Source organism: Melopsittacus undulatus, unplaced genomic scaffold (genome assembly GCF_012275295.1).
Source record: "Melopsittacus undulatus isolate bMelUnd1 unplaced genomic scaffold, bMelUnd1.mat.Z mat_scaffold_471_arrow_ctg1, whole genome shotgun sequence".
In the NCBI taxonomy this organism is placed as follows: Eukaryota; Metazoa; Chordata; class Aves; order Psittaciformes; family Psittaculidae; genus Melopsittacus; species Melopsittacus undulatus.
Window position 1 is genome coordinate 1 of NW_022994348.1, and position 61,652 is coordinate 61,652.

A 61,652-nucleotide genomic window follows, 5' to 3' on the forward strand; every position below is an offset into this window, starting at 1 on the left:
GGAGAACAGAAAGAAAGAAAGAGTGCAGCCTAACCCCTGACGTGGGGAAAAGTGGGTACCCTGGCCCTCATGATGGGGGGAGAAAGAAAGAAAGAAAGAGTGCAGCCTAACCCCTGACGTGGGGAAAAGTGGGTACCCTGGCCCTCATGGGGGGGGAGAAAGAAAGAAAGAAAGAGTGCAGCCTAACCCCTGACGTGGGGAAAAGTGGGTACCCTGGCCCTCATGAGGGGGGGAGAAAGAAAGAAAGAAAGAGTGCAGCCTAACCCCTGACGTGGGGAAAAAGTGGGTACCCTGGCCCTCATGGGGGGGGAGAAAGAAAGAAAGAAAGAGTGCAGCCTAACCCCTGACGTGGGGAAAAGTGGGTACCCTGGCCCTCATGGGGGGGGAGAAAGAAAGAAAGAAAGAGTGCAGCCTAACCCCTGACGTGGGGAAAAGTGGGTACCCTGGCCCGCATGGGGGGGGAGAAAGAAAGAAAGAAAGAGTGCAGCCTAACCCCTGACGTGGGGAAAAGTGGGTACCCTGGCCCTCATGGGGGGGGAGAAAGAAAGAAAGAAAGAGTGCAGCCTAACCCCTGACGTGGGGAAAAGTGGGTACCCTGGCCCTCATGATGGGGGGGAGAAAGAAGAAAGAAAGAAAGAGTGCAGCCTAACCCCTGACGTGGGGAAAAGTGGGTACCCTGGCCCTCATGGGGGGGGAGAAAGAAAGAAAGAAAGAAAGAGTGCAGCCTAACCCCTGACGTGGGGAAAAGTGGGTACCCTGGCCCTCATGGGGGGGGAGAAAGAAAGAAAGAAAGAGTGCAGCCTAACCCCTGACGTGGGGAAAAGTGGGTACCCTGGCCCTCATGGGGGGGGAGAAAGAAAGAAAGAAAGAGTGCAGCCTAACCCCTGACGTGGGGAAAAGTGGGTACCCTGGCCCTCATGGTGGGGGAGAAAGAAGACAGACAGAGTGCAGCCTAACCCCTGACGTGGGGAAAAGTGGGTACCCTGGCCCTCATGGGGGGGGAGAAAGAAAGAAAGAAAGAGTGCAGCCTAACCCCTGACGTGGGGAAAAGTGGGTACCCTGGCCCTCATGGGGGGGGAGAAAGAAAGAAAGAAAGAGTGCAGCCTAACCCCTGACGTGGGGAAAAGTGGGTACCCTGGCCCTCATGGGGGGGGAGAAAGAAAGAAAGAAAGAGTGCAGCCTAACCCCTGACGTGGGGAAAAGTGGGTACCCTGGCCCTCATGATGGGGGGAGAAAGAAAAGAAAGAAAGAGTGCAGCCTAACCCCTGACGTGGGGAAAAGTGGGTACCCTGGCCCTCATGAGGGGGGAGAAAGAAAGAAAGAAAAGAGTGCAGCCTAACCCCTGACGTGGGGAAAAGTGGGTACCCTGGCCCTCATGATGGGGGGAGAAAGAAAGAAAGAAAGAGTGCAGCCTAACCCCTGACGTGGGGAAAAGTGGGTACCCTGGCCCTCATGAGGGGGGGAGAAAGAAAGAAAGAAAGAGTGCAGCCTAACCCCTGACGTGGGGAAAAATGGGTACCCTGGCCCTCATGGGGGGGGGAGAAAGAAAGAAAGAAAGAAAGAGTGCAGCCTAACCCCTGACGTGGGGAAAAGTGGGTACCCTGGCCCTCATGGGGGGGGAGAAAGAAAGAAAGAAAGAGTGCAGCCTAATCCCTGATGTGGGGAAAAGTGGGTACCCTGGCCCTCATGATGGTGGGAGAAAGAAAGAAAGAAAGAGTGCAGCCTAACCCCTGACGTGGGGAAAAAGTGGGTACCCTGGCCCTCATGATGGGGGAGAAAGAAAGAAAGAAAGGAAAAAGTGCAGCCTAACCCCTGACGTGGGGAAAAGTGGGTACCCTGGCCCTCATGATGGGGGGAGAAAGAAGAAAGAAAGAAAGAGTGCAGCCTAACCCCTGACGTGGGGAAAAGTGGGTACCCTGGCCCTCATGGGGGGGGGAGAAAGAAAGAAAGAAAGAGTGCAGCCTAACCCCTGACGTGGGGAAAAGTGGGTACCCTGTCCCTCATGGGGGGGGAGAAAGAAAGAAAGAAAGAGTGCAGCCTAACCCCTGACGTGGGGAAATGCGGGTACCCTGGCCCTAATGGGGGGGGAGAAAGAAAGAAAGAAAGAGTGCAGCCTAACCCCTGACGTGGGGAAAAGTGGGTACCCTGGCCCTCATGATGGTGGGAGAAAGAAAGAAAGAAAGAAAGAGTGCAGCCTAACCCCTGACGTGGGGAAAAGTGGGTACCCTGGCCCTAATGGGGGGGGAGAAAGAAAGAAAGAAAGAGTGCAGCCTAACCCCTGACGTGGGGAAAAGTGGGTACCCTGGCCCTCATGATGGTGGGAGAAAGAAAGAAAGAAAGAAAGAGTGCAGCCTAACCCCTGACGTGGGGAAAAGTGGGTACCCTGGCCCTCATGGGGGGGGGAGAAAGAAAGAAAGAAAGAGTGCAGCCTAACCCCTGACGTGGGGAAAAGTGGGTACCTTGGCCCTCATGCGGGGGGAGAAAGAAAGAAAGAAAGAGTGCAGCCTAACCCCTGACGTGGGGAAAAGTGGGTACCCTGGCCCTCATGCGGGGGGCAGAAACAAAGAAAGAAAGAGTGCAGCCTAACCCCTGACGTGGGGAAAAGTGGGTACCCTGGCCCTCATGATGGGGGGAGAAAGAAAGAAAGAAAGAAAGAGTGCAGCCTAACCCCTGACGTGGGGAAAAGTGGGTACCCTGGCCCTAATGGGGGGGAGAAAGAAAGAAAGAAAGAGTGCAGCCTAACCCCTGATGTGGGGAAAAGTGGGTACCCTGGCCCTCATGATGGGGGGAGAAAGAAAGAAAGAAAGAGTGCAGCCTAACCCCTGACGTGGGGAAAAGTGGGTACCCTGGCCCTCATGGGGGGGGAGAAAGAAAGAAAGAAAGAAAGAGTGCAGCCTAACCCCTGACGTGGGGAAAAGTGGGTACCCTGGCCCTCATGGGGGGGGAGAAAGAAAGAAAGAAAGAAAGAGTGCAGCCTAACCCCTGACGTGGGGAAAAGTGGGTACCCTGGCCCTCATGGGGGGGGGAGAAAGAAAGAAAGAAAGAAATGTGCAGCCTAACCCCTGACGTGGGGAAAAGTGGGTACCCTGGCCCTCATGGGGGGGGAGAAAGAAAGAAAGAAAGAGTGCAGCCTAACCCCTGACATGGGGAAAAGTGGGTACCCTGGCCCTCATGATGGGGGGAGAAAGAAAGAAAGAAAGAGTGCAGCCTAACCCCTGACGTGGGGAAAAGTGGGTACCCTGGCCCTCATGATGGGGGGAGAAAGAAAGAAAGAAAGAAAGAGTGCAGCCTAACCCCTGACGTGGGGAAAAGTGAGTACCCTGGCCCTCATGGGGGGGGGGAGAAAGAAAGAAAGAAAGAGTGCAGCCTAACCCCTGACGTGGGGAAAAGTGGGTACCCTGGCCCTCATGGGGGGGGAGAGAGAAAGAAAGAAAGAAAGAGTGCAGCCTAACCCCTGACGTGGGGAAAAGTGGGTACCCTGGCCCTCATGGGGGGGGGGAGAAAGAAAGAAAGAAAGAGTGCAGCCTAACCCCTGACGTGGGGAAAAGTGGGTACCCTGGCCCTCATGGGGGGGGAGAGAGAAAGAAAGAAAGAAAGAGTGCAGCCTAACCCCTGACGTGGGGAAAAGTGGGTACCCTGGCCCTCATGGGGGGGGAGAAAGAAAGAAAGAAAGAAAGAGTGCAGCCTAACCCCTGACGTGGGGAAAAGTGGGTACCCTGGCCCTCATGGGGGGGGAGAAAGAAAGAAAGAAAGAAAGAGTGCAGCCTAACTCCTGACGTGGGGAAAAGTGGGTAACCTTGGCCCTCATGATGGTGGGAGAAAGAAAGAAAGAAGAAAGAGTGCAGCCTAACCCCTGACGTGGGGAAAAGTGGGTACCCTGGCCCTCATGCGGGGGGCAGAAAGAAAGAAAGAAAGAGTGCAGCCTAACCCCTGACGTGGGGAAAAGTGGGTACCCTGGCCCTCATGATGGGGGGAGAAAGAAAGAAAGAAAGAGTGCAGCCTAACCCCTGACGTGGGGAAAAGTGGGTACCCTGGCCCTCATGATGGGGGGAGAAAGAAAGAAAGAAAGAGTGCAGCCTAACCCCTGACGTGGGGAAAAGTGGGTACCCTGGCCCTCATGGGGGGGGAGAAAGAAAGAAAGAAAGAAAGAGTGCAGCCTAACCCCTGACGTGGGGAAAAGTGGGTACCCTGGCCCTCATGGGGGGGGAGAAAGAAAGAAAGAAAGAAAGAGTGCAGCCTAACCCCTGACGTGGGGAAAAGTGGGTACCCTGGCCCTCATGGGGGGGGAGAAAGAAAGAAAGAAAGAGTGCAGCCTAACCCCTGACGTGGGGACAAGTGGGTACCCTGGCCCTCATGGGGGGGGAGAAAGAAAGAAAGAAAGAAAGAGTGCAGCCTAACCCCTGACGTGGGGAAAAGTGGGTACCCTGGCCCTCATGGGGGGGGAGAAAGAAAGAAAGAAAGAGTGCAGCCTAACCCCTGACGTGGGGAAAAGTGGGTACCCTGGCCCTCATGATGGGGGGAGAAAGAAAGAAAGAAAGAGTGCAGCCTAACCCCTGACGTGGGGAAAAGTGGGTACCCTGGCCCTCATGGGGGGGGGAGAAAGAAAGAAAGAAAGAAAAGTGCAGCCTAACCCCTGACGTGGGGAAAAGTGGGTACCCTGGCCCTCATGATGGGGGGAGAAAGAAAGAAAGAAAGAGTGCAGCCTAACCCCTGACGTGGGGAAAAGTGGGTACCCTGGCCCTCATGGGGGGGGGGAGAAAGAAAGAAAGAAAGAGTGCAGCCTAACCCCTGACGTGGGGAAAAGTGGGTACCCTGGCCCTCATGGGGGGGGAGAAAGAAAGAAAGAAAGAAAGAGTGCAGCCTAACCCCTGACGTGGGGAAAAGCGGGTACCCTGGCCCTAATGGGGGGGGAGAAAGAAAGAAAGAAAGAGTGCAGCCTAACCCCTGACGTGGGGAAAAGTGGGTACCCTGGCCCTCATGATGGTGGGAGAAAGAAAGAAAGAAAGAAAGAGTGCAGCCTAACCCCTGACGTGGGGAAAAGTGGGTACCCTGGCCCTAATGGGGGGGGAGAAAGAAAGAAAGAAAGAGTGCAGCCTAACCCCTGACGTGGGGAAAAGTGGGTACCCTGGCCCTCATGATGGTGGGAGAAAGAAAGAAAGAAAGAAAGAGTGCAGCCTAACCCCTGACGTGGGGAAAAGTGGGTACCCTGGCCCTCATGGGGGGGGGGAGAAAGAAAGAAAGAAAGAGTGCAGCCTAACCCCTGACGTGGGGAAAAGTGGGTACCTTGGCCCTCATGCGGGGGGAGAAAGAAAGAAAGAAAGAGTGCAGCCTAACCCCTGACGTGGGGAAAAGTGGGTACCCTGGCCCTCATGCGGGGGGCAGAAAGAAAGAAAGAAAGAGTGCAGCCTAACCCCTGACGTGGGGAAAAGTGGGTACCCTGGCCCTCATGATGGGGGGAGAAAGAAAGAAAGAAAGAAAGAGTGCAGCCTAACCCCTGACGTGGGGAAAAGTGGGTACCCTGGCCCTAATGGGGGGGAGAAAGAAAGAAAGAAAGAGTGCAGCCTAACCCCTGATGTGGGGAAAAGTGGGTACCCTGGCCCTCATGATGGGGGGAGAAAGAAAGAAAGAAAGAGTGCAGCCTAACCCCTGACGTGGGGAAAAGTGGGTACCCTGGCCCTCATGGGGGGGGAGAAAGAAAGAAAGAAAGAAAGAGTGCAGCCTAACCCCTGACGTGGGGAAAAGTGGGTACCCTGGCCCTCATGGGGGGGGAGAAAGAAAGAAAGAAAGAAAGAGTGCAGCCTAACCCCTGACGTGGGGAAAAGTGGGTACCCTGGCCCTCATGGGGGGGGGAGAAAGAAAGAAAGAAAGAAAGAGTGCAGCCTAACCCCTGACGTGGGGAAAAGTGGGTACCCTGGCCCTCATGGGGGGGGAGAAAGAAAGAAAGAAAGAGTGCAGCCTAACCCCTGACATGGGGAAAAGTGCGTACCCTGGCCCTCATGATGGGGGGAGAAAGAAAGAAAGAAAGAGTGCAGCCTAACCCCTGACGTGGGGAAAAGTGGGTACCCTGGCCCTCATGATGGGGGGAGAAGAAAGAAAGAAAGAAAGAGTGCAGCCTAACCCCTGACGTGGGGAAAAGTGAGTACCCTGGCCCTCATGGGGGGGGGGAGAAAGAAAGAAAGAAAGAGTGCAGCCTAACCCCTGACGTGGGGAAAAGTGGGTACCCTGGCCCTCATGGGGGGGGAGAAAGAAAGAAAGAAAGAAAGAGTGCAGCCTAACCCCTGACGTGGGGAAAAGTGGGTACCCTGGCCCTCATGGGGGGGGGGAGAAAGAAAGAAAGAAAGAGTGCAGCCTAACCCCTGACGTGGGGAAAAGTGGGTACCCTGGCCCTCATGGGGGGGGAGAGAGAAAGAAAGAAAGAAAGAGTGCAGCCTAACCCCTGACGTGGGGAAAAGTGGGTACCCTGGCCCTCATGGGGGGGGAGAAAGAAAGAAAGAAAGAAAGAGTGCAGCCTAACCCCTGACGTGGGGAAAAGTGGGTACCCTGGCCCTCATGGGGGGGGAGAAAGAAAGAAAGAAAGAAAGAGTGCAGCCTAACTCCTGACGTGGGGAAAAGTGGGAACCTTGGCCCTCATGATGGTGGGAGAAAGAAAGAAAGAAAGAAAGAGTGCAGCCTAACCCCTGACGTGGGGAAAAGTGGGTACCCTGGCCCTCATGCGGGGGGCAGAAAGAAAGAAAGAAAGAGTGCAGCCTAACCCCTGACGTGGGGAAAAGTGGGTACCCTGGCCCTCATGATGGGGGGAGAAAGAAAGAAAGAAAGAGTGCAGCCTAACCCCTGACGTGGGGAAAAGTGGGTACCCTGGCCCTCATGATGGTGGGAGAAAGAAAGAAAGAAAGAGTGCAGCCTAACCCCTGACGTGGGGAAAAGTGGGTACCCTGGCCCTCATGGGGGGGGAGAAAGAAAGAAAGAAAGAAAGAGTGCAGCCTAACCCCTGACGTGGGGAAAAGTGGGTACCCTGGCCCTCATGGGGGGGGAGAAAGAAATAAAGAAAGAAAGAGTGCAGCCTAACCCCTGACGTGGGGAAAAGTGGGTACCCTGGCCCTCATGGGGGGGGAGAAAGAAAGAAAGAAAGAGTGCAGCCTAACCCCTGACGTGGGGAAAAGTGGGTACCCTGGCCCTCATGGGGGGGGGAGAAAGAAAGAAAGAAAGAAAGAGTGCAGCCTAACCCCTGACGTGGGGAAAAGTGGGTACCCTGGCCCTCATGGGGGGGGAGAAAGAAAGAAAGAAAGAGTGCAGCCTAACCCCTGACGTGGGGAAAAGTGGGTACCCTGGCCCTCATGATGGGGGGAGAAAGAAAGAAAGAAAGAGTGCAGCCTAACCCCTGACGTGGGGAAAAGTGGGTACCCTGGCCCTCATGGGGGGGGGAGAAAGAAAGAAAGAAAGAAAAAGTGCAGCCTAACCCCTGACGTGGGGAAAAGTGGGTACCCTGGCCCTCATGATGGGGGGAGAAAGAAAGAAAGAAAGAGTGCAGCCTAACCCCTGACGTGGGGAAAAGTGGGTACCCTGGCCCTCATGGGGGGGGGAGAAAGAAAGAAAGAAAGAGTGCAGCCTAACCCCTGACGTGGGGAAAAGTGGGTACCCTGGCCCTCATGGGGGGGGAGAAAGAAAGAAAGAAAGAAAGAGTGCAGCCTAACCCCTGACGTGGGGAAAAGCGGGTACCCTGGCCCTCATGGGGGGGGAGAAAGAAAGAAAGAAAGAGTGCAGCCTAACCCCTGACGTGGGGAAAAGTGGGTACCCTGGCCCTCATGGGGGGGGAGAAAGAAAGAAAGAAAGAAAGAGTGCAGCCTAACCCCTGACGTGGGGAAAAGTGGGTACCCTAGCCCTCATGGGGGGGGAGAAAGAAAGAAAGAAAGAAAGAGTGCAGCCTAACCCCTGATGTGGGGAAAAGTGGGTACCCTGGCCCTCATGGGGGGGGAGAAAGAAAGAAAGAAAGAGTGCAGCCTAACCCCTGACGTGGGGAAAAGTGGGTACCCTGGCCCTCATGGGGGGGGAGAAAGAAAGAAAGAAAGAGTGCAGCCTAACCCCTGACGTGGGGAAAAGTGGGTACCCTGGGCCTCATGGGGGGGGGAGAAAGAAAGAAAGAAAGAAAGAGTGCAGCCTAACCCCTGACGTGGGGAAAAGTGGGTACCCTGGCCCTCATGGGGGGGGAGAAAGAAAGAAAGAAAGAGTGCAGCCTAACCCCTGACGTGGGGAAAAGTGGGTACCCTGGCCCTCATGATGGTGGGAGAAAGAAAGAAAGAAAGAGTGCAGCCTAACCCCTGACGTGGGGAAAAGTGGGTACCCTGGCCCTCATGATGGTGGGAGAAAGAAAGAAAGAAAGAGTGCAGCCTAACCCCTGACGTGGGGAAAAGTGGGTACCCTGGCCCTCATGGGGGGGGAGAAAGAAAGAAAGAAAGAAAGAGTGCAGCCTAACCCCTGACGTGGGGAAAAGTGGGTACCCTGGCCCTCATGGGGGGGGAGAAAGAAGAAAGAAAGAAAGAGTGCAGCCTAACCCCTGACGTGGGGAAAAGTGGGTACCCTGGCCCTCATGGGGGGGGAGAAAGAAAGAAAGAAAGAGTGCAGCCTAACCCCTGACGTGGGGAAAAGTGGGTACCCTCGCCCTCATGATGGGGGGAGAAAGAAAGAAAGAAAGAGTGCAGCCTAACCCCTGACGTGGGGAAAAGTGGGTACCCTGGCCCTCATGATGGGGGGAGAAAGAAAGAAAGAAAGAGTGCAGCCTAATCCCTGATGTGGGGAAAAGTGGGTACCCTGGCCCTCATGATGGGGGGAGAAAGAAAGAAAGAAAGAGTGCAGCCTAACCCCTGACGTGGGGAAAAGTGGGTACCCTGGCCCTCATGGGGGGGGAGAAAGAAAGAAAGAAAGAGTGGAGCCTAACCCCTGACGGGGGGAAAAGTGGGTACCCTGGCCCTCATGATGGGGGGGAGAAAGAAAGAAAGAAAGAGTGCAGCCTAACCCCTGACGTGGGGAAAAGCGGGTACCCTGGCCCTAATGGGGGGGGAGAAAGAAAGAAAGAAAGAGTGCAGCCTAACCCCTGACGTGGGGAAAAGTGGGTACCCTGGCCCTCATGGGGGGGGAGAAAGAAAGAAAGAAAGAGTGGAGCCTAACCCCTGACGTGGGGAAAAGTGGGTACCCTGGCCCTCATGATGGGGGGGAGAAAGAAAGAAAGAAAGAGTGCAGCCTAACCCCTGACGTGGGGAAAAGCGGGTACCCTGGCCCTAATGGGGGGGGAGAAAGAAAGAAAGAAAGAGTGCAGCCTAACCCCTGACGTGGGGAAAAGTGGGTACCCTGGCCCTCATGGGGGGGGAGAAAGAAAGAAAGAAAGAAAGAGTGCAGCCTAACCCCTGACGTGGGGAAAAGTGGGTACCCTGGCCCTCATGGGGGGGGAGAAAGAAAGAAAGAAAGAAAGAGTGCAGCCTAACCCCTGACGTGGGGAAAAGTGGGTACCCTGGCCCTCATGGGGGGGGAGAAAGAAAGAAAGAAAGAAAGAGTGCAGCCTAACCCCTGACGTGGGGAAAAGTGGGTACCCTGGCCCTCATGGGGGGGGAGAAAGAAAGAAAGAAAGAGTGCAGCCTAACCCCTGACGTGGGGAAAAGTGGGTACCCTGGCCCTCATGGGGGGGGAGAAAGAAAGAAAGAAAGAGTGCAGCCTAACCCCTGACGTGGGGAAAAGTGGGTACACTGGCCCTCATGGGGGGGGAGAAAGAAAGAAAGAAAGAAAGAGTGCAGCCTAACCCCTGACGTGGGGAAAAGTGGGTACCTTGGCCCTCATGATGGGGGGAGAAAGAAAGAAAGAAAGAGTGCAGCCTAACCCCTGACGTGGGGAAAAGTGGGTACACTGGCCCTCATGGGGGGGGAGAAAGAAAGAAAGAAAGAGTGCAGCCTAACCCCTGACGTGGGGAAAAGTGGGTACCCTGGCCCTCATGATGGTGGGAGAAAGAAAGAAAGAAAGAGTGCAGCCTAACCCCTGACAAGGGGAAAAGTGGGTACCCTGGCCCTCATGATGGTGGGAGACAGAAAGAAAGAAAGAGTGCAGCCTAACCCCTGACGTGGGGAAAAGTGGGTACCCTGGCCCTCATGGGGGGGGAGAAAGAAAGAAAGAAAGAGTGCAGCCTAACCCCTGACGTGGGGAAAAGTGGGTACCCTGGCCCTCATGGGGGGGGGGGAGAAGGAAAGAAAGAAAGAGTGCAGCCTAACCCCTGACGTGGGGAAAAGTGGGTACCCTGGCCCTCATGATGGGGGGAGAAAGAAAGAAAGAAAGAAAGAGTGCAGCCTAACCCCTGACGTGGGGAAAAGTGGGTACCCTGGCCCTCATGATGGGGGGAGAAAGAAAGAAAGAAAGAGTGCAGCCTAACCCCTGACGTGGGGAAAAGTGGGTACCCTGGCCCTCATGATGGGGGGAGAAAGAAAGAAAGAAAGAGTGCAGCCTAACCCCTGACGTGGGGAAAAGTGGGTACCCTGGCCCTCATGGGGGGGAGAAAGAAAGAAAGAAAGAGTGCAGCCTAACCCCTGACGTGGGGAAAAGTGGGTACCCTGGCCCTCATGGGGGGGGAGAAAGAAAGAAAGAAAGAAAGAGTGCAGCCTAACCCCTGACGTGGGGAAAAGTGGGTACCCTGGCCCTCATGATGGGGGGAGAAAGAAAGAAAGAAAGAGTGCAGCCTAACCCCTGACGTGGGGAAAAGTGGGTACCCTGGCCCTCATGGGGGGGGAGAAAGAAAGAAAGAAAGAAAAAGTGCAGCCTAACCCCTGACGTGGGGAAAAGTGGGTACCCTGGCCCTCATGATGGGGGGAGAAAGAAAGAAAGAAAGAGTGCAGCCTAACCCCTGACGTGGGGAAAAGTGGGTACCCTGGCCCTCATGGGGGGGGGGAGAAAGAAAGAAAGAAAGAGTGCAGCCTAACCCCTGACGTGGGGAAAAGTGGGTACCCTGGCCCTCATGGGGGGGGAGAAAGAAAGAAAGAAAGAAAGAGTGCAGCCTAACCCCTGACGTGGGGAAAAGCGGGTACCCTGGCCCTCATGGGGGGGGAGAAAGAAAGAAAGAAAGAGTGCAGCCTAACCCCTGACGTGGGGAAAAGTGGGTACCCTGGCCCTCATGATGGTGGGAGAAAGAAAGAAAGAAAGAAAGAGTGCAGCCTAACCCCTGACGTGGGGAAAAGTGGGTACCCTGGCCCTCATGGGGGGGGAGAAAGAAAGAAAGAAAGAAAGAGTGCAGCCTAACCCCTGATGTGGGGAAAAGTGGGTACCCTGGCCCTCATGGGGGGGGAGAAAGAAAGAAAGAAAGAGTGCAGCCTAACCCCTGACGTGGGGAAAAGTGGGTACCCTGGCCCTCATGGGGGGGGAGAAAGAAAGAAAGAAAGAGTGCAGCCTAACCCCTGACGTGGGGAAAAGTGGGTACCCTGGGCCTCATGGGGGGGGGGAGAAAGAAAGAAAGAAAGAAAGAGTGCAGCCTAACCCCTGACGTGGGGAAAAGTGGGTACCCTGGCCCTCATGGGGGGGGAGAAAGAAAGAAAGAAAGAGTGCAGCCTAACCCCTGACGTGGGGAAAAGTGGGTACCCTGGCCCTCATGATGGTGGGAGAAAGAAAGAAAGAAAGAGTGCAGCCTAACCCCTGACGTGGGGAAAAGTGGGTACCCTGGCCCTCATGATGGTGGGAGAAAGAAAGAAAGAAAGAGTGCAGCCTAACCCCTGACGTGGGGAAAAGTGGGTACCCTGGCCCTCATGGGGGGGGAGAAAGAAAGAAAGAAAGAAAGAGTGCAGCCTAACCCCTGACGTGGGGAAAAGTGGGTACCCTGGCCCTCATGGGGGGGGAGAAAGAAAGAAAGAAAGAAAGAGTGCAGCCTAACCCCTGACGTGGGGAAAAGTGGGTACCCTGGCCCTCATGGGGGGGGAGAAAGAAAGAAAGAAAGAGTGCAGCCTAACCCCTGACGTGGGGAAAAGTGGGTACCCTGGCCCTCATGGGGGGGGAGAAAGAAAGAAAGAAAGAGTGCAGCCTAACCCCTGACGTGGGGAAAAGTGGGTACCCTGGCCCTCATGGGGGGGGGAGAAAGAAAGAAAGAAAGAAAGAGTGCAGCCTAACCCCTGACGTGGGGAAAAGTGGGTACCCTGGCCCTCATGGGGGGGGAGAAAGAAAGAAAGAAAGAGTGCAGCCTAACCCCTGACGTGGGGAAAAGTGGGTACCCTGGCCCTCATGGGGGGGGGAGAAAGAAAGAAAGAAAGAAAGAGTGCAGCCTAACCCCTGACGTGGGGAAAAGTGGGTACCCTGGCCCTCATGATGGGGGGAGAAAGAAAGAAAGAAAGAGTGCAGCCTAACCCCTGACGTGGGGAAAAGTGGGTACCCTGGCCCTCATGGGGGGGGAGAAAGAAAGAAAGAAAGAGTGCAGCCTAACCCCTGACGTGGGGAAAAGTGGGTACCCTCGCCCTCATGATGGGGGGAGAAAGAAAGAAAGAAAGAGTGCAGCCTAACCCCTGACGTGGGGAAAAGTGGGTACCCTGGCCCTCATGATGGGGGGAGAAAGAAAGAAAGAAAGAGTGCAGCCTAACCCCTGATGTGGGGAAAAGTGGGTACCCTGGCCCTCATGATGGGGGGAGAAAGAAAGAAAGAAAGAGTGCAGCCTAACACCTGACGTGGGGAAAAGTGGGTACCCTGGCCCTCATGGGGGGGGAGAGAGAAAGAAAGAAAGAAAGAGTCAGCCTAACCCCTGATGTGGGGAAAAGTGGGTACCCTGGCCCTCATGGGGGGGGAGAAAGAAAGAAGGAAAGAGTGCAGCCTAACCCCTGACGTGGGGAAAAGTGGGTACCCTAGCCCTCACGGGGGGAAAACAAGAGTGCAGGCTAACCCCTGACGTGGGGAAAAGTGGGTACCCTAGCCCTCATGGGGGGGGGAAAAAAGAGTGCAGCCTAACCCCTGACGTGGGGAAAAGTGGGTACCCTAGCCCTCATGGGGGGGGAAAAAAAGAGTGCAGCCTAACCCCTGACGTGGGGAAAAGTGGGTACCCTGGCCCTCATGGGGGGGGAAAAAAAGAGTGCAGCCTAACCCCTGACGTGGGGAAAAGTGGGTACCCTGGCCCTCATGGGGGGGGAAAAAAAGAGTGCAGCCTAACCCCTGACGTGAGGAAAAGTGGGTACCCTGGCCCTCATGGGGGGGGAAAAAAAGAGTGCAGCCTAACCCCTGACGTGAGGAAAAGTGGGTACCCTGGCCCTCATGGGGGGGGAAAAAAAGAGTGCAGCCTAACCCCTGACGTGGGGAAAAGTGGGTACCCTGGCCCTCTTGGGGGGGAAAAAAATAGTGCAGCCTAACCCTAATGTCAGGAAGAGTGCGGCCTAACCCGAATGTCAGGAAGAGTGCGGCCTAACCCGAATGTCAGGAAGAGTGCAGCATAATCCTAATGTCTGGAAGAGTGCGGCCTAACCCTAATGTCATGAAGAGTGCACCCTAACCCTAATGTCAGGAAGAGTGTACCCTAACCCTAGTGACGACCCTAGCCCTAGCGGCGACCCGGGACGGATCTACCTAGCGCCTAATTTGCCTTGCCTTGCCGTCATCTATCATCTCTCATCTGCCATCTATCATCTGCCATGTATCATGTATACATCTGTCATCATCTATCATCTACCATCGATCATGTACTCATCTAACATCATCTATCATCTAGCATTGACTTACCTGCAAAATTGACTTACCTGCAAAATTGACTTACCTGCCAAAACATCATAGGGGTACAGAAACAACCCATACAAGTACAAGATCAATAGCCCCTCCCATCCACCCCCACCCTCTGCTTTTTCAGTTAAGGCAACAATTACAACAAGTTACAGTCAGGGAGGAAAAAATCATAGGGGTACAGGAACAACCAATACAAGTACAAGATCAATACTCCATCCCATCCACCCTCACCCTCTCCTTTTTCAATTAACACAACAATTACAACAAGTTACAGTCAGGGAGGAAAACATCATAGGGGTACAGAAACAACCCATACAAGATCAATAGTCCATCCAATCCACCCCCACCCTCTCCTTTTTCAGTTAAGGCAACAATTATAACAAGTTACAGTCAGGGAGGAAAACATCATAGGGGTAGAGAAACAACCCATACAAGATCAATAGTCCATCCCATCCACCCTCACCCTCTCTTTTTTCAATTAACACAGCAATTACAACAAGTTACAGTCAGGGAGGAAAAAATCATAGGGGTACAGAAACAACCAATACAAGTACAAGATCAATAGTCCATCCCATCCACCCTCACCCTCTCCTTTTTCAATTAACACAACAATCATAACAAGTTACAGTCAGGGAGGAAAACATCATAGTGGTACAGAAACAATCCATACAAGATTAATAGCCCCTCCCATCCACCCCCACCCTCTGCTTTTTCAGTTAAGGCAACAATTACAACAAGTTACAGTCAGGGAGGAAAAAATCATAGGGGTACAGAAACAACCAATACAAGTACAAGATCAATAGCCCCTCCCATCCACCCCCACCCTCTGCTTTTTCAGTTAAGGCAACAATTACAACAAGTTACAGTCAGGGAGGAAAAAATCATAGGGGTACAGAAACAACCCATACAAGATCAATAGTCCATCCCATCCACCCTCACCCTCTCCTTTTTCAATTAACACAACAATCATAACAAGTTACAGTCAGGGAGGAAAACATCATAGTGGTACAGAAACAACCCATACAAGATTAATAGCCCCTCCCATCCACCCCCACCCTCTGCTTTTTCAGTTAAGGCAACAATTACAACAAGTTACAGTCAGGGAGGAAAAAATCATAGGGGTACAGAAACAACCAATACAAGTACAAGATCAATAGCCCCTCCCATCCACCCCCACCCTCTGCTTTTTCAGTTAAGGCAACAATTACAACAAGTTACAGTCAGGGAGGAAAAAATCATAGGGGTACAGAAACAACCCATACAAGATCAATAGTCCATCCCATCCACCCTCACCCTCTCCTTTTTCAATTAACACAACAATCATAACAAGTTACAGTCAGGGAGGGAAACATCTTATATGTACAGAAACAACCCATACAAGTACAAGATCAATAGTCCCTCCCATCCACCCCCACCCTCTGCTTTTTCAGTTAAGGCAACAATTACAACAAGTTACAGTCAGGGAGGAAAAAATCATAGGGGTACAGGAACAACCAATACAAGTACAAGATCAATAGTCCCTCCCATCCACCCTCACCCTCTCCTTTTTCAATTAACACAACAATTATAACAAGTTATATTCAGGGAGAAAAACATCATAGTGGTACAGAAACAATCCATACAAGATTAATAGTCCATCTCATCCACCCTCACCCTCTTTTTCAATTAACACAACAATCATAACAAGTTACAGTCAGGGAGGAAAACATCATAGGGGTACAGAAACAACCCATACAAGATCAATAGTCCATCCCATCCACACTCACCCTCTCCCTTTTTAAGGCAACAATTATAACAAGTTATAATCAGGCAGGAAAAAATCATAGGGGTACAGAAACAACCCATACAAGTACAACATCAATGGCCAGTCCCATCCACCCTCAGCCTCTCCCTTTTCAGTTCAGACAGTAAGTACAACAAGTTAAAGTCTGGGAGAAAAACATTATAGTGGTACAGAAACAACTCATACAAGATCAATAGTCCCTCCCATCCACCCCCGCCCTCTTCGTTTTCAGTTAAGGCAACAATTATAACAAGTTATAGTCAGGGAGGGAAACATCATAGGGGTACAGAATCAACCCATACAAGATCAATAGTCCATCCCATCCACCCTCACCCTCTCCTTTTTCAATTAACACAACAATTACAACAAGTTACAGTCAGGGAGGAAAAAATCATAGGGGTACAGAAGCAACCAATACAAGTACAAGATCAATAGTCCCTCCCATCCACCCTCACCCTCTGCTTTTTCAATTAACACAACAATTATAACAAGTTATATTCAGGGAGAAAAACATCATAGTGGTACAGAAACAATCCATACAAGATTAATAGTCCATCCCATCCACCCTCACCCTCTTTTTCAATTAACACAACAATCATAACAAGTTACAGTCAGGAAGGAAAACATCATAGGGGTACAGAAACAACCCATACAAGATGAATAGTCCATCCCATCCACACTCACCCTCTCCCTTTTTAAGGCAACAATTATAACAAGTTATAATCAGGCAGGAAAACATCATAGGGGTACAGAAACAACCCATAAAAGTACAACATCGATGGCCAGTCCCATCCACCCTTACCCTCTCCTTTTTCAGTTCAGACAACAAGTACAACAAGTTACAGTCTGGGAGAAAAACATCATAGTGGTACAGAAACAACCCATACTGTTGGGGGTCGAGCATGGGTGCTTGAACAGGCCTACAGCAAGCTGTGAGAAAGTGAACTTATGACCCCAGGTTAAAAGAAGAAGAAGTGTCAAGATCAGCAAAACAGGAATCCAATAACAGGATGCCGGTAATTGCAGAAGCATGATGTAATGCTAAGCTGATGCGAAGGTGTGAAACCAATCAGGAGAGGTAAAGGGGAGCGTGTATCCCTCATGGGCAAAGTGAAGCAGCCAATCAAGTAATGCGTGATCGCGTGTAAGACAGTATATTAAGAGCAGCTTTGTAATCAATAAACGGAGCATTTTGTGAACCTATATCGTATCGGTGTTTTCTCCCCTCCACCTGGCCGCGGCATTCTGGTGACCCTACGTGATACCAGGAGAGAGAGAGACCGTGGACGAGAGAAGGTGGAGATCCCGGCTGCCCGAGAGAGGCAGGCTGCCCGAGAGAGGCAGGAAAAGAGCTCAAATTACGTGGCCACGGCTGACCGGTGAGTCAGGCAGACTGCGGTCTGGTTCGGGATGGGTTTCGCTGTATCAGCGATAGAAAAGGCTACGACAGAAGGAGTGCTATGTGTAGCGAAGAAAACAGGGTACTCAATACCCCGACAGGAACTTGTGGACTTTTTATTTTGGTGCTGACGAAGGGGGTTGTTAGAAAATACGGGACAGTTATTCTCCAAAGATCAATGGCGTAAGACAGGGGAAGAATTGTGGGAGTCGGTGAAGCTTTTAATCTCGAGACTTGGGAGAAAATTACTAAGGAAGAAGCCCCTGATTTATGGATGTTTTCAGTCCTTCCTAAGGTGAAGGGAGCAACCCTTAAAGAGACAGACCTAAAGTTAATGTTGAAATGGTCGAAGACACGTTACCCAGAGATTTATGAGTCTACCGGATTTGAGATATCCTTGTGGAATGGGGCATGAGTTAAGCTGTGGAATGCAGCTACAAAAGGCAATGATGCTGTGAAAAGTTTGTCAGTCATTTGGAGAACTGTTTTAGAGATGTTAAAGTAAAAAAAAAAATGAGATCATGGAGATCAGCGTGGGGCCCCCCCCCCCCCCCCCCCGAACCTCCACTGGTTGCCGCTGCAGCAGCGAAGACTGAGGACGGGGATGAAGACGATCCTTTCGACCTGAGCCCTATTGACCCCGAGATGGAGCCTGTGCACGTTCATCAGTTTGCTGTTGCTGCTCCTGAGATTCTGATGCCTGATAATGCTGATGCTGACCTGGATGGTGCTTTTGACCTGGAGCCTATTCATCCGGAAAAGAAGCCTGATTTATATCCCCCATATCCTCATGATAAATGGGTAGCTGTAAAGGGAGAAGTGAGATGGGTGGGGGATGTGGATGTATTGCACAGTTTCCCATGGTGTGTGTGCTTCCCACCCGAGATGGGAAGGTCTCTTGTATGCTCTTATCAGGGGTATCGGGCAGAATGTGTAAGACCGTGGAGTTGGGACCCCGTATACTACTCCTTTGATACAGTCGCTCTGTGATACTCAAGTACTAGAAGTTGGTAAATATAAGTATGTCCATGTTTCTATCTACCCTTGGAAACCTTTATAGATATTGCTGGCAACTTCCTCCAACATAGGCTGGCCACCTGTGTCGGAACGAGTGTGCATTTTGGTCAGTATAAAAGCCCAAGCCTCATGCGATGTAAGGGAGGCAGAGCCTCTGCGGGGACGCCTGCTAAGGTTCAGCCTGCCACCTTGCACTGCGATGATGCTTCTCGGAGCTGGTTTCCTGATAGTCTTTACAGGGTCCTTGTGCCACGTCCTGTATGTGGGACTGTGTAGTGGGAACAATGATTGTCTGGATTTTGTGTTTCAAATATTGTAGTTGTGTGGAGTGTGCTTGTGGGATCCCATATGTGTGTGTGTGTGTCTGTGTGTGTGTGTGATGAGGGCAGACAGTGTTCTGTATATTTTTTGTTGTCAGGTTCATGTAAAAGTTTTAACAGGTAGCAGTTTAACCTTTCGGGCAAGAAAAGGTTAACGCAAAAGCGCAGTTGCCGATAGGCCGGTGGTTTTAGCTGTGCAAAGCAGGGTGAGCAACTTTGAAAAAAAAAAAACAACAACAACAAAAAACAACAACAACAAAAAAAATCACTTGAGGGCAACTGAAAATTAACAGCTTGAATATGCATGCTTGTAAAGTAGCTATTATTAGAGGTTGTGATTTTGTGTATAAAACCACCTGTATTTACTAGCCAGTTGCTAATAAGAAACTATACGTTGTATTGTATGGATTTGTCACTTGTAAAAGAGATGTTAAAGAAAGCAAATTTGCAGTAGCTGCTAGAAAATACTAAGGCAAAAGCTAGAAAGATTCTAAGATGATGGTACTGTTATAAAGCAAGTAATGGAACAAATTAAGAGGGTGGGAGAACTCCACTGGTAAGAAGTTTCTTTGGTTAGTCCCTCGCTGCCATTAGCATCTTCAACATGCTGATGCACTCTGTGATAGTTACTCTGCTAATGTAAATCTGTGTGTGCTTTGCTGTAGTAGTGACTTGTTACTGGGTTAAGCAGGTGAAACTCTGCATTGACAACAAGGTGCAAGGACAGAGATTGACCAAATGCCTGCTACCACAGTCAAGGGCAAGACTGGGTTGGCCTCTGTGTTTGCCACCAAGAAGAACCTTTAGCTTCGCTGCTGGCTGCAACCCAGCAGGCGTAGAGCAGTGGAGACACATGTCATGCCAGACCTTGATGTGAGGGATGGCCTCCGCTGTTATCAGAGAGCCATCCAGGAGAAAAAGGGTAGGCCCAGCTGTGTACAGCTATCAACAGGACCATACTGGCTGCCAGCAAAACATACCAAGCCGCAGAACTCAACCACATAAAGAAACAGCAATGGTAGAAATCTTTGTAAAATCTTTGTAATATCTGTGCTATTATGTGTGACCATGGGTAATGGAAAAGTATACTGAGCATATCTGTTAAATCCCAACTATTCCAACCTGTTACATGGTGTGTAGGATTCACTGATATGCCACATGTTATAAAGGTTCAAGTGACTTCAAATCAGACTAATCTTACTGAAATAATGCTACCTAGAGTAGTGGGTTGTTATATTACACAAGTCAAGCAGTGATAGAGCAGACACAATAAATTGTCAAAAACTTTTCGTAAAACTAAAAAGGGGGAGATGTGGAGACAGTGTTCTCACAGGAAAATGAATATTTGGTACATGAGCTCTGAATAACTCTGAGGGATACAGCAAGGCCATGGGAGGCCCGAGGAAGCCTAAGCAAGCAAGATAAGAAGAAGCTGTAATTCACTGAGTTATGAGAACTGTGGACTGTTGGCAAGCATTCGAGGTCAAGTTCTCACACCTGTGTTTAACCAATTATATGTTAGTCACTAAGGGTCTTCACGACAAGTATCCAATCATGATATGCCAAATTGCTGTAGGTGTGTGTAAGCAATAGTATATAAGGAGTTAAAGCTTTGCAATAAATGGCTTTTTGTCTGATCAAAAAAAAAAAAAAAGGGGGGGGGAGTGTAACTCCTTGACTGTTAACACTGTACAGTTTACTTCTGCAGCTGCTTCACATCCCCTTTGCATTAGAATGCTTCTGGGCATGTGTTGTATGAATCTTTCTGATCATTCTGAATCTATTCACAAGAATTTGTTTGAACTTAAAGAAAATATGAAAGAACTTACTGTAGAAACAAATCCTATAGACTCTTGGTTAAAATCGTTAGGAATAAGTAGTTGGTTAAGGAGTTTAATCATGATGTTTAGCGGACCAATAATGATTATGTTGTTAATTTTGTTTTTTGGACCTTGTTTGTTACAATGTATTATGCAACGCATGCAGCAGATGACAAACGCCTTATTTGAAAAAAGAGGGGGAGATGTTGGGGGTCGAGCATGGGCGCTTGAAGAGGCCTACAGCAAGCTGTGAGAAAGTGAACTTATGACCCCAGGTTAAAAGAAGAAGAAGTGTCAAGATCAGCAAAACAGGAATGCAATAACAGGATGCCAGTAATTGCAGAAGCATGATGTAACGCTAAGCTGAAGCGAAGGCGTGAAACCAATCAGGAGAGGTAAAGGGGAGCGTGTATCCCTCGTGGGCAAAGTGAAGCAGCCAATCAAGTAATGCGTGATCACATGTAAGACAGTATATTAAGAGCAGCTTTGTAATCAATAAACGGAGCATTTTGTGAACCTACATCGTATCGGTGTTTTCTCCCCTCCACCTGGCCGCGGCACCATACAAGATCAATAGTCCCTCCCATCCAGCCTCACCCTCTCCTTTTTCAGTTAAGGCAACTATTCTAACAAGTTACAGTCAGGGAGGAAAACATCATAGGGGTACAGAAACAACCCATACAAGTACAAAATCAATAGTCCCTCTCATCCACCCTCACCCTCTCCATTTTTTTATTAACACAACAAAAAGCATTTCTACAAGTCCGCACTCATGCAATTCTTGCAGAGCCAAGGCCACGCAGTGAGCGATCCCAATACCCTGAGCCTTGTTGCTGGACAAGAAGATTCTTGGCAGGCATAAGCAAGGTCAATTGTCTTGTTATGCTTCTGTAATTTCCCATGTTTTCGTGCAGAGAATGATCTCTGCCAAGGCTGTAGTTTCCCACGGTGTTTTTACAAATACAGTATTACAAAATACACAAATGCAATTTTACAAATACAAGAACAAACAAGTTATAAACATTAGCTTTGTAAACAGTAGTAACCTCTAGACTCACCAATTAGAGCTCAGTATCCAAGGTTGCTCAGCTTTCCCCTTGAGTCAGCTACATCCACCTGCTAAACATGCACAGAGTTACCCACATGAATTCAAGCTAAATAGATTAGCCTAAAGAGAAAGAGGTTCAGTATCGCAGCAAAAACCTGGACATTTCTCAGCTTTGCAGAGCCTAACATTTACTCCCAACACAACCCTTTCTTCTACCCATTCCCCAAGAACTATTCACACACCAAACCCGACGTTCATTTTCTCCTGCTCCACAGCTCCCTGCTGTGCTAAAAGACTTGCTAGTGTAGCTGAAAAAGGGACCTGTTCTTTCTGTGTGCTGACCGGCAGCACAACCAGACTATCGCAAGGAAATCGCAGAACAATTTACAGCTTAGCTGACTTTTAAAGATTCAAGAGCTTGGCCCAACAGGAGCTAAGCTTGTCTGACTGTTCCAAAGCAAACACCATTACATTTATAAGGAAGCAACCTATCCAAGGACACTGTGATACCAAAGAAAGGCAGTGCAAAAAAGCAGACAATGCTTCAGATGGAGCAAACCTCTGAAGAGTCAATGACTTCAAAAGAAGTGATTATGCTGCTGGACAAGGTAGTGCCTTTGCCCTGAGCTTTCAAAGCAGATCAGCAAGATACATGCTTGCCTCAGTGCTGAAGTTCCAGCTGAATGCACTGTTATTCTCTCTACTTCCACCTACTTACCAGAAGCAGCTTCCTCAGTATGCTCGTCCGCAGTGCCACATCTTCTTTTGCTGCGTCAAACACAAGGCCAGGAAGTGCATCCAGTAAGTAAACTCCCCAAGAGGTGAAGGACAGGAACTAATAAGAAAAAAAATAATTACTAAAATAGTTGCACTGAAGTAAAACAGAAAACTGATGTCAAAGCTGGAAACACAGTGCTCCAATCCCAAATCTGCTTCATGCCTTTAGCCCTTCCATTACCACTCTGCAGCCCCACGCAGTAGCTCACTCTAAACTGTACATGCATTCTCACTAGCTCCCGGTCAGTGGTACAGAGGGAAGGGACTGGGGCTTGACAAGGTCTGGTTTGTTCTCATTATGGTGACGGCGTATTGAAGCTCTCCGGCTTCCAGGCACAAAGGGGAAAATACTGTGACACGCCCTGACAACAGGGGGTCACGCTGCCAGGCCACCAGCAGCACAGGCAGCCATGCAGGCAGAGACCCAGATCCTGACTACAGGCAGGTCGCATTGCCTGCACCACGACTAAGTGGCTTGGCGCCGTCTTTGGAAAGAAGGGGCGAGTCCAGACCATCCCTCCGCTCGTGGACTTAGGGAAGACGCCCCTGTTACTGCACAGAGACCTGCTCTCCTTCCAGGGAGGCTTAAGCTAAGCTGCAGCAATTTTAACAGGTGCCTAAAGGACAAGCTCACTCACTCCCTCACATTGATAGACAAGGACAAGACAAACACAAACCAAAACGTCCCAAAAAGGGAGACGGTCTCTGTGCAGCCACTGTCTGGGGAGTCACCCTACTCACCAAGCAAGAGAGGAGAGCCTCAGACCATGCCCAGGGCTGCATGGAAGCCAGAGAGCTTCAACAGGCCAAGGGCCAGATGCTGTGACACGCCCTGACAACAGGGGGTCAGGCTGGGTAGGCCACCAGCAGGCAGAGAGCTGCTGGGGCAGAGGAGAGGGACAGGGAAATGGCCCTCCCCTGCTTACAGGGTGGCCTGGGGGTCCAAGAGAGCTCTATTTCCCCCTCGGGTGCGGAGACGCTGGCTCTCACCCTCCTTACAGGGTTGCCACGCTCTCCGGGCAGCCAAAGGAGCAAGACGGCCAAAGGCCAAAACCAAGAGTAGCAAAGACCTGAGCCCTGCTTACAGGGAGGTCGCCCAGCACACAGCGCTCCTCAGGGCCCCCCAAAGGTGCCATCATGCTCTTACGTGACCTCGCCCTGTGCCCACAGGGATTCCCTTTGCCCAGGGTGCCTTTCTCATGCCCCCTCTTCTGCCCGACGCCGCTCCTCACCTCGCCGTTACACACGCCACCTCTTCTCTCTTCTCTTGACATGCAGCCTCTTCTTTTTTGATCTTCCAAGGTCAGGCTACATGCAAAATTACACAAAAATAAAAGTTCTTTGCTTCTTCAAGAAAGAAATAAACCTTAAAATCCCTTAAAATGTGGCTATACATTTATAAATAACCAGGTCCCCTATTATAATCAATATCTTATAGATATGATGTTCAAGTGAGAAGATATGCACAAAATGACCATAATTCCAGTGATTTGTACTTCTGAAGCAATTTTCCAGGTTCCCCATGTAAACCCATCCGATAAATAGAGGTATTCTAATGGAAAAAAAGTTTCCCAAGTATCCACTCTAGTCTAAAGACAAGTTCTCTCAGTGTCAGCTTACCACAAATAAATGATTGAGTTTAGCTCATAAATGTCATCTGAAAGCAAATTTAAGATTGCTGCCTCCAATTTCCATACTAAAATGGCAAGTTCCATGTTAAAGGCCACTGCCTGACACACAGGAAGAACCTTCTCCCAGTTTCACAACAAAGCTTTGGCACACAAGTACTTCAATTAACTAGGCAAGGATCTAATTACACTCCTTATAGAAAGGCTGATAGATACATGGGTTTATGTATTTCATTTTACAGTAACCAAAACTTAAACCTACCCATACACCTCAGAAACCATCACTGTTAAATTTTGCTCTCAAACATTTTTCTACCACAGCTTCCTTAACACAGATTTGATTAAGCATCACTGGGAAGTGTTCATGATTTCAGTTTCTGTGACTACTACTAGTAGCTTAGAGCTCTGTGCTCTGGTATAAACTGAGTACAGACTCTGGGACAGTAACTCCTCCAACACAAAGCTGGCATGAAACAAGAGGATTAAGTCTTATAGTAGTGCTATTACCACAAGGGTGTTGAGAGGTTAAGACTGGTGATAAGTGACAACAGCTTTTATTTAATCATCCACTTCAATGGGGTAAAAAAAGTCAAAAAAGTACTCATGTAAAAATTGAAGACTTTAAGAGCAAAGTAGAGCATATTGCCAGGAGAGCACAGATAGAGCATGTTACATCCTAGGAAGCTCATGCATAGAAGCCCTGATCATTACACTGCCCTGATTGGCACCAGTACAGAACATTATTTAACAGGTACCACCCATCAGGTTCTGCTTTTTTCATTTAGCATTTGCACTTCTGTCTCTCCAGCTTTGCTAAATTCTTGTTCCAAGCATACAACCTGCTTTTTCCAGATGAAAACACACCAAACTCAAGCAAGTATAAAACCCAGCAACAAATTTCCACAATAACAACAAATACTCCTCTCCTGCAGCAGCCATCAAAATCCATACATCCTACATGTAGGCTTTCTAGAACATACTACACTTCATTGCATTGCCCTATGGGAGAAACTAGGCAGCCACTATGCAGACAGCTGACTCAAACATGTCTATGAAAAGCCATCACCCAACAGTTAGCATGACATCGCACAAAAAAACTAACTCAGCTCTCTAGCTTCAATAAAGACCTAGAAACACCAATTGATTAAGAACTCCAGTAGATATTACATACCCAAAATTGAAAGTAATCAAGAATTTAGAAAGATCATTCTGTAACCCATTAAAATTTCCCCTCTTTTCACCCTAAGGGAACTTCTCCATGCAGGGAGGAAAATGCCCACCCCCCAGAGATGAGCAAGTCTCTTAAAACATGATCATGAACTTTTCAAGTGAGATGTGGAGCAGTTAAGTATAAAAATTAAACCCTGTGTTTGTTTATTTTCTATTAGTCTGTGAGTGATTTAAAGGTTTTCTCCTGATGAAGAAAAGAGCAGCTCAGAAGCTGAATGCCAACAAAACTGCTCAGCTCCCCTCCATGGGTTAAGAAAGGATCAAATACCGAATTGGGTAAAAGTCTGACAAGTACTAAATCCAAGAAAATTGCTCTCTGCTTCTGACCATCTTGGCAGGGGAAAAAAAAAAAAAAAAAAAAAGCTTTTTGTTATTTCTAATTTCTAATGACATGCACAGTTAGAACCAAATGTAACAAGAGCTAGTACTTGGTACTGTTTTCCTCTCTCTCCCCATAACTTAATAGGCTAATCCTCTAGCACTTGTTTCTAGAAGCTGAGAATACCATGCTGTGTGCAGGTTATGCTCACTTAGAGGGCACAAAGACTCAAAAATATCTCAGGAGCCCCAGTCCTATGAAGAACTCAGTTTTATGACTAACCCTGTGAACCTGGGCCAAAATCAATTCGATAGAAGGTCCAAGTTATCTAGAGCCAATGCAGAAGCACAAAATAGGCTATTGTAACAAGGACTAACTTTATACAACTGTACATATACAAATAATCACAAGACATACTTTTTAACTACATCATATACATATAACAAAGGGTCTCAATGCATTAAATCTAGCACCACTGCTGTATAGCCTTAAACATCTCTTCAGCAATGTAATCATTACCACCACACAGGTATACTTCCTTTCCATAAGGCATTCCTTCCCCAACCAGCATAGAAACAGGGTTAGACACAGCTGCAGCCTCCCAAACAAAATGATTCACTCACTGCCCTGAAGCAAAGTAACAGAAACCTCACCAGGCTGAATAAGATGGACCAACACCTGCATCACTGGTTCAACCAGCTCTGTCAGGCCTTGAACTCACCTGAGAGAGCAAACACCATGCTAAGACATCTTTTCCTAGCCAAACCCAGAAAGTGCACTATTGCGTAGCTGTGCACACACAATAGAACTTGTTCAGTTATTGAGACATGTAGGAAGTTTGATTAGTATCTGAATGTTTGCTTTTAATATCCTTGCAGCTCCTGCTTAGTCTTATTCTGAAGGGCTTTTAGCACCTGGTAGTTGTAGCAACTCTGAGGAGCACTAGAGCACACAAACACACAAACTAGCTTCCAAATGCATTTGAGACACATCAATAGAAGTTATGTTTGCAAATATACATAGAAACACTTAAACATGTTCAGCACACTGCTTTAAAAAGTAAAGTCTTATCAGTAAAAGTAGTAAGGCTCAACACTTACCTTGGTTTAGCTGCATTACAGATGACTGCTTGAGGCTGGCTGAAGCTCCTGGTAATGGATTTTGAATGGAGTTCGCTTTCTCCACCTCCTGTTTCAGAAGCCTCTTACTCTCTTTCGATGTACATCTTCCCATGTCTCTCCAATTAGCCAGTTAACTCAGTCAAACTGGGAGTTGTGTCAGCCTCAGCAAGACTCTCCCCACAAGCTTGATATGAAACATTGCAATTAAAAGCCATTTCCAAGTCCAATCACACATATAGCAGAGAAAGGGCACACCAGCCCCACATACTTTGCCTTGCAGTGGTACTTCTGGGGCAGCACTTCATGGCACTTGGAAAACAAACATAATTTGCTCCTTAGACTGCAGGCCTTTACCTGCAGCTCTTCACTGTAGTGGCTCAAACAGGTCTAAGGAGTTAGTTCATAACTCAGCAGCCAAATATTTTGCTCAAGGCAAAGAAATCCATGCAAAAGGCCCAGAGAAGCCCAGCTGTTCTCTGTGGATGAGGCAGTTGGTGAGGCAGAGCACACAGCACTCCCGGCTCCCTGGCAAGAGGCCCCTCTGGTGCCGCAGCACAGGCTCATCCTCAGAGCCATATCCTCCACACTGCCCACAAACCTTGCAGGGATCTCCACAGCCCTCAGGAAACAAGAGCAGACCAGGCCACCTCTGGGCTCCCACAGCAGGAGAAGAGACCTCTGCCAGCCTAGGCCCAATTTCAAGGTACCCAAGAAGAGAAGGTCCAGCAGCAGCCAAGTCCAGCCAGGAGTCTATCAGGCTTGTGAACAAGCAGCAATCCAGTCCACAAATCACCATCAGGTCCAGCAATTGCCAAGCTGCTCTATAATCATATAGAAGATCAAGCCGGGCAGTCAGTCTGAAGTCCAGACTAACAATCTTCACAGGCAGGGACAGAGCTGAAGAGCAGCATTCCTCCAACAGAGTTCTAAAGAAAACTGAGGTACAGAGCTCGGTTTAAATAGGGCTCCTGGGTGTGGTCTGGTGCACAGGTGAGGCTGTTTAGGGTCATTAAGGCTTACTAATGCCCTCAGTGCCTTAACGAGGCACCTGAGAGCAATGGAAAATTCTAGTTCTATCCACAGGGCCCACAGAGTGAGGTGTGATTGCAGTGTTGTGATGGGGTTTTGTTCCATCTGTTAGCTGGTTGGTCTTCTTCCTCACCTAGCCCCAGAGACATTCTATCAAATGAATGTTCTGTGCATGAGAAGACGCAACCACTTCATTTGTGTGTGATTCAGTAAATCCTCTTGGAGACTTTATGATTCTGTTCAGTTCTGGGAGACTTTGGAAGAGTGGGTACATAAACACAACCCTCAGGAAGGCACACACCATTCTGAATGGGCAGTTCCTAATAGCCCCTGTACTGTTTATTTCACATTAATTTCACCCTACAATGAAGTAAGGTGTTCACTTTCCATTCAGATCTGAATAGAAATTTAAGACAGAATTTTTATTCTACCCATTCCTTACTAGTTTTAAACTGTTTTTGGTTACCTCTTAGATATTTATGGTCTTTTCTGTCCTGTTTTAAGCTGCTCTTGCCTATTTCTAATCTGCTTCAGGCTACCCATTTCTAACCTGGTCTTGCCCTTCATAGCTTGGTTTAACTCCTGTATGGTCATTTTTATCTTACTCTTCTCCGTTTCTAAACCTTTTTTAGATTCTTTTGGCAAATTGTAAACAATGGAGAGGCTTTTCCATCTTATTCTGCCCATTCCTTACTAGTTTTAAGCTGGTTTTGGCTCCTTCTTCAATATTTGTGGTCATTTCTGGCCTGTTTTAAGCTGCTCTTGCCTTTTTCTAATGTGCTTCAGGCTATTTCTAACCTCTTGATGCCCATTTCTAATTCTTCTGAAGCCATTCTGGCAGTTTCCAAACCATTTTGGTCCATTTCCTACCCATTTCTAGCCTGGTCTTGCCCTTTCCTAACTTGGTTTAACTCCTGTATGGTCATTTTTATCTTATTTGTGTTTGTGTTTGGAATGATTTGGTTTTGTCAGACCTGGTTCTCAGGCTCCTCAGGAGCCCGGTTGCTTTGCTCTTGGGTCTGTGCATGTGATCCGGGCAGATGTGCTGCTCCGTCTGGGAGGTACTGTGCCTGTGTAGGTTATTCTCTGTTTGTTGGTGTCACAGCATGTGTAGTGTTTTGTGTGTGTGTGTTTGCCTTGGAGCTGCTCTACTCATGGTGTGTATTTGGGCCAGGTGCAGCATCTGTAGTGCAAGTCTGTGTGTATTATGATCAGAGGCAGATCTTGAGCATTTCCTTGGGATGGAGGTTACAGGTTCTGGGCTCAGCAATGGTCTCTAGACATAAAAGCTGTGTGGGTATTAACATAGTAGTTGTTTAGCAACTCGGTGATAATTTGGCCAGTGTTTTTGTTCAGATCTCTGCTCTGAAGCAGTTGTCAACGTGATGAAAGCAGGCTTGAAGCAAGGCTCTGTGGCAGAGATGCAGAGCAGCCGGCAGACACTCTTGCAGCCCCGACAGTGATCCCATAAGGATGACATGACAATGATCGGCAGGGCTGGAAGGGGGGGGGGGGTGGCGGGCGTTTCGGCGGCTGGCGCCGCTCGCTGTTGCCATCTTGTGTCCAGGTTAGGTACTGCAGCCCTGCCTCCGCGCATGAGCCGTGGTGCTCCCTGTCCCCGGAAGTGGCTGGTGTCACGTGGTGCCCGCCGGTTTCCGGCGGGCTGTAGCAAGCGCGGCTCCATGCGGCCGCAGTCTGGTGGCCGCCCGCCGGCTCCGGTCCCTCCGCGCCGTTTCGGTGTGGCAGGCGCAGCCCCCGGGAGCAGCATGGCGGCGGGCAGGGTCCGGGTCCAGGTCCGGGTCCCGGCAGCAGCAGGTGAGAGCCGAGCCCACCGCGGGGCCGGGCTTACCGGGGAGGGGAGCGGGCCCGGCCGCCCGGCCGTGCCTTGGACGTGCGCAGAGGGGTCCTCTCCTGCCTGCTGGCCGCTCGGCACGGGAAGCCTCTCGGTGCTCGGTACTGAGGGGAGTGAAGGCACGGGGGGGGGGGGGGGGGGGGGGGGGGGGGTTACCTGGAGGTCCGTAATTCACACTGTACCTGCACTGGGAGGGAAAGGGGCCAGGGTTGAAATAGCTGTTTCTAAAGCAGCCAAGGCGTTCCCTGCTTGTTTTCTCTGATCTAATCTTGTGCTTAGTTGGGAAATTAGACTGTTGACTGTAGCTTTAAGGTGCTGAAGGATCTGGAGACTGGGATTCTCGGAGAAATGAGAAGGGGGAAGGGTGCATTGCCCTCCTTTTGTTCTGCACACAGACCTTGCTGGGCTGAGCCCTGGGGGAGGCCAGCTCATCCCAGCCTTTCTGTTAAGGACTTCAGTTGCTGCTGTTGCTCTCCTGCTTTCGCCCGTCTTTGGACAACTGCTTAGCTCCAGTAAAGCCATCAGGCTTCTTCATAAATGCTTCTTATTCCAGATGCAGAGGCAGCTCAAGCACAGGCCCTCGCTAATGGCTGCAGTGGCTGCGGCTGTTGGGTTTCATAGGTAAGAATTTTTGTAGGGGATTGTCTCTCCTGTGAAATGCTTGCATGGGATTTGTCCATAAAAAAATCCCTCACTGTTCTCTTTTCTCCACTGCTTGGCTGTGAGAGCAGGAAGCAGCAGAATCCGTGGCAGAGATAGATAAAGAAGAGCACGGGGAAGAAGCAAGCCCAGATGGCAGGGAGAAAGAGAACCAGCAGTATCCAGGTCAGGCAGAAACTGCCCCTCCCAGAGCAGAGTCCCAACAGCTGAGAAGCTGGAGCATCATGCCCAGGGAATGGATCTTGCATGTTGGCTGTCTGAGAAGCTGCACAGTGAGAAACGGTCGCTAGGTTCAGGTAAGCCTCAGTAAGACTAATTCTAAACAATTAACAGGCATTTCCATTTTACTTCATCCCATTCCTGACTAGTTCTAAGCTATTTTTGGTTACTTAAGTATTTATGGTCATTTCTGGGCTGTTTTAAGCTGCTCTTGCCTATTTCTAATGTGCTTCAGGCTATTTCTAACCTCTTGATGCCCATTTCTAATTCTTCTGAAGCCATTCTGGCAGTTTCCAAACCATTTTGGTCCATTTCCTACCCATTTCTAGCCTGGTCTTCCCCTTCATAGCTTGGTTTAACTCCTGTATGGTCATTTTTATCTTACTCTTCTGCATTTCTAAACCTTTTTTAGATTCTTTTGGCACATTGTAAACAATGGAGAGGCTTTTCCATCTTATTCTGCCCAATCCTTACTAGATTTAAGCTGGTTTTGGCTCCTTCTTTAGTATTTGTGGTCATTTTTGGCCTGTTTTAAGCTGCTGTTGCCTATTTCTAATGTGCTTCAGGCTATTTCTAACCTCTTGATGCCCATTTCTAATTCTTCTGAAGCCATTCTGGCAGTTTCCAAACCATTTTGGTCCATTTCCTACCCATTTCTAGCCTGGTTTTGCCGTTTCCTAGCTTGGTTTAACTCCTGTATGGTCATTTTTATTTTACTCTTCTCCGTTTCTAAACCTTTTTTAGATTCTTTTGGCACATTGTAAACAATGGAGAGGCTTTTCCATCTTATTCTGCCCAATCCTTACTAGTTTTAAGCTGGTTTTGGCTCCTTCTTCAATATTTGTGGTCATTTCTGGGCTGTTTTAAGCTGCTCTTGCCTATTTCTAATGTGCTTCAGGCTATTTCTAACCTCTTGATGCCCATTTCTAATTCTTCTGAAGCCATTCTGGCAGTTTCCAAACCATTTTGGTCCATTTCCTACCCATTTCTAGCCTGGTCTTGCCCTTCCTAGCTTGGTTTAACTCCTGTATGGTCATTTTTATCTTACTGTTCTGCATTTCTAAACCTTTTTTAGATTCTTTTGGCACATTGTAAACAATGGAGAGGCTTTTCCATCTTATTCTGCCCATTCCTTACTAGTTTTAAGCTGGTTTTGGCTACTTCTTTAGTATTTGTGGTCATTTTTGGCCTGTTTTAAGCTGCTCTTGCCTATTTCTAATGTGCTTCAGGCTATTTCTAACCTCTTGATGCCCATTTCTAATTCTTCTGAAGCCATTCTGGCAGTTTCCAAACCATTTTGGTCCATTTCCTACCCATTTCTAGCCTGGTCTTCCCCTTCCTAGCTTGGTTTAACTCCTGTATGGTCATTTTTATCTTACTGTTCTGCATTTCTAAACCTTTTTTAGATTCTTTTGGCACATTGTAAACAATGGAGAGGCTTTTCCATCTTATTCTGCCCAGTCCTTACTAGTTTTAAGCTGGTTTTGGCTCCTTCTTTAGTATTTGTGGTCATTTTTGGCCTGTTTTAAGCTGCTCTTGCCTATTTCTAATGTGCTTCAGGCTATTTCTAACCTCTTGATGCCCATTTCTAATTCTTCTGAAGCCATTCTGGCAGTTTCCAAACCATTTTGGTCCATTTCCTACCCATTTCTAGCCTGGTTTTGCCGTTTCCTAGCTTGGTTTAACTCCTGTATGGTCATTTTTATTTTACTCTTCTCCGTTTCTAAACCTTTTTTAGATTCTTTTGGCACATTGTAAACAATGGAGAGGCTTTTCCATCTTATTCTGCCCAATCCTTACTAGTTTTAAGCTGGTTTTGGCTCCTTCTTCAATATTTGTGGTCATTTCTGGGCTGTTTTAAGCTGCTCTTGCCTTTTTCTAATGTGCTTCAGGCTATTTCTAACCTCTTGATGCCCATTTCTAATTCTTCTGAAGCCATTCTGGCAGTTTCCAAACCATTTTGGTTCATTTCCTACACATTTCTAGCCTGGTCTTCCCCTTCCTAGCTTGGTTTAACTCCTGTATGGTCATTTTTATCTTACTGTTCTGCATTTCTAAACCTTTTTTAGATTCTTTTGGCACATTGTAAACAATGGAGAGGCTTTTCCATCTTATTCTGCCCATTCCTTACTAGTTTTAAGCTGGTTTTGGCTACTTCTTTAGTATTTGTGGTCATTTTTGGCCTGTTTTAAGCTGCTCTTGCCTATTTCTAATGTGCTTCAGGCTATTTCTAACCTCTTGATGCCCATTTCTAATTCTTCTGAAGCCATTCTGGCAGTTTCCAAACCATTTTGGTCCATTTCCTACCCATTTCTAGCCTGGTCTTGCCCTTCCTAGCTTGGTTTAACTCCTGTATGGTCATTTTTATCTTACTGTTCTGCATTTCTAAACCTTTTTTAGATTCTTTTGGCACATTGTAAACAATGGAGAGGCTTTTCCATCTTATTCTGCCCATTCCTTACTAGTTTTAAGCTGGTTTTGGCTACTTCTTTAGTATTTGTGGTCATTTTTGGCCTGTTTTAAGCTGCTCTTGCCTATTTCTAATGTGCTTCAGGCTATTTCTAACCTCTTGATGCCCATTTCTAATTCTTCTGAAGCCATTCTGGCAGTTTCCAAACCATTTTGGTCCATTTCCTACCCATTTCTAGCCTGGTGTTGCCGTTTCCTAGCTTGGTTTAACTCCTGTATGGTCATTTTTATTTTACTCTTCTCCGTTTCTAAACCTTTTTTAGATTCTTTTGGCACATTGTAAACAATGGAGAGGCTTTTCCATCTTATTCTGCCCAATCCTTACTAGTTTTAAGCTGGTTTTGGCTCCTTCTTCAATATTTGTGGTCATTTCTGGGCTGTTTTAAGCTGCTCTTGCCTTTTTCTAATGTGCTTCAGGCTATTTCTAACCTCTTGATGCCCATTTCTAATTCTTCTGAAGCCATTCTGGCAGTTTCCAAACCATTTTGGTCCATTTCCTACCCATTTCTAGCCTGGTCTTCCCCTTCCTAGCTTGGTTTAACTCCTGTATGGTCATTTTTATCTTACTGTTCTGCATTTCTAAACCTTTTTTAGATTCTTTTGGCACATTGTAAACAATGGAGAGGCTTTTCCATCTTATTCTGCCCATTCCTTACTAGTTTTAAGCTGGTTTTGGCTACTTCTTTAGTATTTGTGGTCATTTTTGGCCTGTTTTAAGCTGCTCTTGCCTTTTTCCAATGTGCTTCAGGCTATTTCTAACCTCTTGATGCCCATTTCTAATTCTTCTGAAGCCATTCTGGCAGTTTCCAAACCATTTTGGTCCATTTCCTACCCATTTCTAGCCTGGTTTTGCCGTTTCCTAGCTTGGTTTAACTCCTGTATGGTCATTTTTATTTTACTCTTCTCCGTTTCTAAACCTTTTTTAGATTCTTTTGGCACATTGTAAACAATGGAGAGGCTTTTCCATCTTATTCTGCCCAATCCTTACTAGTTTTAAGCTGGTTTTGGCTCCTTCTTCAATATTTGTGGTCATTTTTGGCCTGTTTTAAGCTGCTCTTGCCTTTTTCTAATGTGCTTCAGGCTATTTCTAACCTCTTGATGCCCATTTCTAATTCTTCTGAAGCCATTCTGGCAGTTTCCAAACCATTTTGGTTCATTTCCTACCCATTTCTAGCCTGGTCTTCCCCTTCCTAGCTTGGTTTAACTCCTGTATGGTCATTTTTATCTTACTGTTCTGCATTTCTAAACCTTTTTTAGATTCTTTTGGCACATTGTAAACAATGGAGAGGCTTTTCCATCTTATTCTGCCCATTCCTTACTAGTTTTAAGCTGGTTTTGGCTACTTCTTTAGTATTTGTGGTCATTTTTGGCCTGTTTTAAGCTGCTCTTGCCTATTTCTAATGTGCTTCAGGCTATTTCTAACCTCTTGATGCCCATTTCTAATTCTTCTGAAGCCATTCTGGCAGTTTCCAAACCATTTTGGTCCATTTCCTACCCATTTCTAGCCTGGTTTTGCCCTTCCTAGCTTGGTTTAACTCCTGTATGGTCATTTTTATCTTACTGTTCTGCATTTCTAAACCTTTTTTAGATTCTTTTGGCACATTGTAAACAATGGAGAGGCTTTTCCATCTTATTCTGCCCATTCCTTACTAGTTTTAAGCTGGTTTTGGCTACTTCTTTAGTATTTGTGGTCATTTTTGGCCTGTTTTAAGCTGCTCTTGCCTATTTCTAATGTGCTTCAGGCTATTTCTAACCTCTTGATGCCCATTTCTAATTCTTCTGAAGCCATTCTGGCAGTTTCCAAACCATTTTGGTCCATTTCCTACCCATTTCTAGCCTGGTTTTGCCGTTTCCTAGCTTGGTTTAACTCCTGTATGGTCATTTTTATCTTACTCTTCTCCGTTTCTAAACCTTTTTTAGATTCTTTTGGCACATTGTAAACAATGGAGAGGCTTTTCCATCTTATTCTGCCCAATCCTTACTAGTTTTAAGCTGGTTTTGGCTCCTTCTTCAATATTTGTGGTCATTTCTGGGCTGTTTTAAGCTGCTCTTGCCTTTTTCTAATGTGCTTCAGGCTATTTCTAACCTCTTGATGCCCATTTCTAATTCTTCTGAAGCCATTCTGGCAGTTTCCAAACCATTTTGGTTCATTTCCTACCCATTTCTAGCCTGGTCTTGCCCTTCCTAGCTTGGTTTAACTCCTGTATGGTCATTTTTATCTTACTGTTCTGCATTTCTAAACCTTTTTTAGATTCTTTTGGCACATTGTAAACAATGGAGAGGCTTTTCCATCTTATTCTGCCCATTCCTTACTAGTTTTAAGCTGGTTTTGGCTACTTCTTTAGTATTTGTGGTCATTTTTGGCCTGTTTTAAGCTGCTCTTGCCTATTTCTAATGTGCTTCAGGCTATTTCTAACCTCTTGATGCCCATTTCTAATTCTTCTGAAGCCATTCTGGCAGTTTCCAAACCATTTTGGTCCATTTCCTACCCATTTCTAGCCTGGTTTTGCCCTTCCTAGCTTGGTTTAACTCCTGTATGGTCATTTTTATCTTACTGTTCTGCATTTCTAAACCTTTTTTAGATTCTTTTGGCACATTGTAAACAATGGAGAGGCTTTTCCATCTTATTCTGCCCATTCCTTACTAGTTTTAAGCTGGTTTTGGCTACTTCTTTAGTATTTGTGGTCATTTTTGGCCTGTTTTAAGCTGCTCTTGCCTATTTCCAATGTGCTTCAGGCTATTTCTAACCTCTTGATGCCCATTTCTAATTCTTCTGAAGCCATTCTGGCAGTTTCCAAACCATTTTGGTCCATTTCCTACCCATTTCTAGCCTGGTTTTGCCATTTCCTAGCTTGGTTTAACTCCTGTATGGTCATTTTTATCTTACTCTTCTCCGTTTCTAAACCTTTTTTAGATTCTTTTGGCACATTGTAAACAATGGAGAGGCTTTTCCATCTTATTCTGCCCAATCCTTACTAGTTTTAAGCTGGTTTTGGCTCCTTCTTCAATATTTGTGGTCATTTCTGGGCTGTTTTAAGCTGCTCTTGCCTTTTTCTAATGTGCTTCAGGCTATTTCTAACCTCTTGATGCCCATTTCTAATTCTTCTGAAGCCATTCTGGCAGTTTCCAAACCATTTTGGTTCATTTCCTACCCATTTCTAGCCTGGTCTTCCCCTTCCTAGCTTGGTTTAACTCCTGTATGGTCATTTTTATCTTACTGTTCTGCATTTCTAAACCTTTTTTAGATTCTTTTGGCACATTGTAAACAATGGAGAGGCTTTTCCATCTTATTCTGCCCATTCCTTACTAGTTTTAAGCTGGTTTTGGCTACTTCTTTAGTATTTGTGGTCATTTTTGGCCTGTTTTAAGCTGCTCTTGCCTATTTCTAATGTGCTTCAGGCTATTTCTAACCTCTTGATGCCCATTTCTAATTCTTCTGAAGCCATTCTGGCAGTTTCCAAACCATTTTGGTCCATTTCCTACCCATTTCTAGCCTGGTTTTGCCGTTTCCTAGCTTGGTTTAACTCCTGTATGGTCATTTTTATCTTACTCTTCTCCGTTTCTAAACCTTTTTTAGATTCTTTTGGCACATTGTAAACAATGGAGAGGCTTTTCCATCTTATTCTGCCCAATCCTTACTAGTTTTAAGCTGGTTTTGGCTCCTTCTTCAATATTTGTGGTCATTTCTGGGCTGTTTTAAGCTGCTCTTGCCTTTTTCTAATGTGCTTCAGGCTATTTCTAACCTCTTGATGCCCATTTCTAATTCTTCTGAAGCCATTCTGGCAGTTTCCAAACCATTTTGGTTCATTTCCTACCCATTTCTAGCCTGGTCTTGCCCTTCCTAGCTTGGTTTAACTCCTGTATGGTCATTTTTATCTTACTGTTCTGCATTTCTAAACCTTTTTTAGATTCTTTTGGCACATTGTAAACAATGGAGAGGCTTTTCCATCTTATTCTGCCCATTCCTTACTAGTTTTAAGCTGGTTTTGGCTCCTTCTTTAGTATTTGTGGTCATTTTTGGCCTGTTTTAAGCTGCTCTTGCCTATTTCTAATGTGCTTCAGGCTATTTCTAACCTCTTGATGCCCATTTCTAATTCTTCTGAAGCCATTCTGGCAGTTTCCAAACCATTTTGGTCCATTTCCTACCCATTTCTAGCCTGGTCTTGCCCTTCCTAGCTTGGTTTAACTCCTGTATGGTCATTTTTATCTTACTGTTCTGCATTTCTAAACCTTTTTTAGATTCTTTTGGCACATTGTAAACAATGGAGAGGCTTTTCCATCTTATTCTGCCCATTCCTTACTAGTTTTAAGCTGGTTTTGGCTACTTCTTTAGTATTTGTGGTCATTTTTGGCCTGTTTTAAGCTGCTCTTGCCTATTTCTAATGTGCTTCAGGCTATTTCTAACCTCTTGATGCCCATTTCTAATTCTTCTGAAGCCATTCTGGCAGTTTCCAAACCATTTTGGTCCATTTCCTACCCATTTCTAGCCTGGTTTTGCCGTTTCCTAGCTTGGTTTAACTCCTGTATGGTCATTTTTATTTTACTCTTCTCCGTTTCTAAACCTTTTTTAGATTCTTTTGGCACATTGTAAACAATGGAGAGGCTTTTCCATCTTATTCTGCCCAATCCTTACTAGTTTTAAGCTGGTTTTGGCTCCTTCTTCAATATTTGTGGTCATTTCTGGGCTGTTTTAAGCTGCTCTTGCCTTTTTCTAATGTGCTTCAGGCTATTTCTAACCTCTTGATGCCCATTTCTAATTCTTCTGAAGCCATTCTGGCAGTTTCCAAACCATTTTGGTTCATTTCCTACCCATTTCTAGCCTGGTCTTCCCCTTCCTAGCTTGGTTTAACTCCTGTATGGTCATTTTTATCTTACTGTTCTGCATTTCTAAACCTTTTTTAGATTCTTTTGGCACATTGTAAACAATGGAGAGGCTTTTCCATCTTATTCTGCCCATTCCTTACTAGTTTTAAGCTGGTTTTGGCTACTTCTTTAGTATTTGTGGTCATTTTTGGCCTGTTTTAAGCTGCTCTTGCCTATTTCTAATGTGCTTCAGGCTATTTCTAACCTCTTGATGCCCATTTCTAATTCTTCTGAAGCCATTCTGGCAGTTTCCAAACCATTTTGGTCCATTTCCTACCCATTTCTAGCCTGGTCTTGCCCTTCCTAGCTTGGTTTAACTCCTGTATGGTCATTTTTATCTTACTGTTCTGCATTTCTAAACCTTTTTTAGATTCTTTTGGCACATTGTAAACAATGGAGAGGCTTTTCCATCTTATTCTGCCCATTCCTTACTAGTTTTAAGCTGGTTTTGGCTACTTCTTTAGTATTTGTGGTCATTTTTGGCCTGTTTTAAGCTGCTCTTGCCTATTTCTAATGTGCTTCAGGCTATTTCTAACCTCTTGATGCCCATTTCTAATTCTTCTGAAGCCATTCTGGCAGTTTCCAAACCATTTTGGTCCATTTCCTACCCATTTCTAGCCTGGTCTTGCCCTTCCTAGCTTGGTTTAACTCCTGTATGGTCATTTTTATCTTACTCTTCTCCGTTTCTAAACCTTTTTTAGATTCTTTTGGCACATTGTAAACAATGGAGAGGCTTTTCCATCTTATTCTGCCCAGTCCTTACTAGTTTTAAGCTGGTTTTGGCTCCTTCTTTAGTATTTGTGGTCATTTTTGGCCTGTTTTAAGCTGCTCTTGCCTATTTCTAATGTGCTTCAGGCTATTTCTAACCTCTTGATGCCCATTTCTAATTCTTCTGAAGCCATTCTGGCAGTTTCCAAACCATTTTGGTCCATTTCCTACCCATTTCTAGCCTGGTTTTGCCGTTTCCTAGCTTGGTTTAACTCCTGTATGGTCATTTTTATCTTACTCTTCTCCATTTCTAAACCTTTTTTAGATTCTTTTGTCACATTGTAAACAATGGAGAGGCTTTTCCATCTTGTTCTGCCCATTCCTTACTAGTTTTAAACTGTTCTTTGTTACTTCTATTTGTGGTAATTTCTGTCCTGTTTTAAGCTGCTCTTGGTTATTTGTAATCTTCTTTAGGCTATTTCTAACCTATTGATGCCCACTTGTTTCTCTTTTGAAGCCATTCTGGCTGTTTCCAAGCCCTTTTGGTCCATTTCTTGTCATGTGTTGTCCCCCCCAATACGGCATCTGCTTTTCCCCACCACGCCAATTTGTCTTCCCCCCCGCCACTCCCCCCTGTTCTTCTATCCCGTATCCCACTCTTCACCCCTTTCTCATCATCTATCTCTTTTAACCGCCATTATTCCCACACCCCCACCCCCCTTCTCTACCATCTGTCCCCCCTAACAGCCATTCTCCCCCCCTTCCCCACTATCTCTCCCATTTAAACCCCTTTCCTCCGTCATCACAACAGTCTTCCCGCCCACCAAAGCCCGAACTAACCTTCGTCCAGCAAGTCTCGATCTTTACCGCGCCGAGCTAAACCCTGCTGAGCTCCGTAACCGTGCACGTACAGAAAACAAAGCTGCGTTCCAGCCCTCACCGCTGTCTGCTCCTTCCCGGGCACTGCCATCGCTCCCTCACAGAAAAGGACACCGCTGATTGGCCACCGGTCTCTAGGCGGGAAAACGGTCCCTCAGCCGTGCGGCCCGGGATTGGACGGCGCTGACCCTCCGCCCCGCCCCCCCGGGTGGCTTCAGCTCTGCTCGGCTCACTTCGGGTTAGCATAGCCTGCGTTAGTTTACCACGGCTGTGTGGTTTGGCCTAGCCTGGGGAAGCATAGCATAGCCTCCATCCAGCGTGAGATTAAGATGAGTGAGATTAGACCTGGGTGAGATTGACTGGGGGGAGACTGACCCTAGTCAGATTTGTCCTGGGTCAGATTTGTCCCTGGTCAGATTACCCCAGGGGTCAGATTAGCTCGAGTCAGGTTAGTCCGGGTCAGATTAGTCCGGGTCAGATTAGCCCGGTCAGATTAGCCCAGGTCGGATTATCCCGGGTCAGATTAGCTTGGGTGACCCGGTTTGGATCATCCCGGGTCATTTAGCTCAGATAAGAGACAGGTGAGATTAGACGGGTGAGATTATCCTAGCCTCCTTAACTTAGTTTAGTCTGAGTTACCTCGAGTTAGTCTTGGTTAACCTGGATTAGCCTATCCTCAGTTAGCCTGGGTTAGATGAGCCTGGATTAGATGGGGTTAGCCTACCCTATCATAGGGCGGGGTATATGGGAGGACAATACTGGGGTTTTGGGGATATGGAGTCCCTACATGGGGGTCTGTGGGGGGATTTGGGGGTCTGGAGTCCCTGCATGGGGGTCTATGGGTGTATTTGGGGGTCTGGAGTCCCTACATGGGGGTCTGGGGGGATTTGGGGGTCTGAAGTCCCAGTATGGGGGTCTGTGGGGGGATTTGGAGTCCCTGTATGGGGGTCTATGGAGGGATTTGGGGGTCTGGAGTCTCTCCGTGGTGTTTTGTAGGGGTGTGGAGACCCCTTATGGGGTGTATGGGGGAATACGGGGGGATATGGGGTTCTGGAGTCCCTAGATGACGTGTGGGGCAATAGGGGGGGGATACGGGGTTCTGTGGGGCTTTATGAGGGGTATCTGGAGTTCTGCATTCCCATTATGGGGTTCTGTGGGGGCCCTGCGAGCCCCGAGAGGAGGGAACGGGACGGGAACGGAGCTTCCGGCCGCGCCGCGCTCGTCAGGGCCATCTTGGAACAAAAAATGGCGGCAGCGCAGGCGCGGTGCGGCCGTTACCACGGCAACGCGGACGCCATGAGGGGTGAGGTGCCGTACTCAGGCTAGCACCTCACCAAGATGGCCGCCCCGTAGTGCCGTACGTCAAAATGGCGTCTCACTAATTTGGCCTGTCCCGGCGCCCGTACTCAAGATGGCGCCTATCAAGTGGCATCAGTGCACCCCCCCCCCCGTGCCCGCCCCTGTCTCCCCTCTCCCCATGGCGGCGCAGAGCCGCGCTCCCCCCCAGCCGCCTCCCTCCCCTCTCCTCACGGCTCCTGCTCCCGCACCTCTCTCTGCACCTCCTCCATGGCCGCCCTATGGCGGCGGGCGGGGCGGGGAGGGGCGGGAGGGGGCAGGAGGAGGAAGGGAACCGAGTGGTTCCGGGAGGAGCCGACACCTCCCATTGCCCCCCCCGCCGGGCACGGCTCAGCCCGGATCGGCACGGCACGGCTCGGCTCGGCCCAGGGTAGAACCGGGGCACCGAGGGGGTCTGGGGCAGGCCGGCAGCCGGAGGGGGGCAGTCGCGGGGGGGCGGCGCTGCTGTCCCGGCCTGCAGCGGGGACCGTGTCCCCCTTCCCATCCCTCCTGCCGGAGGCACTCGTGTTCCCCGCGGCCGCTCCGGGTCACGGTCTCCACGGCAACAGCTGCTGCCGCCGCTCCGGGTCACGGTCTCCACGGCAACAGCTGCTGCCGCCGCTCCGGGTCACGGTCTCCACGGCAACAGCTGCTGCCGCCGCTGCTGCACGGACTCGGCATCCACCTCCTGCACGGCGCCACCACCGTGGTCTTTGGGGTACGGACAAACGGGGGGGGGGGGAGAGACACTGGGGGTGCTGCGACCCATGGAGAGCCGCAGAAACAGTTTGCCAGGGCTTCCCCAAGGTGCTCGATTGTTTTGTTCTGTGTGCAGGATGTTTCTCATCACACCCCAAAGCTTTTCCAGGAGTCAAACGCATCGGTTTCCCTCTCTTCCCCCAAGAAAGGGGAAGTTTGTGGCCGGTTGCAATGATAGCACCTGGAGTGGTGCTGCCCTGAAACAGGATGAAATGGCTGCATCCTTCCGGGAGGCTGCCTCCGAAAGCAGAATTGCCCTGTGAGCTGGAGAGGTGCCCCTGCAGTGAGGGCCCGTGCCCAGGGAGGCATGGGGAGCTGGGGACTTGGCACTTTCCTGCCTATCATAGAGGACTGTGATGTACGATGGTAATGAATGCATCTTTATTTATAGATATGATACTATGAAATAGCTTTATTATCCCTTGCTAAAAATGCTTCCTTTTTTGCTTTCTTAGCAGTCAGTGCAAAAATTCAAGTTAATATCATAATATCATGGTAAAAGCTGCAAGCTCTGAAGTGGTACAGGCTGGCAGGAAGCTCCCAGTGTATGGTTTGGTGTGAGCAGCACCGATGTATTAGGTTTGGCATAGTAGTACATGGGTTTTTTTTCTTGTTTTTAGTGGCCATCTATGCCATCTATGCATCTATGCTTAACTTGTTAACAATTTATGTTCATATGTACGAGGAGGAGGAACATAAAGATGATGTAAGGATAGACAGGTTTGTAAAACCAGCCATTTCTTCAAGGGATGGCTGCTGCAGCAATACCCTGCTTGCACGATGCCCTATATGAGTGTCTGTTTTGAGCGAGTTTTACACGTGACCTGCACCCTGATCATGCGTTCTTTTTAGGCTGCACACCCGCCTATCAGCCTCATCAGCGTTGATGCTGTGGACCCACATCAGTGGTTTCTTGAGCTTTGAGAAAAACCCAGTTCTTGTTCTTAGATAAATACAAGAACCCTTCTGTTTCAGAGCAGCGTGCAGCCATGTGCACACTGTGTGTGCCAGAACAGACCCTTTCAAGAGCTCCAGAAGACTTTTTTAGCCTCTTTCTTTCATCTGCAAGACCAAAAAGGAAAGAGAGGTTTCTGCAACTGGGAAGCAGGAGAAGAGAGCGGAGGTATGTCTGGTAATCGTAGCACATGCTTCTCTGACCTTGCCGAGAGAGGAAATCCATTTACTCTCTGCTTTCATCGATTGGTCTGTAATTTGCCTGTAGTTATCCTCCCCATTTCTACATTTTACAGAATCATGGAATGGTTCATGTTGGAAGGGACCTTAAAGCTCATCCAGCTCCAACCCCTGCCACAGGCAGGCAGGGACACCTCACACTAGAGCAGGTTGCTCCAAGCCCCTGTGTCCAACCTGGACTTGAACACTGCCAGGGATGGGGCAGCCACAGCTTCTCTGTGCACCCTGTGCCAGCGCCTCAGCACCCTCACGGGGAACAGCTTCTGCCTAAGAGCTCAGCTCAGTTTCCCCTCGGGCAGGTTCAAGCCATTCCCCTTGGCCTGTCCCTACAGGCCCTTGTCCCAAGCCCCTCTCCAGGTTTCCTGCAGCCCCTTTAGGCACTGGAGCTGCTCTCAGGTCTCCCCTTCAGGAGCCTTCTCTTGTCCAGGCTGCCCCAGCCCAGCTCTCTCAGCCTGGCTCCAGAGCATAGCTGCTCCAGCCCTCGCAGCAGCTCCATGGTTTCCTCTGGCTCGCTTGAGCAGCTCCACGTCCCTCTTGAGCTGGGGCTGAAGATGTGGATGCAGGACTTTGTTTCCTCTTACATTGGCATAATGCAGAGTGACACTTTAACAGCTGGACAGATGTAGATTCTCCTACCTGGGGCCAGTAAATGAGAGCAAAACCACATCCTCTGCTTGAACAAGGAAGAAATTATTTTGTTCACCTTGTTTACGTGCTTAATTCAAGAAGTTTTTTCCCTTCCAGTCAATTACATTCACGTAATTGAAAACATTGTCCCAGGAAATCTCAGCTTGGTTTGCTTTCCTGCTCGGAGACCATTGCGCTGCTTTTTGCTTAAACAGCAATTGCTTTGCTTGCAGGCTGTTTTGCAGCAGCTCTATGGCTATGGGGAATTACCAGTGTTTTTCTAATCATCCTGTTGGATGTTGTGACAATGCAGGTCCCCGGTTTCCTCTTGACATTTGGGTACTGCCAGCAGAGTTTGCAGCCCTTGGTGTTGTCTTTGTTGAATTAGGACCTGCACTGCTGAGGAGAAGGCAAGGCCTGGAGGGAGGGAGGGAGAACCAGGAACAGGTCAGCCCCAGTATTTTTCTGTAATGAGGGTGGTAAAGCACTGGCAGAGGTTGGCCAGAGAGGTGGTGGATGCCCCATCCCTGGGGACATTCAAGGCCAGGCTGGATGTGGTTCTGAGCACCCTGATGGAGTTGAAGATGTCCCTGCTCATGGCAGGGGAGGTTAGACCAGATGACCTTTAAAGGTTCCTTCCAACCAAAACCATCCTGTGCTCATATGATTAGAACCCCAGGGAATGCAGGCATTTCCCTACAGCTGCTGAGGGTCTCTTTAGAAGCCCAAGGCCACAGTTACCCTTCTTTCTTAGGGAAGGGCTTCCCGTCCTCACGCTCTTTGGTGTGTCTGGTGGCATTGTGCCCATGCCGAAGCTTGTCTTTGGCACCTTGAGCTAAAGTGCTTCACTGACATGAGGTTAAATTCATCTGGAGGAGCCTGTTTTAATGCAGCCAGGGAGGGGAAACTGGCTTATTATTTGCAGTACTGAGCTCTGTTCAGCAGGTGGGTCACGGTAAATGTTTGCTGCCACAAGTACCAGTACCAGTGCGAGTAACACCCAGCTCTGGGCAAATGCACCTTGATTTCAACCTATTTGAACTGGTCACTTACCAGCATAGCAAGTATCACATCCTGCAGGCAAAGCTGCTCAGGTGCAGCTGATGGATCCCTGAGCCCAGCAGGAGGCCTGAGGCTGCTTTTCCATTTACCTCTAAGAGCAATGACATTGGAACCACGGCAGGACGTAGAGCTTTCGTGTGCATAACCCCAAATGTATCTGCCTTTCCTAGCCTGCCAGGCAGGCAGCGTTAGTGCCGCTTTCTAGCTCACTAAAGGGTATTATCTGCTCAACATTTTCCAGTGACAAGACTTCACCTGTACCGTAGCTGATGGTGGGCTCACAGACCAGAACACACACAGCCTATTGCACAGATCGGCTTTCCTGGCAGCCCCGGGCAGCACTTGCAGGGACAGAGGTGTGTACTTAGCCCCTGATTCCAAGAAGATGCCGTAACATGGCTGTTTCTAACTCATTTATGCCCACTTCTAAACTGTTTTATTTGCTATTTCTAAATTCTTTCTGCCATTTCTAACCCGTGTTTGGTCACTTCTAACCCTTTTAAAGCCATTTCTTAAAATTTCCCTCTTTTTTTGGCCCTTTTCTCACTCTGTTTAAGCCACTTTTTTATTTCTCTAACCCATTTTTTCCCATTTGTCAGCAGCTTTAAGCCTTTTTTGACGATTTCTAACACAATTGTGGCCACTTCTAACTAGATTTAAACCCATTTTTAGCCATTTGCAACCCTTATATGTCCAATTCTAACCTGGTTTAAGCCATTTTGTCCATTTCTAAACTATTTTTTCTTCTAACCATTTTTTTTTGCCACTTCAAACACATTTTTGCCCATTTCTGAGCCTGGTTTAAGCCATTTTTCCCCATTTCTACCCTATTTTAAGCCATTTTAGTCTATTTCAAAACAATTCATGGCCATTTCTATCCCAGTTTTGCCCATTTCTTACCAGTTTTAAGCCGTTTTTGGCAATTTCTAACCCATCTTTCCCATTTCTAACCCCTTTAAAAGCTTTTTTGGGGGCTATTTCTGACCTGTCTGTGGCTGTTTCTGTCCCATATTTATCCACATCTTCCGCATTGTAGGCCATTTTTGCCCACTTCTAACCCATTTTTACCCATTTCTTGATTGTTTTAATCCATTTTGGGCCACTTGTGTTCCACTTTGGACCATTTGTAAGGTGTTTTGAACCATTTTTTTCATTTTCTAACCCATGTTTGCCCATTTCTTATCTCATTTTAGGTATGGGACGCCTAAAAATAGTTACTGAAAGAGACTAAAAGACAAGGACAGCTGGAAAAAACATGAATGAAAAAGGAAATAATAAATGTGTAAAGAAAATAAAAAGCAAAAGAGAAGAATGTGATTATAAATCCCCACAAAGCAAACACAAAGCAATAAAAGTCTGAAAGAATCTCGAATAGAAGTTCCTTAAGCAACTTTGCCCCAGCCCCAATATTGCAAACTGTCCCCACTCAGCAGCTGGGGTCCCCGGAGGCTGTCAACGGGGAGGGGAGCCGCCGTTGCTCTAAGGCCGTTGCTTCTGCAGCGTGTGCTGCCACCTCGTGTCCAAGCGTCGGTACTGCAGGTGCTGGAGGTGGAGGGGCACGGCGTAGCTCGGGGCACTGCTCGCTGCTGCCATCCTGTGTCCAAAGCTCGGTACTGCAGGTGCCGGAGATGCGGGAGGGGAAGCAAAGGGGTGGCTCAGAGCAAAGGGAGGTGCTGCCCTCCTGTGGCCAAAAGTACGAACTGCACCCCAAGAGGCCGGAGCCGCCCGAAGGGAACCGAGCGGCAGCCGAAGCCGCCTGAGGGGGACGGAGCCGCCCGGAGGGACCGGAGTAGGCTTCCATGGGGTCCCAGGGGAGCCGACAGCTGCCATTGCCCCCCCCGTTTGCCTCCGCCGAGTCCCGTTACCCCCATGATTCGCCTCGGCTCGGTACGGTACGGTCCGGGACCCGGTTCGGCGGCACAAGCCCGCACCCCGACTGGCTGAGACGCCTGTCAGTCACTCTTACTCCCGCCCCGCTTCCGTTCGGTTTCTACACTGGCCCCCCACTCCTCTGATTGGCTGCGGCGCTTGTCAGTCACGCCTAGTCCCGCCCGGCTCCGGCGGCGCCGGATCACTGCTCTGATTGGCTGCGGCGGTTGTCAATCACGCTTAGTCCCGCCCGGCGCCGACGGCGCCCCCCCACGCCTCTGATTGGCTGCGGCGGTTGTCAATCACGCTTAGTCCCGCCCGGCGCCGACGGCGCCCCCCCCACGCCTCTGATTGGCTGCGGCGGTTGTCAATCACGCTTAGTCCCGCCCGGCGCCGGCGGCGCCCCCCCACGCCTCTGATTGGCTGCGGCGGTTGTCAATCACGCTTAGTCCCGCCCGGCGCCCACGGCGCCCCCCCACGCCTCTGATTGGCTGCGGCGGTTGTCAATCACGCCTTAGTCCCGCCCGGCGCCCAGGGCGCCCCCCCACGCCTCTGATTGGCTGCGGCGGTTGTCAATCACGCTTAGTCCCGCCCGGCGCCGGCTCCGCCCCCCACTCCTCTGATTGGCTGATGCGCACGTGACCCGCTCCTAGCCACGCCCCTCGCCGGCTCCGCCCCCCCTCCTCTGATTGGCTGATGAGCACGTCACCCGCTCGTAGCCACGCCCCTCGCCGGCTCCGCCCCCCCACTCTTCTGATTGGCTGATGAGCACGTCACCCGCTCCTAGCCACGCCCCTCTCCGACACCGCCCCCCCACTCCTCTGATTGGCTGAGGCGAAGCCGAACCCTCCCGAAGGGGCGGAACCGGCCGAAGAGAACCGAGCGGAGCCGAAGACGCCTGAGGGGGACGGAGCCGCCCGAAGGGAACCGAGCGGAGCCGAAGCCGCCTGAGGGGGACGGAGCCGCCCGGAGGGACCGGAGTGGCTTCCATGGGGTCCCAGGGGAGCCGACAGCTGCCATTGCCCCCCCCGTTTGCCTCCGCCGAGTCCCGTTACCCCCATGATTCGCCTCGGTTCGGTACGGTACGGTCCGGGCCCGGTTCGGCGGCACAAACCCGCACCCCGACTGGCTGAGACGCCTGTCAGTCACTCTTACTCCCGCCCCGCTTCCGTTCGGCTTCTACACTGGCCCCCCCACTCCTCTGATTGGCTGCGGCGCTTGTCAGTCACGCCTAGTCCCGCCCGGCTCCGGCGGCGCCGGATCACTGCTCTGATTGGCTGCGGCGGTTGTCAATCACGCTTAGTCCCGCCCGGCGCCGACGGCGCCCCCCCACGCCTCTGATTGGCTGCGGCGGTTGTCAATCACGCTTAGTCCCGCCTGGCGCCCACGGCGCCCCCCCACGCCTCTGATTGGCTGCGGCGCTTGTCAATCACGCTTAGTCCCGCCCGGCGCCGACGGCGCCCCCCCACGCCTCTGATTGGCTGCGGCGGTTGTCAATCACGCTTAGTCCCGCCCGGCTCCGGCTCCGCCCCCCCACTCCTCTGATTGGCTGATGCGCATGTGACCCGCTCCTAGCCACGCCCCTCTCCGGCTCCGCCCCCCCTCTCCTCTGATTGGCTGATGCGCACGTGACCCGCTCCTAGCCACGCCCCTCGCCGGCTCCGCCCCCCCACTCTTCTGATTGGCTGATGAGCACGTCACCCGCTCCTAGCCACGCCCCTCTCCGACACCGCCCCCCCACTCCTCTGATTGGCTGAGGCGAAGCCGAACCCTCCCGAAGCGGCGGAACCGGCCGAAGAGAACCGAGCGGAGCCGAAGCCGCCTGAGGGGGACGGAGCCGCCCGAAGGGAACCGAGCGCAGCCGAAGCCGCCTGAGGGGGACGGAGCCGCCCGGAGGGACCGGAGTGGCTTCCATGGGGTCCCAGGGGAGCCGACAGCTGCCATTGCCCCCCCCGTTTGCCTCCGCCGAGTCCCGTTACCCCCATGATTCGCCTCGGTTCGGTACGGTACGGTCCGGGCCCGGTTCGGCGGCACAACCCGCACCCCGACTGGCTGAGACGCCTGTCAGTCACTCTTACTCCCGCCCCGCTTCCGTTCGGCTTCTACACTGGCCCCCCCACTCCTCTGATTGGCTGCGGCGGTTGTCTATCACGCTTAGTCCCGCCCGGCTCCGGCGGCGCCGGATCACTGCTCTGATTGGCTGCGGCTCCACCCGCGCAGCCGCTTTTCTTCACCGTGTGCAGTACCGAACTTTGGCCACATGATGGCAGCACCAGTCGTCTCTCGGCGCTGCACCTCCGCTTTCCCGACCCGGTTTGCCGCTGATTGCCGCCCGAAGGACACACGGTAGTACCGGACAGCGGCCCCCAGCCGCTTTCTCCCCCGTCGCCCCCCATTTCAATGCTGAATTTTCGACAGAGCGGCCCCCCCCTCCCGTCTTCACCGACACATGACGGCAGCAGCGAGCGGCTTCCGGAGCCGCTCCGCCCCCCCCACCTCCACCACCTGCAGTACCGCCGTTCGGACGCACGGTGGCAGCACACGCTCCCTTTTTCGGTGCCGCAGGGGAAACGGGCTCCGGAGCTGCTGCTCCGCGCCCGGCTTCAGTCCTCCGTGGAATGCTCCTCGGAGCGGTGCTTTTGGTTTTGCAAACGCCGCAGGCATCACCTGCACACACAGAGCTCCTGCCCTCGCTTGGCCACCTGAAATTCAGAGGGAGCTCTGCACACGGCCTCTCCGGTGCCCGATCTCTGGATCTCTCTCTAAGAGATGGGGCTGTTCTCTGGATAAAGCACGCCGGGGTTTGCTCTGTTGAAGAGCCCTTTTCTCCCTGGATCTCCTCCTGGGCTGCAGCCATCAGCCAAAACGGAAAGCACTGCTCATCCTACCTCTTTTACCCCAGGTGCTGCTTTGCCCCCAGATCATTGAGGGAGGAGTTGTGGCTCCTGCCTGGGGTATAAAGGCGCAGTGTTGCCGGGAGAGGACTCATTCAGCTCTCGGGCTTCAGCGGGTTGAGTTCTCTGTGCTGTGCTTTGTGTTTTGTAGCTTTGGAGTCTTGCGGCGTTTTGTGCTGTTGTGCTGGGATGTTTGCCGTAATGGAATCAGCTGAGTGCGGAGCATCAGGACCTCTCAAGGCTTCCCAGTGAGTGCATTAACAAGTGTCTCTGTACGGCTTTCTTTTCAGGGCTGTTATATTTATATTGTTATAATTTTATTATACTTGTCAGTCACAGCACACGGAGCGCGAGCGTCCAGCCCGGCTCCCACAGTTGGGGAGCCGCTACCGAAAGCTGGTGCTGGGCATCCCCTACACACGGAGGCACCCGGAGCGGTGCCACCAGTATGCCGAGCAAGCCTGGGTAGGGGATGGCCAGCGACAGCTTTTCCGGACAGATTTCAGCTGTCCGTGCCTCAGTTTTCCTATCTATAAGCCAGGAACAACAGCAATTCTCCCCTGCTTCCCTGCGCTTCCCAGTTTGCCGGTTTTATTTATTCTCTTCTCTGTTCCTTTGAAAGGCAGCTCCCACCCGTAAGCACCAAAGAGTCCTCCTCAGCCTCGGGTCTGAGTCAGCTCCCCGGGCATGGGGCATTCTGTGCTGCAGGGAACAGAGCGTGCGGGCGACACGGGTCCTGCATGGACAGTAAGTAAAGGGCTCAAAGGAAAAGAGGGGGAAACAGAAAAGTCTAAAGCCATTTTTCAGGGTTCCAGCCCCTTCCCCAAATTGGTTGCTTCTTTTTGGCACTTCCCGCTGTTTCGAAGAGCTTTAATGATGCTGGGTTGTATGAGCCGATAGGCTCAGAGCCCCGCAGTCATGCTTTTGCTGGGCTGATGTTGTCAATTCTCCTTTGTTTTCCCTCAGCCTCGTTGCTGCTCTCGTCTGCGTGCGATCATCCAGGGTGAGACCAGGGGACATACTAGGAAGACTGCTTGGGATGCCTTCCGTCTTCTCCCTGCGTACCAGGAACTCTGTCATCTGACGGTGAGTAATACCAGTGTGCTTTTGTACACGGTATGCAGCCTGCCAAAGTGTTTTGCTTCCAAGTTACCATTGTGTATTACCCAAAAGCAACTGAGACATTTGGGGTTAGCTTTGTATATAGATACAGATGAGGCATCTGAAGCGTGTCTGTCTGTAAAAAATACCTACATTTAGATCAGACTCAAATCTCTCTGGAGAAGATGTTGTTCCTTATGGTCCTGCTGAAGTCTGTTTGGAAGAGATACCAAGCAATAGTGGCTCTGTCTAAATAACAAGTATTATTAGTTTGGGCCTGTTTTATTGGCTGGAAAGGCTTCTGAAGAAGCACACCAGCGTACTGGGAATATAATGGGAGGTGTAAAGGGCTTTGTTAACCTTTACTGGGACTTGAACGCTTGTGGTGGAAGGAAAATTTGGCAGGCATAGGTGTTAGTTTGTATAAGGGAAGCCTTAGGTTGGGTGGTGTCAGTGTCGGTTTGGGTCTTACAGGGGTCAGGTTGGATACTGCTGGTGGCCCTTTGGGAGCCATTGGTGTTAGGATGGATAGTACAGAGTGGGTGAGGTTGGAAGGGATTTCCTGCTGTTTACTCCAAGCCCTTGCTCAGCCTCTGGTGCCTTGTCCTCTCTGAACATCTCCAAGATCTCTACAAGTTCTTTGGGCAACGTGTTCTGGTGATTGGTTTGTTTGAGAGTAACCTTTTCTCTTAATGTTTAAATGAACTTTCCTGCCCTGTGTTTCGTTTCTTGCCCATTGCCTCTGTCTGTGGTTTTGGTTGTGTTGTGACACGGGGAACAGCTCCATGGGGTGCTACAAAATGTCATCAGACAGCCTGGGTGACCTTTGAAGGTACCACCTTTTCCATTGGCAGTGAGATAAGAACCTGGTTTGGGTTTTTGCCTTCCCCTACATGTGTTTGCCTTCCCCCTGATGTGTTTGGAAAATAAAGCTAGGACTGCTGGCTTTTGTGTTGCAAGGAGGGGAACAGGTAGGCAGAGGTATTTGTAGAATATAATGCATCCCATTTTTATTTTATGTAGATGAGGTGCCAACCAGCAATTAATAATGTGGGAAGTTAACCAGATTTGAAGAAACATGAAAGAGGGTTTATGAGTGAATCAGAACTGAGCAGATGACCTGCTTTGATTGAGCTCTATGCACTTGCTGGAATGTTTTTCTTTTTTTGGGGTTTTTTTTTTTGGTCAGTTGAGGGAGTCAGTGCTGACATGCTGTAGAGAAGTCAATTGGTGAATCTGGGTGAAACTGGCTCAGTTTAATTTGTATACACAGCCCCACAAACATAGGAATTTGTAATCCCTGTGATGGATTTGAAATGAAAATCTACTGCTGTGACATGTGAGGGTGAGCGGACATTGCAATTGCCAGACAGAACACCAGACTTTAACAGTAAAATTCGCTCATCTCATGCAGAAGTGGAGCAGCAGACTGGGTATTATGGTGCAGTTCAGGGCTCAAACTCAGAGAAGCTGTGCTTCAGCTCCTGTTTTCCTAGCATTTAACCATACAAAGAACCTATGGAGAAGCTTGGTTGCAACTTGTGGTCTGCTAGGGTAGTGAAGGAAGTAGGCTGTGAGGGAGATCAGGTCTTTTAAGTTTTAGGTTGCTACTTCTTTGGGCACTTGGAGGACTAGTTTCAGTCTGTTACTGTTCTCTGCTGGTAACAAGGAGTAGCTGATGACTAAGACAGTCAAGGTAACCAGATGGTCCATTGGGCCGTTCCACCTTTCACTTGTACGTGACAGGACTGAGTGGCACAAGCAAGCAACCTATCCTGTCCTGTAAACTCCATTACTATTTATTCCCTTTTTTTCTCAACTTAAACCACATAAAAGCAGATACTTTTCTTTCCGGGCATAGAAACAATGTTCTCCCTGTAATGAGCTGCTCCATGGTGTGTTCCTACCCATGGATATCATTAAAATAATAAACTCCAGATCATTAATTTGCTGCACACTGCTTGCTGTGTTAATGGCTGCTGCCTTTCCTTCCCGTCATCCTTGATGATACTGAGGGCAGGTGGCTGTTTCTGGGAGGAGCAGTCTGGTTTGCCATGGAGAAGCTGAATTGTTTCATCTCACTCTCCATCACTGGCAATGGCAAACAAGGCTCTTAGATAAATGCATATTGGTGCTTTTTTTCCTTCCTGTTGGAAAAGGTGGTACAGGCTATGTTTGTGTGTGTGTGTTCCAGTATCCAGGGGCTGGTTCATAGCCTGTTGAGCTGTGCTAGATAGTAAAATATGTTACCTCTTCTGAGAACTGATAAATATGCTTAAAAGTCTTCTGTGGAGGTATATGGATAAACTTGAAGTATCTCAGATATATGGTGCTAGATATGTTTGCTAAGGGTTTATATACACTTTGAATTGAGATATGAGTAGTGATCATCAGGGAAGAAATCTTTTCATTAACTTGATTAGGCCACAGATCCTTATACCCTGTCTTGACAGTTCTTGGACAACAACAGTCTTGCCTTAAATGGCATAGATCAAGGTCAGTCAGTAGAATATGAGATGTCTTATAAGTATCCTTACTCTATCCCCCAGTATCATGAATATTTAAAGAACTAATAACTATTTTCAGTGTATACGCAGGTAAGCTTTATCCAAGTAGACAGGTGCTCATTGTGAAGTACAGTTTTAGTCCCTTCTTTGTAATTCTTCTGTATATAGGTTGTGGTAATGGAGAGACAGAAGTGTTTGGCACTGCTGCCAGATTGTAACCAGACCTTACCTCTGCCTTTTTCTTCTCCTTGTAGCTCCTCCAGATGGACCTCCTTTCCAGCTGAACTCAATCACCACTGCACTGATTTCAGGCCTTGTCCACCTAGGAGTCACAAACGTTTTCTTTTTCGTATGTTCCTTAACTCTTCTGTGCAGAAAGTGGCATGACAGTTCAGTCTTGAGTGGCATCTGAAACGCAGGTTTCAGCTGAAAACCGGTGATTTACTTGCACTTTTTCTGTGGGGCTTTCTTGTCCATGAAATATGATTCCATTAAAAAATGTTGACACAATGTTCCAGCTGTATCCAGCTTCTATTCCAGCTGTTCAGTATTTGTATTTTGCTAGATTATGTTGTGTAGGTAAAGCAGCAATGGTATTGGTAACATTCAGAAATGCTCATAAGTTCATACACACGTAGTAAGATAAGGATCACGTCTATTTTGTCATGGCATTTTTCAAATGTTTGCTTCTCAGAAGGACTTTGTTTTATTCTATCTTGGTTAAAAATAAAAACAAACCAAAACTTGAGACACGCTTAGAATAAGTGATTTTGTGTATTGTTCATTTGGAAGTGTTTTTAGATGTATCTTCCATTGAATTGTGATGATAACATGTGAAGGACATAATTTGGTTGCATGTCTTGAAGTCATATAGTTTAAGGCAAACTGCAGTTGGTCCCAGGGAATGATGCTGCAGTTCTTGAGGTGGAAAAATCTTTTTCCAGCAAAATCATTGTGTAAGAAGCAGTGAAAACTTTAACTAATGTTTACCATCAAGTTAATTATGCACAGATGCACAAGTGTCCCAGGCCAAGTGGAATTCTGACCTTTGGCCATCAGAATTGATGAATGGCTTTTGTGGCAAATGAGGAGTGCCAGCAGAAGGGATTCAGGGCCTTGTGTGACTCCTTGGGAGAAGGCTTGGTTTGGAAAAGAGGTCAGATGTGGACTTTGGGTTTCGTTTACCCACATCTATAATGGGGTCAAGAGTAGTTCCACATAGTTCAGTGTGTGGTTCATACTCTGTCCCATGAGGTGGGTCTTCTGTGGCCTAAGTCCAGTTTATTTAAGAACGTTTCATGTGCAGAGCAGTTCACAGCCTGAATTGGTTTAATCTGCAACATCTGGAAATAACTTTACCGAAGTCCCCTGACAGTGAAGACTAAGCCATTACAGAAGGTAAGTCCTTGTAGCCACTGAGAGCTGGCTAAACTTGCCCCTTGAGGTGGTAGAAAAACTGACAGTCCAGAAGGCATTTAGGCACAGGGGTAGAACAAATAAATTCTGTTTAAGGGCCTCTCACTCGGGCACAATCATATGATAAACCATTTAAACAGTTTCCAGTGTATGGTGCTGCGTGGCAGCCTTGGAGCCCAGACAAAGCCACCCTGAGCGCTCGGCAGTTGCTGAAGTAGGTGTGCTCTCCAGCTTCTTTGGAATTCCCTGCTTCGACTTTATAAATCCCTTGGTGATCCTTCTGAGAAAATGCCGGTGTCAGAGCAAATTATTATTACTACTGACATGATAATAAAAGGTGAAATCAGATGTTGCTTGGAAAATTGAATTCCTGCTATAAAATGATGCTGTCAGGGCTGTGCATTGCACAATACCTGCATTTTGCTCATTTAAAGTAGTATGTCATCTACTCTACAGCTGCTTTTCAGCTCCTCCCCTCTCCTCCCAGTAATTGGCAAATGATGGGATTGTGGTTACATGGCCATTTACAGTACTTATTAGCATTTCATTTATAACATTATCATCCAAACCAGATTTAATTGCTGTCTGGGTGTAAAACATTTCTATCTTGCAAATGGCAACTCCATTCACTTCTCTGCCACTGAGGAATATGGTATATTCTCAGAAGAGAAAACACAAATTTGTCACGGATGGCTGCATCCACTGTACCTGAAGAAGAAGAGCTTAAAAGACGCTGTGGCTCCTTGGGAGTATAGACAAGGATAACAGCATAAATTGCATTCAAATATTTGCAAATATGGTACCAGTAATTTGGCATGGCTCCTTTGGTTTTTATCTCATAGGAGGGAAAATGTTATAAATTTTCTGATTTAGTATCCTAAAGATCACAAAGTCTCGCTCTTAAAAGTGTTTGTGAGAGCATCCGCAGCCTTGCCACTGTACGATTGTTCCCAAAAGAGCATCTGTCTGTGCTTTGCCAAACCTGTGTTTAATATAAGTGTTGATAGCTTGGCATTCATTTCTGTTGGAGAGTATTGCAGATGCTAAGCAGTGGTCTGGGAATTTTTCCTTGGTGTTTTAGTCCCAAACTTCATTATATTTCTCCCCCTGTACTTACCTGGATGTATTTTTAGCTATCCACATTTAAATCCCCTTCAAGGGATGTATGAACCCCTTCAGGAGCTGCTGCTTTCCACAATATGGTGCTTTTAAAATTCCCACTGCGTATCTCTTCAATAACAGTCTGCCCCTGCCCTCAAATATCATTGACCATTTTCTTCCGAGCCCTCTTTGGAAACCAGCTCTCTCAAACCACAGATGCTGCTGTGCTGTGCTTGTGGGTCTGGTCCAGTAGGCACTGCAGCCATCAGAAATTCTCCATTTATTTTTTGACTGGGACCATAATGAAGAATAGGGAATAAATAGTGGTTCATAACTGACATCTCTGAAGTGTGAGCCTGCATCACAGTGCAATGATGGAGAAGTTGAAGGCTAAAGGTCTTTCACAGCCATAATCAAGAGGTCCTATGTCCAAAATACTGTAGGCAGTACATTAAGAGGGAAATTTGTGTATCTGAAATTGAAACAATAGAGACCAGTTTGTATCTGAAAAGGAGCAGAAGTTGCTTTCTGAGAGGTGTGAGAGCCCTGAATTCACAGAGTTCAGATATTCCTGCTAAATGATGAATAGTGGAGGAACTCTTTGAAGAAATGAGAACATATCCTTTGTAGATTCTCAAACCTATCAAGAGCTCACTTAGAGGAAGGTGGAGTTTGCAACACAGGCCCCTGATTTTTCTTTTCTCTTCTTCCCCCCCCCCCCAAAATGCAAGTGGAATGCAGTGTATTAGGTGACATTTCATTCATATTTGTGCCATTTTTACAACCAGGAGTATAGGAGTTATGCAATTAATTAAAAATCATTACTGGAATCTGGCAGACTGCACCCCAGAAAGCCATAAATCACAAACCATGTAGGCATTAGTGAGCTAGGTAAAGAGAAACAAAGAAAAACCCAGCACCTTATAAACTTTTTAAGTGTGTCAATATTTGGGAAAGAATGTGTTTGAAAAGATCTGTTAAAAATATTTTCAGCAAATTTGCGATGCAGTAATGGCTCATTTGTTACATAGGATTGTAAAAATAGCAAAAGATCACTTTTCAGTGCTCAGTTTTTTAATTTTTGAATGGGAAATTTCACCTCCAAGTTGAAAGCCATTCCAAACGTGACTGAAATGGTCCATGTTTAAAAAAACTTTCACAGCATTCATGCCTTGAGAGACTGTTTTGTGGTGTTTTGCTCTTTATTTTCAGCAGAGCAAGTTAATGGTGAAAAGCTCTCACAGTAAAGTATAACAGAGCAGCTTCCTATTCAAATCTTCCAGAACCCATGATGGCAGCCACGATTTTTGGGGTAGTTTTCAACAGAAGTTCCCCATATTCTTTGCGTACTTAATGAACTTCTTGCTTGTCTTCAGAAGGTTTGATTCCAGTGGGCATTCCTGGGTAAGCTGCAAAGTAATCCCAGACCATGCTGTTTTGTGCTTGGAGAAGATGAAGACACACTTTTTGGTTTCTAGGATATGTGGAGATGTTTCTCTCCTTCATTCTCTTGGCAAGAAGAGAGCACTTGCTCCCCAGGTGGAAAGGGTAATCACCTTCCTCTGTGCTTGAATCAGCAAGCAATTGGATCAGTTTCTGTGGGCTTTTCAACACATGCTTATAAAGGGAAAGGAAGGAAATCTTCCATGTGTTTCCATGAAAAATACACTGTGTCTTCTAACCCTAACCCTAACCGTGATCCTCCCAAAGCTCTCACAATGGAGCAATCTCCACGTGACCATGGTAACATGTGAAGTAAACCACCTTTTTTCCCTTTGTTCCACTCCTCAAGTGAAGAGGCAGGGACCTAAGTGCACCTCCACACCTGGCATGCTTCTCTCCCTCAAATGGACACCTTTGCTTCTCCTTGGCTTCTCCTTAGCCCTCTGGAAGCTTCCTCTTGTTCTTCAAGCATTGGCCTCTTCTCCCTTTGGCTGCATTGGTCCCTCAAGGTAAGTTCCTGCTGGGAGATCAAAGTTCTTCTAGGGTCTCTGACCCTTTTCTCCTGGCTGCTCCACATCTCCTAACAGGGACCCCCTTTAGTGTCAAGCCTGGTGCCTCTATACATGAGGAGTATAGCTGCCCAAGGCAAACATCTGATACACACTTCTAGACAAGGTCACGGGTAAGGAGCATGTGCAAGGCTAATGTGACCTCAGAGCACTTTTAAAAGGCCGTATTCTTTCCTTCTATGCCAATGGCAGCACTATTACAGGCAATTTGGCAGGAAGTATATGGCAATTAATTGAGCAGCAATTTTAGCCATTGTAACGCTCTATTGTGAGGGTATTTATGGCAAAAGGAGTGATGTCTCTTGGGCTGCAGGTAAATGTGATTCCTGGTGCTGGAGTCAGTCTGACCAAGGAGAAGTCAATAATAACAGGGCGTTCTAGTAGAGAAATAGGCTTTGTAAGATGAGTAACAGCATATACGTAATATTATATGTAATGCTATGCATATGTGTTGGTGTTTCTTGATTTTTTTAATAAGAAGCAGTCCAGTTCAAGCCTTGACAGACAGAGCTAAGTGGTGTTGATTTCAGCTGCTAATGTTGCTAAAGGCTGCTCGGGCTGGAAATGTCTGACACTTCCGCTTCTGTGCCTTGGTCACTGCATCTGAAAGTGGCTATTCATGTGGGTGGTATGAAGAGTATACTTCTGGGAAGGACTAAGGAAGGGAGCATCCCCTTTTGCTGTGCTGGGCAGCCCTGAACCTCAGGGCTCCTTTGGTGTCATGGGATTTGTTCAGCTGTCAGTGCTTGTGCCTCTCCAGTCAGGTTGCAAACCTGGGAAGGGGGAAACAGACGCACCACAGCAAACGATGAGCGTTATGCATTATCCTCATTTTGTTGGGAGGGCTCAGCAGTTCAAGTGCTCTGAGGGAGTAATTGAAGTGCCAAGCGCAAAGAGCTAACTTGTCATGGCACTCGGGAGAGGAATGAAAATATAAATGGGAGAAGGGAGTTCACTGTGTGAACTGTGTGGGAGAATGGCAGTGGCTTGAAATTTCAGCCTGCTTGAGAAATTGCCTCTCTTCTATTACTGTCTCAGCTAGAGGTTTTGTGGGGGTGCAGCAGCTAACTTTCGAGCTTGATGAGGTTTACAGAAGCACAAAAGGGAGTTTTCCTTGTTCCTGCCATGACATCTGTGGGGAGGGAGTGTGGGAGGTTTTGCTCCCATGGGACATAGGAAGTTTCCCTGCTGCCTCCAGGGACCTCTTTACTTCTCAGAGGTCCCTCCCTCAGCATGCAAGGGTAGAGGCTGCTCCCAGTGTAGCCTCCTAAACTCTGGGATTCATGATTTTGAGGTCAAACCCACTTTTCTCCATACCTTTCTCTGGTGATGGGAGTTCACAGGGCACTATAGTGCCTGGCACTTCACTTAACTTTCCTGCTGGTGGAATACACAAAGTGGTAAGTTATTCATCTTTTGAATGTGATCTTAATCCTAAATCCTTGCTAATCCTTGTATCCATAGCACAAAACCATACAAACGACAAGATGTGTGGAGCTTCAGCTCATTAGGAAGAGGCAATTATGTAGCCAACTGCAGCACTGGGCAATGGCAAGTGAAACTCAGATGTTTATTTGGTGTGGAAAAAAAATGAGGTTCAGAACTTGTATTGCCTAGTTCCCAAATTTATAAGCATGCCAGATATATCAGGGTACTGCTAGAATGAATGACTTCTGGTTTTAGCCAGAATATACAGTCTGTGTTAGTACAGCCTCATATTTCCAGTCCTGGGTCGTTTTCAAGTGGAAAAAGGGAGACTTTTAAGATAAGTTGTAAAAATCATAGCAGGAAGGTGAGGAAATTGTATGATCTCTTCTGGCTTTCCTAAACCAGGCAGTGCCAGATGGATCCAGGCTATGGTATAATCTAATTCGCATACTCCTGTTTCCTTCTACAGAATTTCTCCATATCACAAAATATTTCCGTAAGGCGAATGGCTGTACAGGATTAGGTGGTAAGATTAAGCACAGTAGAAAGGCAAAGAAAAGCTTGCTACATTCAAAGATTTTTCATGATATCACAAGGCTTTCCTATCCCTTCACTTCGTATAACTGACGGATGTTAGCCTATCTGGAAATGGACATGCTTACGCTGCTATATAGAGTAGGGTTTTAGTGGGTCCCACATTTTACTATTCCTCATTGACAATGTTGTCTTGCTACCTAAAACTACTCACATAGCAATCTATTCCTGGGCTCCTATTGAACTTGCCCTTGTTTATGCAGCACTATTTAACTTTGTCTCTTTTGAATGAAATTCAAAATGTTTTTATCTGCAGGAAAGAAGAAGATTTTGCTCTCGACTTGGTGAAACACAGAGATGAATCGGAAAGATTCGGTTCAGTTCTCACAGTAGGGGCTTGCTTGTCTCCTTCAGCTGCCTGAAATTAACACAGTCTGGTGGCCATACAAGAGTGAAATGCAATGCGACTTCCCCAGGCCTTCCCCATTTCGGTAGCTTGACAGCACCCTTTGAGCCTAAATGGGAAAAGGGTCGAGGTTTGGTTTTTTGTTCCTTTTTTTTCCCTTTTTCTTTTTCCTTCCTTTCTCCCCGCACCACAATGTAGGTTATTAGAGACTCCCAGCTCCTCCGTTTAGGAGCAGGGCTTTGGGAATCCCAGTCCTCAGGAGAGTTCCTCCACTCCCCTTCCCGTCGCGGTGCCCGCTCCGGATCCGTCGCCGGCCGGCTTCCCGGAGCGTTCCCGGGGCCGCCGTCGCTGGGTGCAGGTGCAAACCGCGCCTGCCTCTCCAATTGCTTTCTGCGTCTTCTTCGTACTCGCTTTTTCCCTCTGCTCCTTTTCCTCTCACTTTTTCTTCTCCGTCCTTCCCTCCCGTGTAGTGCCAATGACAGTGCTGCCGGCCCCATCCGTGCTGCTCCTTCGGCCCCGCCCGCCCTCTGCGGTGGAGGCCTGCGGGCTGTCCCGGCCGCAGTGCCTTGCAGGGTTAACGCGAGGCCGAAGGCGCGCAAACAGTGGCGAACAGGAAAGACGCTGAGCCATAGCTTCTCTACCGAACTTTTTGGCAGTCCTCCACTCGGCTCTTCGTGTCTTGTCCTTTGACCTGGAAATCGCGGGTAGGGAAGCAGGGACTGGCACAGAAGGGAGAGACGCTGCTCCTGCTGACATCAGCGTAGTGGATCTCTCTTCCACTCGGGGTGTTTTTTTCCCAGCCTTGCAAAGCACGGTCAGTGCCTGACAGGCTAAGTATGCTCTCCGGCTGAATGCAGGATGGAAGATTGTTTGCTCCGTGCCTGCAATTCGCATGAGTTGGCCCTTCCTGCAAGCTCCTGGGACGGAAACGGCAAAGACCTTAAGATAACCAATCCAACCGTTACCAGGATCGCCAAGACCCACTAAACCATACAAGGGGGCATATAAGACCCAAAGGTAAGAAAATCTTTCAATAAGCCCATTATCACAAATCAAGAAGAAAATCTCAGACCATACTATTTTGGGTATGCAAGTTACCCCATTTAAAGTTTACTATAATGACCACGTCTGTCCTCTCCCCTAGTAAGCTGAGTTCAAAACCAGTTTAAGAACACACTACAAATTGTTCAGATGAAAACTGATTATCAGTAGACAGACAGTGTCAAAAGCGTGCCAATGGCCAAAGATAATAAGCTTATCGTTGTTTTCTTACCGGAGCAGTGCTGGATTACTGTTTATGGCAATGGTCCCCGATAACACGGAAAGAACAGACAGCATGCCCAGCTTCAAGCGTCATAAGGAGTGTGAAAGAGGCAGATTCACCAGATGCCTAAGATAAGCAGCGAAAAGATCCAGAGGAAGAAGTCCCCATGTCCATCTGTAACTTCAAAAGTTTTTGTTGACTTGGCTATGAAAAGTTTTGAGAGTCAAAATAAGACTCACTGAACTTAAAATCAGGGTCCAGGTCCCTGGACATCTGTTTCAATAGCAGACTAGAAATGCTTGCAGAAAAAGGCAGCGGTTTCAGAATGCTAGGAAACACCAAGTCTAGTCATTTCCTTACTTAAAAACATCAGTTGGCAAAAAAGTTCTCAGTTCTCACTGATCAAATATTGGTAAAGATATAAGCCACCAGTTCCTCTCAGTCTTAAGAGACATGCATGATTACAAAGTTTGTTTTACCTCCCAAATGTGTTCCTTCTGGAAAGAATCCTGCAACTACTTTCAAATTTCCCTAACAAATTATAGCCTAAAAGAATGCATCAACCTAATGTTTTCTCGGCTCCACGTATGTGTGTCTTTGTTTGGCCAGCGACTTTAAAATCTGGATGGAAGTCTCTTACAGCCTCCTGGGGTCATTCTTCAAGTACTGCACAAAAGGCTTGATCCTGCAACAAGTAAATTCACTGTTTGAGAGGAGCTACTAGAGGGAAGGTATTTTTAAAGGTACGTGTGATGTATTTGAGCATACACAGCCAAACTAACCACACATATCTGCCCGATGGCCACCACATGGAAAAGGCCCCCTGCGTAGGCTGCAATGCCCCAGCAGCTAAGACAGTCCTGACAGCTGATTTCTAACCATGGCTGCTCTTCTTGTTCAACAATCCTTCTCTATCTTCTCTCACCACTGCACACCTGAGAACCTCAAAGCTGTTTTGACACTTCCAGAGCTACCATAAAGTATCTCCAGAAGTTGCAGTAACCCTTATCTGTTGGTGTTATACTACTATCAACTACGTGAGCGTGTCTGGGTGGCTGCAATTATCTGCCGTTACCAGACATCCCACAGACACCTTTCTATGTTGTTGCCAACCCTAACCTAACCCAAACACCCCAAACCCCTACCCACCCCCTCTGAAGAGCTTGATCTCTATTAATGACATCTGCAATACTGCTTGTCCATTGTGGTGTTCTTTTCTGAAACTTCACAAGATGGAAAGATGGAATAGCCAGCACATGAAAAAGCACGAAGATGCTGGCCATGCTTTT

General features: G+C 48.3%; 1 protein-coding gene and 2 long non-coding RNA genes across 16 annotated transcripts; 2 read left to right on the plus strand and 1 right to left on the minus strand.

Annotated features, from left to right (window-relative positions):
* Window positions 1-20,949: 20,949 nt before the first annotated feature.
* LOC117438542 (uncharacterized) lies at window positions 20,950-26,542 on the minus strand. Of its 2 annotated transcripts, XR_004550861.1 has the most exons (5): window positions 26,155-26,542; window positions 23,110-23,185; window positions 21,819-21,935; window positions 21,111-21,171; window positions 20,950-20,985 (listed from the first exon to the last, which is right to left on the minus strand). It is a non-coding gene; the product is annotated as an uncharacterized lncRNA (long non-coding RNA). The 2 variants fall into 2 exon arrangements; XR_004550860.1 differs by lacking the exon at window positions 20,950-20,985 and having other exon boundaries at window positions 21,009-21,171.
* Window positions 26,543-29,947: 3,405 nt separating this feature from the next.
* LOC117438543 (formin-like protein 14) lies at window positions 29,948-45,086 on the plus strand. 11 transcript variants are annotated; one of them, XR_004550863.1, is made up of 5 exons: window positions 29,951-30,012; window positions 38,787-39,092; window positions 41,924-42,071; window positions 44,073-44,187; window positions 45,025-45,086. XR_004550863.1 is itself a non-coding variant. In XM_034074021.1 (4 exons), the coding sequence occupies exons 1-4, from the start codon at window positions 40,421-40,423 to the stop codon at window positions 43,238-43,240; spliced, it is 753 nt and encodes a 250-aa protein (XP_033929912.1). In that variant the 5' UTR covers window positions 39,939-40,420; the 3' UTR covers window positions 43,241-43,276. The 11 variants fall into 11 exon arrangements, 4 of the variants coding, with proteins under 4 accessions (XP_033929912.1, XP_033929910.1, XP_033929909.1 ...); XR_004550864.1 differs by having other exon boundaries at window positions 41,929-42,071; XR_004550865.1 differs by lacking the exon at window positions 38,787-39,092 and having other exon boundaries at window positions 29,948-30,012.
* A 2,790-nt stretch (window positions 45,087-47,876) lies between these two features.
* Window positions 47,877-52,627, plus strand: LOC117438544 (uncharacterized). 3 transcript variants are annotated; one of them, XR_004550870.1, is made up of 5 exons: window positions 47,877-48,046; window positions 48,746-48,842; window positions 49,217-49,341; window positions 49,561-49,680; window positions 52,457-52,627. It is a non-coding gene; the product is annotated as an uncharacterized lncRNA (long non-coding RNA). The 3 variants fall into 3 exon arrangements; XR_004550871.1 differs by lacking the exon at window positions 47,877-48,046 and adding an exon at window positions 48,110-48,602; XR_004550869.1 differs by lacking the exon at window positions 47,877-48,046 and having other exon boundaries at window positions 48,693-48,842.
* Window positions 52,628-61,652: the final 9,025 nt, after the last annotated feature.

Bases quoted from the DNA above. Each gene is read 5' to 3' on its own strand.
- LOC117438543 (XM_034074018.1), top strand. From the start codon at position 40,266: ATGGCGCCTATCAAGTGGCATCAGTGCACCCCCCCCCCCGTGCCCGCC. The intron at 40,908-41,923 runs GTACGGACAAAC...CTTCTGTTTCAG, and splicing joins CCACCACCGTGGTCTTTGGG to AGCAGCGTGCAGCCATGTGC. The intron at 42,072-43,082 runs GTATGTCTGGTA...GTGACAATGCAG, and splicing joins AGCAGGAGAAGAGAGCGGAG to GTCCCCGGTTTCCTCTTGAC.